General features: G+C 36.8%; 1 protein-coding gene across 1 annotated transcript; it reads right to left on the reverse strand.

The window, feature by feature from the left end:
* Nucleotides 1-37,048: 37,048 nt before the first annotated feature.
* Nucleotides 37,049-37,504, reverse strand: LOC112767212 (protein SMALL AUXIN UP-REGULATED RNA 12). Its single transcript, XM_025813100.3, has one exon. The coding sequence runs from the start codon at nucleotides 37,502-37,504 to the stop codon at nucleotides 37,049-37,051; it is 456 nt and encodes a 151-aa protein (XP_025668885.1).
* Nucleotides 37,505-72,089: the final 34,585 nt, after the last annotated feature.

The raw sequence follows: 72,089 nt of genomic DNA on the forward strand, positions 1-72,089 counted from the left end.
TCTTCTCTAGTCATGCTTTCTAAAATTTTGTTATTCATCTAACCAATCAACAAATATTTAATGTACACATGCAAACATCATGAAGTCTTTTCAAGGTTGTAATGGGGTTAAGGCAAAGGTGAAGGTATATATGTAAGGCTAAGTGAGCTATAAATTGAATCATTGATTAGTCTAAGATCTCACCTAACATATACATACTCTATACAATTTTAAAATTATGCCTAGCTTCCCATAATTTTCCCACTTTCTTGTCACATACTCATGCATCAAATTATTTTTAATTTTATCCTATGTGCATTGATCTTTTTACTAAACTTATTATTGGGGTAATTTTGTTCCCTTATTTATTTATGTACTTAAAAGGTTTTTTTTTTTTATAAAAGTAAACATAACATTATCAATGCACATGGATTTTTTTTAATCTTTCTGTTTTCATATGAGTAGGTACCCAAATTCCAAATAATTTATCAATTGAATGCCTTTCCTATCATCCCATGTTTCCACAGTTTTTCCACACTTAGTGGATATACAATCTCTATCTTAAGCTAACCAAAGATTCAATTTGGGAGATTTGATTTGTTTTTCTGCTTAAGGCTAGTGATGTGGTTATAGAACAGAAAGGGATTAAAAGGCTCAAGGGGGCTAACAAGGGTGACATAAAAAGGTAGGTTTATTTGGGATAAGTGAGCAAAGAACAAGTAATGGCCTCAATCATATGCAAGAATGTAGATACATTGAATATTAGACATATAGAATGAAACAAAGTAAAGTCTGCAATTATAGTGAAGAAGGGAGAAACACACAGGAATGAAAACTATGGTTAAATAATGTAACCATGCAATTAAGCTCAAAAACTCACAAGTTGTGTGTTCTTTGCCTCAAAAACCATATATTAGTTATGTATATCATGCAAGTAGGAATTAAGAGTTTCCATTCAACTCAATGTGAATCTTTGAGTGGCTCATATAAAAATAAGTGTATTCTTTGAAAAATGTTGTCAATTTACCGACATTTATTGCTATATATATATATATATATATATATATATATATATATATATATATATATATATATATATATATATATATATATATATATATATATATATATATAGTGGGTGGATTGTTGTGATTCTGAAAAACTAAAACCTCTAGTTTACTCTTTTATTTTCAATTAAACCAAATTCTCATATGCTAAAAAGGTAAACTAAACTAAATAATCCATATGTTTCTATATCACAGCTAAATAAGCTAAGAGTGCAAATTAAGCTAAATATCTAAGATATATACATAGCCCAAGTACAAAATGTGGAAATAAAGTAGAAATAAACAGAAATACAGCAAAAGAAAATGTGCAAGTACTAAAAAGGAGAATAAGATAAAATAAAATAAAAATAAAATAAAAATACAGAAAGAGAAATAAAATAGGATAAAGAGTCTGAAAGTTGTTCACCAAAATCGTCCTCGATGCTCAATCAAGTTGGGTGTGAAGAAGTGGCATCTCCGGAAGGGTGCTCTGTTGGTGTCTCTATGGCGGCCTGAGGTGCTGCAGTCTGTGTGAGTGTCTGGGGATCTGCCTGCTGAAGCGGAGCCTCTGTCTGTAAAAGGGACCTGTGGATCGGCTGGCTATATTTGCGGGGACTCCTCATGATGTGGCGCAGCCTGCTCAGCCTCTGCCCGTACATCCTTCTCATGCTCATCCTCCTCCTCCTCAGATGGCTCTGATGGTGTGTCAGGCTCGGAGGGGATGTCAGCGTGGCCCGATCGGATCATCAACTTCAAATGCTCATAGCGTCGCTTGCTGCAACGCTCAGACCGCTCATATCGCCGCTGGTTGCGGTGCTCCATCTGGTCTAGCCTCTGAAAGAGGCGGTGCACAAGGTGGTAAATGGGATGGGAGGCAGGTGGGGGTGCTGTGGGTGTAGGTGGTGCAGTAGGTGCTGAAGGGGCATCAGAGGATGTAGCTGCATCAGCGGAGGCAGTGAAAAAGGGCGGTCTGTAGCCCAGAGCTACGAACTTTCTGCCATGTGGGATGATCTTCTTGCAGTCGGCGGCTGGTGGCTTCATATCTGCAAGTTCCTAGGGTACCTCAGCTCGGCGGCCCATCTAAGTAATCAAATAGTGGAAGGGCAGAGTGCCTCGGATATTAACCCTGGACATTGAATACCGGATAAATCTGGGAAGGTACAGGTCCTTGCCCTCCATCACGCACCAGATAAGAGTAATCATGGCAGCTGGCACCTCAGTCTCGTGAGTGCTCGGCATCACATAATTGCTCAGGATTTGTTGCCATAGCCGAGCCTCATTGTTTAAATAATTGATCTTGATGCCTTTAGGGTGCACTGTTGACTTACCCATAACCCATGGGACAGCAGGATCAAGAGCTATAGTGCGCTTCACTGCTTCCCAATCAAATCTCATAAATCTCATATCTTCTTCAGCCTGCTGATAACCATATGGCTGATCGGATTTAGGTATGAAATGGAGGATGTCTTCAATCGCCTCCTTAGTAACTAGAATCTATTTGCCTCTGAGCTGCACTGCATCCAGGGTCGTTTTAAAATAGTTGCAGTAAAATTCTCTGACCCAGGATGCATTAACCTCAGTCAAATCCCTCTCCAGAAAGTACCAGTCTCTCTGTTTGATTTGTTCTGTGATGTACTGTTGTAATTCGGCTGGAATTCGGAGGGTCTTTTCTAGATATAGGTTCCTTGAAGTTGCAAAGATTAGATACTTCAGTTCACAGTATCGGTTTGCAAACTTGACTGGGTCGGTTGCAGGCACTAACTGATCAGCTTTTTCCTGCGGAGTAAAATTCTTCTCCCGCCAGGAATCATCATGCAGTATATCCAGGATAGCCATAGAGGACTCTCCTCGTTTCCTTTTTCTCGTGCTTGCTTTAGCTTTTCCTTTCCCTTTAGGGTCAGACATCCTGAAAAGTAGAGGTTCCAGGATATAGTTTATTAAACTAAAGCAAGAAAATAGGTAAGCAAATAGTATTTGAGCAGGATAAGCATAGATGGGCAAAAGAGGAATAGAATAGCAATATAAGCATGAAGTGAGTTAGATAGATGTAGAATTTTGGACTGTATGCAAGCTAAAAGTCAAAGAATGAAATAAAAATCACAATCCAAGATCTATGATATGTGGAATGCTTGTTTATCAGGAACTACAATAATCATGCTTTGAAATGGGTTGAAAGTAGTTAGTTGAAAACTAAGAGAGAAGTTAGAAAGTTAATACAGTTAAGAGTTAAAAGGTGAAGTTAAAGTTAGTGGCATGGTATTATAGTTCCTAGTTAACAAAAATTGCACAAACTTAAAGAACCACCAACTCACATTCAAGCGAAGAATGCGGATTAATGATGATAAATTATATAAAGAGAAGAAGTGCAAAATGAATAAAATTATCAATAATGCGATTTAACTAAGAAGGGAACCAGAATGAGTAGGAATGCTAGCCCATTCATCCATGAATTGGCTTGGTTGAAACCAATTAGTGCAGAGTTCAAAAGTACCAAAGCCAATTTATAAATGAGTTGAGTGAAACAATTTGCGGAAAAATCGGGCAGCATTTCAGCTATAAATTGGACGTTCCCGGAAAATCAAATAGCCTAATAATGCAAGTAGCATTATTTTTAAGCAAGATTAGCAGCTGATATGAATCCTAGAACAGATAAGACCAAAAATAGCAAGTATAGGCAATAAGCAAGTTTAGCTAATCCAAAGCACAATAAGTGATTTAGCTAATCCAAAACAGTCGTAATTAAGTATGTGTAATCAGCCTGGCTTTAGAAAATTCAGAAAGCAAGCAAGAATATAGGATATGGATGCAATGTATTCGGCTTATTGAATCAATGACGATAAAGCAAATGGCAACAAGAATGCTAATGTATGTGCAGTTATATAGGCATTTGCAACACTCAATTAAGATCCGATGAAACAAAATAGTATCAAACAGGAAGGGAACAATAGTGAATAGCAACATCAACAACACAGTAATTTCAGAATTGCGAAATAGATAAAGCAAGCAACAAGAACGGCGCAATTATCAGACCTAAATCCACTAACCACATCCTAGCTACCTAACCACCTAAAATCCACTACGAACATGCATCTCTCTAACTATCCTAATTGAAACAGAATTGAAAAATATACAAACGAACTAACTGGAACGGGAAAGGAATCAGAGTGCAATGGAACCTGGTGTGCGTAGTGAAAGAAATTGAACGAAGAGAGAGGGTGGTGATGTAGTGCCGCTGGTGGGTGGCACGGCGGCGCTGGGAGGTCCGTGGTGGTTCGGGTGGTGGGGGCGGGTCTGGTACGGCCGCGGTGGAGGCAGGGGAGGGAGGGGGTGAAAGAGGGAGAGGAAGAGAAGAAGGAGGGGGGTGAGGAGGAGTGTGGCGTTGGGGTGGTGGTGGCCGGCGAGAGGGTGCGGCGGCGGGGTTGGGTTGGCGACGGGTTTAGGGGCGAAAGGGGGGTAAGGGGGAGAAGAGGAAGAGAAGAGGAAGGAGGGGGCTGAGGGCGGTGCGGCGAGGGGATGTCGACGGTGCTGTGGTGGTGGCTCGCGGCGGTGGTAGGGAGGTTGGAGGGAGAAGAGAAGAATGGAGGTGGAACGTTTATAGGGGGAAGGAAATGACGCGAGGGGGCTAGGGTTTCCGCGTCAAGGGGTTAGTGGATTCAAATCCACGCGGACGCGTGGGTCACGCGACAGCGTGGCTAAGGCGAAAGTGCAACGATGCGAAGGCGTCATTGACGCGAACGCGTGAATGGAGGATAATGAAAATAATGCGTACGCGTGGAGCACGCGTACGCATCGACTAGAATTGTGCTAAACGCACAGATCCAGTGTCGTTTTGGCGCAACTCTCTATTTCAATTAAGGGGGCAAAAATTTTCACGCGACGCGTACGCATCGCCCACGCCCACGCGTAGTGTGTGTAAGTGAAAATGACGCGTACGCATCATTGACACGCACGCGTGGCCCAAATTGTGCCTCACGCATACCAGCCGCACGATTCCAGCCCAACTTTCTGGGCGTTGGATGGCGACGTCGATTTGAGATCGACGCCCACGCGTGGCCCATGCGCCCGCGTGGTATGGCATTTTGTTTTTTTTTTTTTAAATATGCGGAATGCAAAATGTGTATGCTGATGCGGATGTTATGAATGATACTAGGGAAAATAAAATAAAATAAGATTAAGAATAAAAAGGAACGATTATACCATGGTAGGTTGTCTCCCACCTAGTACTTTTGGTTAAAGTCCTTAAGTTGGACATTTGTTGAGCTCCCTGTTATGGTGGCTTGTGCTTGAACTCATCCAGAAATCTCCACCAATGTTTGCAATTCCAATAGCCTCCAGGGTCCCAAACTAGGCATGTAAAGTTTTCGAGAAAGCTAAAGCATGTGTTCAGGTCCCATGGGTGTTGATTATCAGAATGAATTCCAGGATCCCAAACATTGCTTCTGTACCCGTCTTCTTGTTGACCATCTTCGTTCCAACTGGGTGATAAGTAATTTGAATTCTCATTGAGATACCCAAACATCTTCCGAGACCCATTCAATCGAGCTCTATACCAATCCTTGCACTTCCAATTTGAGCGTGGAATCGTATTGAACCTTGGGTGCCAACTCCTATTACTAATCATTTCCCGCTTACTCTTAAAGCCACAAAGAGCTCTAAGCTGGCCATCGGTTTTCAGTGGTATTTCAAGCTCCACTTCCTTGTACTCCACTGTGAATTCTTCCATTTCCTTACAAACATCTTCAATTGCAACCATGTCCTGATCAAAGTCTTCGATTTCTTCCTCATCACTCAAGTCATAAGTTAGGGGTTGAGAAAAATCTACCTCCACATCATCTTCATATTCGCTTGGGGAAGATTCTTCAATCTCAAGGAACTCAATTGCGGATGCAAGTTCATTATTAGGAGAGCTTAGTTCATGATTATCATTACCAAGAAAACTCGCTTTTTGATCTGTTCCGTCCAGTTCTTCATAAGAGATATGCCTTGGGGGTTATGCACTATCCTCCTTAGCATCGATTGCAAATTTCTTGGTGGAATTCTCTACAATTCTTGATTCCCATGGAGGTTCAGCGTCTCCTAAGTCCTCAATGAATTCTTCTTCCTTGATAATTTCAGCTTCCTCTACTTGTTCCAGTACAAAGTCATGCTTCTTACTGTCTACCGGAGCTTCCAGTGTCTCCTTCATGCTACGTTCTTTATTATATTCTCCACATGAAGCCATGGGAGTTCCTTGAGTACCCGAACGTCGGGAAGCTAATTGATTTATCGCTTGTTCCAGTTGATGAAGGGTTGCATGAAATTGATCTACTGTTTCCTTAAGGCGAGCCTGTGATTCTTGGGTTGATGGATATGGATATGGTGCATATGGAAGTGGTGGTTCTTGGGAGTAATTGGGTTGGAATTGGGGTGGATAAAGGTTAGGTCATATGGTGGTGAATGGTTGTAGTTAGCTTGTGAGTATGGTGGTTCAAGGCTATGTTGAGGAGGTGGTTTATGGGCGTATGATGGGGCTTGTTGGTAACTACAAGGGGGTCCACCATATCTATCATCTTGGTATGCACCTTGGAATGGTTCTTGACCATAGTAATTTGGTGGAGGTGGTTTGTCACGAAGGGGTCCACCATAACTATTGTCTTTGCATGCATTGTAGAATGGTCGTTGTCCATGGTATCTTGGAAGGTGTTGTTACCGAAAGGGTTGATCAGATCCTCGTGGCTCCTTTCATCTGTGATTGTTTCGACCTTGATGCATGTTCCTGTTATAGCTTCCATTCCTTTCAACAACATTAGAACCAAACTCAAAGCGACGGGGGTGAGAACTCATAGTAGCTAATAAAAATTAAAAACAAAAATAAAAACAAATAAACAAGCAAAATAAAATATTTACAATAACCAATAATAAGGCACACAATTGCAACTCCCCGGCAACGGCGCCATTTTTTGATGAACGGACTTCTGCCAGTAAAGAATTTTATGAAAATAATCACGTTGCAAGTATAGCTTCTAAACCAACAGAGAATCCTGTCGTACAAAAGTTTGGTTGTCACAAGTAACAAAACCCAATAAAATTTATAACCGAAGTATTTAAACCTTGGGTCATCTCTCAAGAAGTTGCAGGGAGGTGTGTTTATTATTGGTTATGGAAAAAGTATTTTTTTTGGGTTTTTTTTTAAGATAAGAAGTAATAATAGTAAATGGCAATAGAAACAAACTAACTATAAAAACTCTTGGCAAGGTATGAGAACTGGAAATTCCATCCTAGTTATCCTTATCAGGTGTGATGAGAATTGTTTATTGCTCCCACTTAGTTAACCCTTAATAAATAAAGAAAAGTCAAGTGGACTAATCAATTTGATTCTTCAAGTCCTAGTCAACTCTTGTGGAAAGACTAGCTTTAGAGGGATCCAAATCAATCAGCAAATTCCAATTTTCAATCAACTGCTGAGTTTGATAACTCAAGTGTCACCAATTACTCAACCAAAGCAAAGGGAGAAAAATCTAAATTATTTATATCATAAACAGAATAAAGCAATCTTAAATCTGAAATACCTCAAATTGCATTAAATAAGAAATCAATTCTAACATGGAGTTCATAAGCCAATTTGGCAACATAAGTAATTAGCAAGTGAAATAGAGCAACTAAAGTAATAGAGTAAATAAAAGTAGAAGAGAAATTAAATTAAAGGAACATTGAACTTGGAATTGAGAAGAATCAATCCTAAAACTAAGAGAAATCCTAAATCCTAAAACCTAAGAGAGAGGAGAGAGCCTCTCTCTCTAGAAAACTACATCTAAAACCTAAAATTGTGAATAATGAATGAATGTTGAATGAATGATTTGATTTCCTCATTCTCCAGCCTCTATTCTGTATTTTTGGGCTTGGATTTGGGCCGAAAAAGGGTCCGGAAATCACTGAGGGCGTCTTCTGCAATTTCCTGCACGTGGCGTCCGTCACGCGTACGTGTGGGTCACGCGTGCGCGTCATTTGGATATTTTCCTTGCCACGCGTACGTGTCAGTCACACGTACACGTCAGTCACGCGTACGCGTCATTTGTGCTCTGCGCTAGGCACGCGTCCGCATTGTCCATGCGTGCGCGTCGCTGCCATTTTCTTCAAAACTCCATTTTGTGCGTTCCTTCCATTTTTGCATGTTTCCTTTCTGTCCTCTAAGCCATTCCTACCCTGTGAAGCCTGAAAATACTTAACACACAGATCACGGCATCGAATGGTAATAAGGGATAAAATATTTTTTTAAGGCATAGGAAACATGTTTTCACATATATCATAGAATATGGAAGGAATTGTAAAACTATGCAAATTATATGAATAAGTGGATGAAGAATTGATAAAAAAACACTCAATTGAGCACAAGATGAATCATAAAATAGGGGTTTATCAGACCAATAGGATAGGTTGAACTAAAATGATGGTTGGTGTGTTAAATGTTGATGAATTGATGAATGTTGGGTTGATTGTGATGAATTTTAATGATATGATGATGTTGAATGATCGTATGGATTGGAAGTTGGTTCCTTATGATAATTATAGTGTTATGATTTATGAAATGGTGGGTTTGATGGTGATTTTGATCAAAAGTGTTATATAGTTGATGTTGGAATTGAGAGTAATAAAATGAGAAGGAGAATATGGTAAGGTTGGTGTATTATGATACAACAGGTACATTTTGATGAAAAATGGAATTTAGGATGGTTTGGTATGGTTTGGTATGATTTGGTATGGGTATGGTAAGATATGGTGGGAATTGTAAAGTTTGGTAAAATTGGGTTTTTTGGTGAACTTTGTCTGATCATAACTTTTGCTTCGGTTTTCGAAATTGATTGAAATTTATTTAGAATTAAAGATCTTTAAAAACTCTTTAAATCAATATAAAGTTTGTGAAAATTGGAATTTTGTAGAGGAAGTTATGATCCTTCAAAGTTGGTGTTAAAAATCTGAGATTATGCAAAGTTGCAGAATTTCATGATTTCTGATATGTGCGGGCGCACACCCTCGTACGGACGCACAACCTGCAAATATTTTGACCTGTGCGGACACACGCACAGGCAGGGAAGTGCGCTCTGTTCGCAGCGCTAGCACAGCTTGTGCGCGCACATATCTAAGGAAAAACTTCAACCTGTCCGGACGCACAGGTCTGTGCCGACGCACACGTCGGGAAGGTCAGTCTGTTGGGGGCACTGGCACAGGTTGTGCGAGTGCACAGATCCTTGTAAAAATTGACACCTGTGTGTACACACCGGTGCGTACGCACACCCCTGTTTCTCAAAATTATATTTGTTTTCAACTATTCTACCTTCCCAACAAGGTTGTAAGCTTCTAAAATACCATTTTAAGACTTATGGGCTTAACTTTGAGTATTAGAACATGGGATGTAACTTAAGGTTGCTAGAACACAGTTTTATGATAAATTAGAAAATAGAGGCCTAGGTTTCTGGCGTGTTGAGAATGATTTGACGTTGGGTGGAGGATGATTGATATATGAGATAAGGAATGATGAACTTTTAACATTGGAAACTGAGTTATGAATGGACAGTGGTTGAGATGAGTTGAGGACTCAGATTGAGACGATGGATCTCTGTATACTGAAAATGTTTTCTAAAAACTACTGAAATATTGTTTTTATTGAGAATATGAGATGCTATGCGCCCGGCAGGGACGGAGGTTGGATCCCTCCTGTTGAGGTAGCGGCGGCGGCGTAAGGGCGGTGGTTCATCCCGCTTGCGTTGAGATGTGAGGTCTGTGGCAAGAGTATCCCTCTCGCATCCCTTCGGATCTATAGGCGTGCAGGCGCCGGTACCTGGACAGTGATCCGGGCACTATATCTCGGGGTTCCCATATGAGAAATCCGAAGGGCGACGTCTCCATGGAGATGTGTTGGGTTGGCAGTTGAACCGATAATGTGATATCACAGCCAGTAGGGCAGGCATTCATCATATGCATCTTCTATCTGTTTGCTTGCTTTGCCAACTTGAATTTGTATGTCCAATTGAATAACATGTCTAATTGCTTACTTGATCTACTTGCCTTGTATGCTTTTACTTGTGAATTACTTGCATTGTTATTAATTGTGCTTTCTACTGGGATTGAGGAGGTTCGGAAGGCGGTGGCGATGGGATCGCATGGAGGATAGGTTGGTGAAGGCTGTGGGACAGCGGTGTTTGGTTAGAATAGAAATCCCTTTAGATAGATTACCTGGTTTAACTATGATAAGGTTTATATTATGCTTATTTGCTTTAGAATGCCTAAGTTTGAATCTTGTGATGGATATGGAGCTTAGGATTGCCTTTGGCATCCCGGGGTCTTATATCCTACATCACTGGACACTGTTACCATACTGAGAACCTCCAGTTCTCATACTATATCTTTGTTGTGTTTTTTCAGATGTAGGTCGCAACCCACCTCGGTGAGTTGCTTTGGATGGTGACAGGAGCGGAGGATCTTGGTTTCCTTTGGAGTCTTTTTGGTTTATTTTGTTTATATGTCTCTCACTTTTGTATTTTGTTTAGCCTAGAGGCTTATATTATGAGAGAAAAACTTGTATAAGTTATTTTTAAACTATCAGGTTTTTGCATGGTCTGTATATGGCTAGCCGGCTTAAACTCCGCGAGTCGTGACTAGTTTCTTATGATATTATACTATTATACTATTACCTTGTTTATATCACTTCTGTTTCTTATGCCTTAAGATAGTACATTTTTGCACTTTTGAAATCCCCTTTTTGAGCTATATCCTTCATCAGGCTTCTAAATTATATTATTTCTTCTATATATATATTAGAGTAAAGTATCGTTTTTGTCCCCAACGTTTGGGGTAAGTCCTATTTGTGTCCCTAACGTTTAAATCGTCCTATTTGTATCCTTAACGTTTATAAAAGTGATTCAATGTTATCCTACTATCAATTATACTAACAAATCAGATGATCTTTTTCAATTATTCTCACTTGGATGTGTTCGATTTTAATATTATACCCACTATTTGTGTTTAGATTCAATTATGTCCCTAAAAAAGTGAATTATGTAAATGTTGTAGGAATTAGTTTCAACATTTGATGAGCTATTTTTCGGAGTAGATCATCGATTCTATCCCAGACATTTGTATTCTAACTTCAAGAAGAGATTTTTAAAACTCAAACTAAAGCACTCATGATGTGTAATTGACGGCATGATAACATTGAATCACTTTTACAAACGTTAGAGTTACAAATAGGACGATTTAAACGTTAGGGACACAAATAGGATTTACTCCAAACGTTGGGGACAAAAACGATACTTTACTCTATATATTATGTATGAGCTTAGAACTGTCGTAATCTCTGATTAACCTTTGCTTTACGACGCGAGATAAGGCTTAGGCTAATTAAGGTGTTACATATTACATAGCAAAAGTTTATTCTTCCAATAAGTTCAAAGTTGTAGGTAATGTAGAAATTCTGTCGTGCATGGAAAAAATACAAGGGCAAAATAAAAAATAACATTTCTTGAAGTACAACACAAAGAAAGAAATGATAAAGTACTAACCATTAGAGATACCTGAGGTTCAATTTCGCAAACTAATTTAGTATTGGAGTCTTCTAGCTATCAAGGTAATGTTATATGTTTTCTATTTCTTCCAGCTATCCTTGATTCTTTATGTGATTAGACTTGGTGTTTTAAAAAAAGGTGATGCAATTTTGAAAGAGAAATAAAATGTGTCTGCTAAGAATAATGTATCTCTTTTTCATGTTTATATTTAGCCTATGTCTGCTAAGAATACTGAAAATACATAACGCAAATATGTCCCTCTACCAAATGAGATCCACAAATTTTGGAATAGTGCGCAAGCAGCTGGTAACATAACTTTTTTTGTGATTTCTCCTTTATATCCATGTTATATTATCTAGTTAGTATGCTTCATATAAGTTTTTCTCTTCATGCTCTAGTGTGACTCTAAAGAGAACAATGAAAAATCATCAAAGGCTGAAGTTTTCATAGCAACTCGCACAAGTAAAAAAGGAAAAGAAATCGATGCTAAAACACAAACAACAATTGTGAATTGTTTGTATTTGTATTTGGATTTGTACAATATAAATTCTAAATAAATTTGTATTAATATTAAGTTAATGTGACTTTGTATTTTTTTTGTTGTTGTCACTTTTAATAGAATGAACTTCAAAACCATATAGAGGTAGGAAAAACCATGAGGATACATTTGTAGCAGTGCTAGAAAAGGACCAACCAGGTCGAGTTCGTTGTTATGGGACTTTAATTACAAGAAGCTCTCTTAAAAAGGATGAGGAGATTCGCCAAGTCAAAGGTGAATACAACGACAAGTAGGCATGGCAAAAATTCTCGGCGGGGCGGGTACCCGCGGGGATTTATCCGCTGGGGGACAGATATGGGGGTAATTTCTACCCGCGGGGACGGGGGACGGGGCCCCGTATAATAAACGGGGCGGGGACGGGGGTAGAGGTCCCCACTACGTGGAGACCCGTTTAATCCCCGTGTATATGAAAAGACAAAAATGCCCTTAGTATATATATAATATATGATTCATTGTTGGAGAAAGAAAACCTAGCCGTCACATTATACTCACTGCTCACACTCACACATGCTTTACTCTGCTTCAGAGACAAAAAACTCCTCTCCTCTTCACTCCTCACCGTGAAAAATCTCGTCTCGTCTCCTCTCCTCGAACATCGCCGACCGCCGACCGCCGACTGCTGACTGCCGCGTCTCCTCTCCTCTCCTTCTCGAACATCGCCGACCGCCAACCGCTGACCATCTCTTCTCCTCTAACCTCTCCTTTGCATCTCCTCTCCTCAGTGCCGCTTCCCAATCCTTGAGTGGCTCGGTCGCTCACTGTAGGTCTCGATCTCACTGTGGCGGCCACATCGTCCTCTCCTCGTCGCTGGTCTTCGGCTCTTCACTGGTCTGCCCCTTTTCTCCGTCAGGTAAGTCAGTTTTGTGGCTTTGAAATTTTTGTTTTTGAGTTCTATTTAGGATTGATTTGGTTCTGGATTTCTGATTTAGGGTAATTAGGTTTAGAGTTCTGAATTTTCTGATTATGATTTCTATTTAGGGTTGATTTGATTCTGAATTTTTTATTTAGAGTAATTAGGCTTCTGATTCTGATTTCTATTTAGGGTTATTTGATTCTGAATTTTTAAATTTGGGTAATTAGGTTCTGAGTTCTAAATTTCTGATTCTAAATTTGGTATTTTGATTTTTTTTTATAATTTTTTGTGATTATTACCATATCAATGTGATTTTTAAATCTAAAAAATTTGCAACATTCATCCTGGTTTGATATCGACATGCAATTTTGTTAAGATTATTACTTAATAATAACTCACAGATCGTAACTCACAGATTTTATTTTATTTGATTTGGGATTAAAGTGAATTTGATTCATAAAGATGAATACTTATTTAAATTCCTAATTTTAATTTTTTTAAATAGTTCGCTTGCAATGATTCATATATATGGATTAAAGTGAATTTGATTCATAAAGATGAATACTTATTTGAATGCCTAATTTTAATTTTTTTAAATAGTTCACTTGCAATGATTTTAAAGGCAAATAAGAGTCACCAAAAAAAAAAAGGCAAATGAGAGCTTTGCATAAAGCCATAATCCATCATCTTCTCCTTCGTTTTTTTTTAAAATAAAATAGTTGGTAGAGCAAAGTGTATTATTCATGTTGTTTCTGATATTAACTCATCATTACCGGTGTCTAGTTCTACTGAAATAATTAATTAGATTTGAGTATTTGACATAATGACACACAAAAATAAACCGACTTTCATTTCATTTATAATATCTTCAACACATTTTGTGGTATTTACACAGTTGATTATAAGTGAATATATTTAAATTTCTTCTAATATATATTTGGTCATAAAAGTGAAACGTATAGTTATTCAAGTGATACTAAATCTCATTATTTGTGTGTGTACATTTAAATTCAAAAAATCCGTTATTTACAGTTCTTTGAGTATTTACTAAAGTATTATTGAATTAATCATTGTATTAATAGCAATACTCAAACTAGCATTCTCGCAACAAGATATAAGATTTTTATTTTTTCTTTTTAGGTATCAATTGTGTCGACCACTTTTATTTATTATAAGCATCACAGTAGGCATTATAAGCATAACAGATTTTATTTTATTTGATTTGGGATTAAAGTGAATTTGATTCATGATTTATATTTTATGATTTATAGAATGTCTTCTTTGGATGCATTGAGCAATACTCTTGAGAAGAGTACTCCATCGGAAGAGCCTATAGGCACTAATATTCAAACTACACAAGAACCCCCAACGGATACCGCAACTACTAATGAAGGAACGACAAACTCTACAAGTGGTGTTCGAAAGAGGAAGTTAACCTCTGAAGTGTGGAATCACTTTAAGATTGTGGAAATCAAGGAAAAATTAAAGGCTGAATGTAATTATTGCAAATCGAAGCTACTTGGTGACCCAAAACAAAACACTTCGCACTTACGTGATCACTTCAAAAGCTGCAAGCTCCGCACCACTAGAGATGTATGATGAAGACAACTCCAACAACTAGTGGGGAAACAGTTGTGGTTGGTGCATATACCTTCGACCAAGAAAATGCAAGGAAAGAGTTATCAGTTATGGTTTGTCTTCACGAGTATCCGCTATCTATTGTGGACCACATTGGATTTCGACGATTTTGCAATGCTTTGCAACCTCTCTTCAAGGTGATTACTCGCAACACTTTAAAGAGTGACATCTTGAAGCTCTACAATGATGAGAGATCAAAGACAATGAATGTCCTTGAGCGTAATAAAAGTCGAGTTGCAATTACAACTGATATGTGGACAGCAAGCAACCAAAACAAAGGTTATATGGCTATCACAGCTCATTACATTAATGATTCTTAGAAATTGCAAAGCCGTCTTGTGAGGTAATAATATTATCATTATAGGTTCTTTTGAATGTTTATATGATTGCAAAGCTGTCTTGTATATAATTGCAAAGCTGTCTTGTTTATAATTGTACTAAATTATCATTACAGGTTTATATATGTGCCGGCTCCCCACACGGCTGAGGTACTTTCAGAGGTTCTTGTAGATTATTTGATGGATTGGAATCTTGATAGGAAGGTATCCACTTTGACTGTTGATAACTGCAGTACTAATGACGTTATGATTGAGAATATTTTGACTAAAATATCACATAGAAACTTTATCTTGGGTGGTAAATTATTTCACATGCGATGTTGTACACATATATTAAATTTGATTGTCAAGGATGGGTTACAACTTATTTCACATGCTATTGAAAGGGTGAGGGATATTGTTCATTATTGGACTGCAACACCTAAAAGAGAAGAAAAATTTAAGGAAACATGTGCACAACTTAAAATACCCTACACAAAAAATCTTTGTCTTGATTGTAAAACAAGGTGGAACTCAATATTTTTTATGCTTGAAGTTGCAATTATGTATAGAGATGTGTTTGAAAGATTGTCATTGCGTGAGAGTCAATATAAATCTTTGCCTAGTGAGAAGGATTGGGATATGGCGGATGAGATTTTTCAAAGATTGAGGATATTCTTTGATGTGACTGAATTATTTTCTGGAACAACTTATCCTACATCAAATCTTTATTTTCCCTAAGGTTTGTGTGATTAAGTTGGCTTTGATGGAGTGGAAAATTTGTGGAAATGAGATAATTGAAATGATGGCTACTAGTATGATAACTAAGTTTGAAAAGTATTGGGGTGTGATTAATACAGTTATGGCTATTGGGACTCTTTTGGATCCTAGGTACAAGATGTATTTATTGAATTTCCTTTTTCGTAAAATATATGGTGAGACGGAGGCATGTGTTGTAATTGGTCAAGTGAAAAGGGTAGTGCAAGACTTAGTTTTAGAATATGCAACAAAGGGAAGAGAGAGAGACCAAGCTGCTCAATTAGATATGCCGCCACCACCATCAACTCCTTCAAATTCAAAGGGGAGGAAGTTCAGTCATGAAGATTAGCAAGCTGATTTTGCTGCACATGTAAGTGAGGAATCCGCATTTATTGATACAAAGAGTGAGTTGGATTATTATCTTGAAGAGAGACCGGTACCACAAACTGAACATGATTTTGATATCTTAAATTAGTGAAAGTCAAATGGGGCGAAGTTTCCTACTTTGCAAGCTATTGCTAGGGATTTTTTGGCGATTCCTATCTCTACCATTGCCTCTGAATCTTCATTTAGTACGGGTGGTCGATTTGTTACACCACATCGTAGTCGGTTGCGTCCGAACACGTTAGAGCCTCTAATGTGTAATCAAGATTGGCTTTGGAATGAACTTGGCACCACAACTAACATAGGATTTGAGTGCTACACAATTCATAATATTGAAGGAGATGTTGACGTAAGTAAACTATTAAATTACATATAACACACTGTTTTTATATTATTGACTTATTGAGTTATTATATGATTTTAACTTTAAATTTTTTTCTTGTTGATGTAGGATTCAAGTAAGTCAAAATCTACCATCACTACCATTACGGGATGAAAGGAAGATTGAGACGGTGGAATTATGTTTTTGTGATGTCATGTACTTTATTTGGTTGTTTATGAATATGGTAACTTGTTTATGTAATATTTGGTTGTTTATGGATATGTTTGGATATTTATGTTTGTTTTTGCTATTTAAGTCTTTAAAGACTATGGATATTATGTTTGTAATGACAATTGAGGATTATCTTTGATTTTCTCTAATTTTTTTCATTTTTTTCAATTTTTATTAATTTTTACAAAAATCCGCGGATATCCGCGGAGACCCAGATCCCCGGCGGATATGGAGCCCCCGTTACCCGTCATGGAGACGGGGCGGAGACGGGGACAGATATTGGGGGTGGGGGGCGGGGGCGGGGGGCATGTCCCCGCCCCATGAGGACCTGTTGCCATCCCTAACGACAAGTTCTTATCATTAGAAAAGAAGATGGACAGTGTTTGTGGTTTATTAAAGGTGATGTTGCACCAAATCAACCCGGGAATGAGTGATGAAGAGATAGCAACCTCAGTGCAAGCTTTCCAAAATTCTCCTTTGGATGCCTTAAGTAGTAAACTAAGAAATACTCCCCACTCCTCCATATCAACTCACATTCCACCAACTGATGATATAAGTAATTATCTTTTTCATATTAGTGTCATAGAGAGATGCTGATAAAAAAATGAGAGAAAAAGAGGTAGTCACTGCCCTATTGTTCAGGACTATAAAATTCCATCTTTTCATGTTGAATTTTCTGTTGTAGTTCATGCTACTATTGCTAGCTGAATATGCATTGTTGGTTGTTGAGTTTTCTAGTTGTGTACTATTGATTGCTCTTTGTTTTTTTTAGAGGTGTCTATGCATTGTGTTGTAGAATATGTGTTAGTAGTTAGTGTATAAGTAGGGTTACTAAAGAGAGGATATATTTAAATAATCTCTATTAGTAGATGAAGAGAAACATGCATGATTTGATTTATGCGTTTTAGACTTGCTTACTGTTATTTATTGAGATTTGATAATAACTCAGCACATAAATAAATCCCATTTTGTACACACACACAATTGTTCCTTCTAAGAACATATAAGAAGCTATAATATATTATAATTGATTAAGGTCTTGGTCTTGATGGTGGATGCTGGTTTCCTATGGGATTAGAGCTTGACTGGTTCTTCCGATTCCTCTTTTCTTCGCCTTGCCATTTTCATTCTTAATTAATTTGGATTTAGAATTGGATTTGTATTACTTATTAGCCTTTATAAGATGCATTAACATAACAATAATTAAAATTGTGCTGGCCAGTGATAAAAATAATGGAGCTCACAGTGGATGATCACACTAAATATTTTGTAATTAAGTATATAAAAGAAGTAGATATGTGATAGTTGTTAGAATTATAATTCATGTATTAGAAATTCATGGGTAGTTGTTATGACTTTGATTTTTGGTGCTTTATTAGAATGTTGTGTTGTAATCAAAGTCTATTTTTTTGGCGACTATATATGTTGAATTGATTGATTTAAAATACATACATAAATTTTGGTCTATGATTTAAAATTATATATGAATTTTGTAAGATTTTATTAAGAAGATTAATGAAAAAAAGGTTTTCTGAGCTAACTTATAGCAACGCTAAAAAAGCGTGGCTATATTGTACAGTAGTGCTTAACAGCCACACTTAATAAATGCGGCCATAACCTAGAAACTGACACGCTTCAAAAGCGTAGCCATATCCTCAGCTATTGGCATGCTTTTTAAGCGTAGCCATATCTTCTTGTAGTCATCAATAGCCACCCTTATTAAGTATAGCCATATATTACCCTGTTGGCATGCTTAAAAAGCATAGTCATATCTTCTCCTATTGGCATGCTTTCAAAACATAGCCAAAACCAACCCACTAGGCACACTTTTAAAAGCGTGCTATATATCCAAATTTTGGCATGCTTTTATAGCGTGGCTATAGAGTTATACAAACGGCCAGGCTTTTAAGCATGGCAATAGATGAAAGTGTGGCGATAGAGCAAAAAATAAAACGTGCCAATAGATTGACAAAAGCGTGGCGATAGAGCAACTGGCACGCTTGCAGATGTGACCCTTTCAAAAGTGTGTCGATAGCTTAAAAAGCGTGATGAAAAGTTATCGCCACGCTTTTTCGCACTTCTTGGCAAGCTTTAAAAGCATAGCAAAAGCTTATTTTCTTGTAGTGGCAGTAGAAGCAGGGAAGTTCCTTAGATTCATGCTTATCCAAAGGGGCATTAAAGCCAACCTAAACAAATGCAATGCAATCTTTGAGATGAAAAGCCCCACTTTTCTAAAAGAAGTCCAGCAATTGAATAGCAAACTCGCAGCTCTATATAGATTCTTAGTGGGTTCAGCCCCGAAGTCATTACCATTATTTACAATCCTTAGAAAGGGTCGTGACTTCAATGGACCCAACAATGTGAACAAGTTTTTCAAGAGTTTAAGAAGTTCTTAAGTTAACCCCCATATTAACCCGACCTGAAGGAGGAGAAGAACTCTAGAAGTTTTGTACAAAGCCATAGCCTCTGCTCTCTTCCAAAAAGATGAAGATAGACAATGGCCTGATTATTTTACAAGCAAGGCATTGCAAGTAGCTGAACTGAACTACCAGAAGATTGAAAAATTTTCTTATCCCCTTGTTTTGGCTTCCAGGAGATTGTGACCCTACTTTCAAGCTCACACCATCAGGGTTCGAACTAATTAACCCATGAAGCATATTCTACAGAAGACAGACATTACAGGACAAATGCTATGATGGGCTGTCGAGCTGTCTGAGTTTGACTTGAGATATAAAACTCGGGCAGCCATCAAGTCGCAATACCCGACAGACTTCTTGGTGGAGTACATGGGAGAGCCAAAAGGAAGCTCAATTTCTTAGAACATGCATGTAGATGGTTCATTAAGCAAGGCACGCAGTGGAGCTGGATTTATCCTTGGAAATGAAGAAGAAACTCGATTAGAACTTTCCCTCAAGTTTGGCTTCCAGACCTCTAACAATCAAGCTATATACGAAGTAATGCTAGCTGGCCTGCAAATGGCTAAAGAGGTCGAAGTGTTGAAAATAATAGTCTTTAGTGACTTCTAAGTTATAACCTCACAAGTAAATGGAAAATATCAGGCCAAAGATCCCAACATGAGGAGGTACTTAGAGAAGATACTACCCTAGTTAGCTGAGTTCTAAGACGCTGAAGTCCGACATATAACTCGAGAGTTGAATAGTCGAGCTAAAGCTCTTTTTAAGCTAGCCAATATGAAGCCAGCTAGGGGCAATAATAGAAGTCTGATTCAAGAAACACTACAATCACCTTCAATGGCCAAAGAAATCGACGGGTCAGACATGCTAACAGTCTCCAACCTAAAAATGGGATAGATGAGTCTTATCATAGAATACCTCAAGTTTGACATCCTTCCTCTAGGAGAAAGAGAAGCAAGGAGACTGATAAGAAAGGCCCAAAACTGTACACTAGTTCATAATGTGCTTTACAGAAGAGGGATATATACACCTTTGTTGAAATGTGTTCTGACCTCGAAGACTGGAGAAGTCTTAGATGAAATCTACAGTGACATCTGTAGAAATCATTTGGGGGAAAGCTCATTGGCAAAGAAGGTACTACCAGGTGGCTTCTACTGGTCGACTTTGCAAAAAGATGTGACCGACTTCGTGAAAATATGTCTGCCCTATCAATTGCAAGCAAGCTTCCATGTGGCACCTCCAAAGGAGCTTATTAGTATCACCTTCCCATGGCCCTTTTCAAAATGGGGGTTAGTTTTGCTCAGACCAAGCGCCCATACAGGTGAAATACCTCATAATGGGCATCAATTACTTCACCAATTGTATTGAAGCAGAACCTTAGCAATTATAACATCTCAAAAATTTTCTCTATAAGAACAATATTACAAGATTTGGAGTATTATTTTCAATGACCATTAACAATGGAACTTAGCTCAGATTCAACATTCAAAAACTTGGTAACAAGTCTGAAAATAAAGCATTAGTTCACGTCGGTAGAGCATTCCCAAGCCAACGAACAAGCAGAAGCTACAAACAAAGTTATACTGGCTGGACTCAAAAGAAGGTTACAAGAAACAAAGAGAGCATGTGCCAAAGAGCTCTCACAAGTTCGATGTGTATATTGGAAACCCCTCAATCAATAATTCTGACTCGCGTATTGTATAGAAGCCATAATCCCATTGAGGTCAATGAAGAAAGTCCAATGATGAGATTCTACAACGATGTCGGTAACATTCAAGCCATAAAGAAGAACTCGACCTTCTCCTAAAAGTTTGAGAACAATCTCGGATAAGAGAAGAAGAATTGAAGCAAGGAATGACTACAAGGTACAACAAGTAGGTCATAAGAATGAATTTTTCCATGAATGACCTCATACTGATCAAAAATGATGTTGGGGTGCAGAGGTCGAGTGAAGGAAAGCTGGCTATAAACTAAAAAGGTCCTTACAAGATTATTGAAATCTTAGGAAAAGATTACTACAAAGTATCTGACCTCTAGGGTGTCGAGCTACCCAGGTCGTGGCATGCTTATAATACGAAGAGATACTATAGCTAGAAAGCGAACCTTATTCCCTAGTGTACTGTTTTTCCAACTTTATTGATTTTTCCAAAGGGTTTCCTTTAAGGGGGGCTTTAACGAGGAATCATAGCAAGGGATAGGAGTAAAATGTTAAACTCATAATAGAAACTATCAAGTTGTAATTCATCTTAGTTAATAAAAATACATTTTCTCTATATTCATTACTTTTTCATTGTGCCAACTCATGGTCAACAAAATGCAAAAATCAAGACCAACCTCTTATGGCCGGCATGATAAAGCAATGAGGTATGAGTTGTTGTATAGTAGTTACATATGCAAATAAATTGAAAAAGTATCTTAGAGCAATTATGCAAATAAAGAATGATAAACTATAACCCAAAAGCAGTAAAATTAAAAGCCTAAAAGGATCTCAGACTTAGGAGCTGCGACCTTTAACTCAGAGGTGACTACTTGAGGTTTTGAAGCAGTAGCCAGGACCCCGAGGTCGGCTGTAGAAAGCTCGACCTCTGAAGAGAAGATAGTCGGCCAGGCCAAAGAGGGCAAAGGCCCCTTCAAACTCTCAAAAGTAGGAGCATCATCGTCATCTTCAGGAATGTCGACAATCTTCCCGTTGATGACTGTTGGTGCGGATTACAAAAATCACAAAATAACCGGAAAGTGAACTAGGTCGTACCAAGTAATACCTCAGGTGAGCGAGGATCGATCTCACGAGGATTGATGGACTGAGCAACAATAGTCGAATGACTCACTTAGTCAAGCAAGCAGAAAATGGTATTTTGAGGTTCAAAAGCATTAAACAATATTTCAGAAAGTAGGAGCGAAGACAATGAAATTGGTGTAAAAAGTATATGAGAAGATAGTTAAGGTTTCGGAGTTGTTTATTCTTCCGGATTAAATTTTCTTACCAACTATTTTAATCATGCAAGATTCATTTCATGGAAAACTGTAATTTACTAAACCCTAATTCTTTAGTGATTTAGTCTCCTCTAACCTAATTAACTTCCAATTCCTTGGTCACTTAATATAGATTAGAGGGTTAGGTTCAATTCTAGTTTATTAGCCACAAAAAGCCTAATTACCCAAATATAAGAGGATTATATGTCACGTATCTTGTTAAGTCCAAGTAATTAGCAGTTTAGGAGGAATTTACTGTCAAGCTAGCATTCAAGTGAGATAACTTTTTCAAGAATCAACAAGAATTCATGTAGAATAGGAGTTATTTTCCAATACACTCAAATTCATAATATGAAGAACGAAAGTAATCCTTGAAATTAAATCAATACATTAATTAAAACAGAGTGATAATAGTCTTAATCCATGGAAATAAACAGAGATCCTAACTTCAACCAAGGATGTTTAGTTGCTCATGACTTAGAGAAAAGACTAGGGTTCAAAGGTGTGAAAGTGCGGAATGAGGTCCAAGAGAGGAGGCCCCCGAAGGGTGAAATATTTTCCCTTTTATATCTAACCTAATTTATTTGAAAATAGAATAGACTAATAATAACTAAAGCCCAAAAGATTGTGTTTGGGAATAGAAAATACTTAAAACCAAATAAAATATAATAATTGAAAGCCAAATCCAACTAAAGATGCTCCTTTGGGTGAGTTGATCCGTATTACTGGCGCTAAACGCCAGATTCGGCATTTAGCGCCCCAGGTGGCAGAAACTTCACTTTCAATTTTGACTTCCTGGCGCTAAACGCCAATCAGAAACAAAGAAGAAGCCACTGCCATCAGGGGCACTAAACACCAAGGTTGGCATTTAGCGCCCTTGGTGGCAGAGACTTGGCACGCATCACAAGGTAGCTGGCGCTAAATGCCCAAGTCCACATTTAGCACCAGATTGGTAAATTCAAAACTCTTCTCTTTTTTTGCACATGAACTTTGCCAAACTGATCCAAACTTCACCTGAAATAATTAAAACACTAAAGTGACTCAAAGTAGCATCCAAATAGGCTTCAAACAATAAAATCTAATTAAAACTCAATAAATTTATATCTAAAATAAATAGAAAATAGATAAAAGATGCTCACACATCACAACACCAAACTTGAACTGTTGCTTGTCCTCAAGCAACTAAAAACAATATAGGACTGAGAAGAGAAATTGCCTGAGACTCGAGTGTTTATTTAAGCTCCTGTCACTTCACTGAGTGCGGTTGATGAGACTGTGATCCTGAATAGTTTTCGTATCTCACTATCCTTTGAAACTTAAAAATGTTAATCCTTTTTAGAACTAGAACTCGGATGATATTATGTATTCTCTTCCTCTTTAAGCCTTGATTAATCCTTGAACACAGCTTTTTCTTATCTTTTCCTTGGTGCTTTGCACCTTAAGCCTAGCCGTGACTCTAGATATTTTTTCTCAAGCTTAACTTGACACAAAAAAATCATAAGCACTTAACTGGGGAACTCTTTGAATTCTAATTTTTCTTTTAATTTCTCTTAGTTAGTGGTGCTCAAAGCCTTTGGCATACTTTGTAATTGCACTTGGTCTCGACTCTTAGTGCTCTATCTCAAGGATTACTTGACACATTCACACCACATGCATATGGCTAGGAAAAACAACTCTTTGAGATTTTATCATATTTGACCTTCCTAGCCATTGATGCTCAGAGCCTTGGACCTCACTTTTTATATTCTTTTTCTTTTTGTTGTTTGTTTTGCTTCAAAGATTAACTTCTTGTTTATCTTAGAGAATCCATAATATTTCTCTAAGTTCCTGTACCTTAAGAGTCAACATTCTTAATTTCAATATCAATTATGCACTATTCACTTCATACATTCAGAATCATAGACAATACCACCACATCAAAGTGAATAAGACAACTCATAATATATAACTTAAGTCTCATGCATTACACTACTTCTTTCTTTTTTTTTTTCTTTTGATTTTTCAAGCTTAGTGAGTAACATAAGAGACACTTTTCAAAATAAGCATAATTTACTAAATTAATTAACTAAAAAAGAAAAACTAAAGATACTACTATTCATTCAAAGGCTTTAAACAAATAACAGAAAACAAGACATAATATTGAAAATAGAAAATAGGGAAATAGTAGATGAAGAAACTCAACCACCTCAGTCATGGTGGCCACTCCCTCCCGAGAATCCTTTCCAATCTCTAAAATCACACCTCAGCTCATCCATATCCTTCCTTTAGTTCTACTGCTCCTCCACTAGCTGCTGGAGAAGGGCAGAGTGGCCCTCATGATCGATCCTCAACTGATGATGTCAGCTGTCCAATGGATGCTGTCAGCTGATTCTAATAGTCCCGTGGAGAAAAATAATATCCCTACGGCATCCCAGGCTATTCCGGCTGAGGTACGGCATCCCAGGCTATTCCGGCTGAGGAGGAGGAACTGGTTCTTGAGGCGGTGCTCAGGCATACTCCTTCGCATACTCCATACCCTTCCTAGTGATCGGCCTGTCAATATCAATGGGGGTGTCTCGATCAATGCAAACTCGAGCGGCATCACACAAGCAGAAGATGAGGTGGGGAAAGGCCATTCTAGCAGAAGTGCAGGCCTTCGCGGCTATGTCATACAACTTTTGAGGAATCACACGATGCACCTCCACCTCATTACCGAGCATGATGAATCATTATAACTTGGTCTATAGTAACTTCGGATCGATTACTAGTAGGAATGATGGAGCGCTGTATGAACTCCAACCAATCTCGAGCAACTGGCTTCAGATCATGCCTTCCCAATTGGTATGGCTGCCCCCTAGCATCATGCCTTCACTGTGCTCTGGGGAGGCAGATGTCAGGGAGGATCTGGTCCAACCTCTGGTCACTATTGACCTTGTGAGTATAAGAGTGAGGGTCCTCTCTGGTCGGTGGCAACTGAAATATCTCCCTCGCACCCTCTCTAGACCGAACTCTAGGATCCTCCCTTGGACCATAGTGCGCCAGTTCTTCAGATCAGGGTTCACGCCCTTGACATATTTTTAGGTCACCCAAGCATTGGTGTAAAACTCTCGGACCATCAAAAGTCCAACATCATTCATGGGGTTGCACAAAACTTCCCAACTCCTCCTCAGAATCTGCTCCTGGATCGCTGAATATTCATCTGGCTATAACTCAAATCGCACTTGTGGGATCACCTTCTTCTTGCTCACAATCTCATTAAAGTTATTCTTGTGTGTCTTGGAGCTAAACCGATTCACATCAAAAAGACTGGTTGCAGGAGCCTTCTCATTTTTCTTCCTAGAAGAGGATTCTTCGATTTTTTGTGACATATGGATGATGATAAAAACAAGAAAAGTAGAGTGCCCCAATACCAAACTTAGAACTTATGCTTGTTCCCGAGCAAAGAGAAAGAAAACAAAAGATGAAGGAAGGGGAGGAAGTGAGGGTACCCAAAAATAAAGAAAAGGGGTGGGGAAATAAGATGGGGAAATTAAATAAAGTTAACTGTAAGATGATGGTGGAAATATTGGTGATAAGGAAAGAAAAGAAAGCAAAAGAAGAAGAATAGAGGGTTGATGGGAGAAGAGGTGAAGTGGGTAATGTGGTAGTGGTAAAAATATTAGTGAAGAGGGGTTCATATAGGAGAGGGGAGGGTTAGGTTTCGGTTAGTGGAGGGGGGAGGGGTTTAATTTGGTATTGAATGAAATTGATGGTGATGGAAGGAAAGGGGGTAAGTTGGTAGGTGGTTGGTATATGGGGAATAGAATTGGAGTTAATGAGGGGTATTTGATGAGATTTGATAGGGTGATGGGATGGGGATACGGTTTTCACCGTTCCAAAGTTTGAATCCCTTTCTTTACTAGTCGTTTCTGCGCTGCTGGCGCTGAACGCCAGCTCTGCCGTTTAGCGCTGTAGTGCTGTGAATCCCATGCCATTTGGGGCGCTAAAAGCCCAGCCTGGCATTTAGTGCCAATGGATTTTTTTATTTTTTTAATGAAATTATAATAAATTTGGGGATGAGGACTGGCTGGCGTTTAGCGCCCTGTGAGGCATGGTTCTTTCTTGAGATATGTGCCATTCAGGGAGTTAAATGCCTACCTGGCATTTAACGCTACCAGCCTTGTGCCAATCTAGGCACTAAATGCCCAGGTCCGCGTTTAGTGCCCAAAATGACATAAATACACCTCGATATTCATGCTTCTTGGCGCTAAACGCCCAGCCTGGCGTTTAGCGCCAAAGCACTCGAATAAAATCCTCTCCAGGGTGTTATGTTATTCCTTCAGAATCCTGTTCCTATTCTAAGCACTTTGCATAACCACAAACACAATAAAACTAAGGAATTGTCCTTGTGGCATTTATGTGGGATTTAAATCTGTAGAAGAGGCTGAAGATCACTAGTACTCAAGTGATACTTCCATTTGATTAATTTTCAAAATACTTGCATTATTGTTCTCTCTTGATTAGTTTATCTTAGGTTTCATTCCTTCTTTTTTTTGGAAAGGAAATGAGACAACTTCTATTTTTAGTTGAATGCACTTTTATTTCTTAATATTTTAAGATGGTAATTTCGGTTTATGCAAATTTGAATATATCTATTAGTTTGTTATTGATGTTATGCGTACAACTTAAGTGCTTTTCTAAGGCACTCACCTCAAGGCTTTTTTTAAGAATTGCTAAAATTCAATTTTCTTTGTTATTTTATGTCCAATGCCTTCAAAGTATTTTTCAGGCTTAGACCAACATTGTCTCTTCATTAATTAAGAAGCTAGATTCGTAGTTAGTGAGATTAATAGTAAGCTATATGGACGTTAGACTAGGAACTTAGCTATCTATTTGAAATAAATAGATTTCTGATGGATGTGTCCAAGGATTGGATGGATACACCACATCATGAGAAAGAATATCAACTCGGTATAGAAAGATTTCTACACTTTGCTTTTTCATCAGCAGGAGTTCCTCAAGGAAAAAAAATTCAATGTCTATGTTCAAAGTGTTGTAATAGACTTTTTGTGATTTCTCCTTTATATTCATCTTGTAGTTGTCTAGTTAGTATGCTTCATGTAAATTTTTCTCTATGTACTCTGGTGCGACTCTAAAGATAAAGTGAAGAACTATCAAGGACTAAACTTTTCATAGCAACTCGCACAAGTAAAAAGGAAAAGAAATTGATGCCAAAATACAAATCACAATTATAAGTTGTTTGTATTTTTATTTGGATTTGTACAATATAAATTCTAAAGTGATTTCTATTTATATTGAGTTAATGCGACTTTATATTTTATTGGTTGTCACTTTTGATAGACTGAACTTCAGAACCACATAGAGGCAGGGAAAAATGATGAGGATGCATTTCTAGGAGTGCTAGGAAAGGACCAACCAGGTTCGAGTTCGTTGTTATGGGACTTCGATTACAAGAAATTCTCTTAAAAAGGATGAGGAGATTTTCCAAGTCAAAGTTGAATACAACGACAAGGATCTCATCATTAGAGAAGAAGATGGATGGTGTATATAGTTTATTAAAGATATTGGTGCACCAAATCAACCCTGGAATGAGTGACGAAGAGCTAGCAGCTTTAGTGCAAGCTGCCCAAAATTCTCCTTTGGATGCCTCAAGTAGCAGACCAAGAAATACTCCTCGCACCCGAATCTACTCATATTCCACCCAAAGATGATGTAAGTAACTATCTTTTCTATATTGTTGTCATAGAGAAATACTGATAAAAGAAAAAAAAAAGAAGTGGTCACTGCCTTGTTGCTCAAAATTATAGAATTTCATTTTTCATGTTGAATTTTCTGTTTGTAGTTCATGCTACTGTTGCTGGTTGAATATGCATTGTTGGTTGTTAAATTTTCTGGTTGTGTACTATTAATTATTCTTTGTTTTGGAGAGATATTTTTGCTTTTTAACAGAAGGTTAGGAGTGAATAAGACTTATGCATAAATTTAAATGTAAAATATTTAATATTTGATGGTAGTAGCATTTGGCCTTCACTCTATTTGAAAATACGTAAGAATACTACTTTGGAATAATGTTTTGATTGCCAATTTAACGAAGTATAGTATTGACTATTGTTCTTTATCATAGAGAGATATTGAAAAGAGATATTGTGTAGTATATATTCATGGCAAAATGATAAATATTGTGAATACAATATGGTTTTCAATATATGCCATCTCATTTTTTAGTAAAATATAAGATGCACTAACACAACAATATTTAAAATTATGCAGAGTAGCGGTGAAAATAATTTCACTCACAATGGATGATCCATAATTATAGTTTCATATTTTATAATGAAGTATGTAAAGGAAGTAGATAATGTAATAGTTGTTGGAATTATAATTCATGTATTAGGAATTCATGGGTAGTTGTTATGATTTTGATTTTTGGTATTTTGTTAAAGCATGTGATGTAATCAAACACATTTTTTTTATGACAAGTTTATGAAGGTTGGATTAGTTGATTTAAAATTACTGGTCATTGTCTAAATTTCAAAATTATTTATGAATTTTGTAAGGTGTTATTACGAAGATTTAAAAAGAACAATAGGTTACTGAACAAACTTATAACCACGCTTTAAAAGAGTGGCCATATTGTACATTAGTTATCAATAGCACGCTTTAAAAGCATAGCCATATCTCTCACTATTGGCACGTTTTAAAAGTGCAGCCATATCTCTTGCTATTGGCACATTTTAAAAGTGTAGTCATATCTCTCGCTATTGGCACACTTTAAAAGCATAGCCATATCTCTCACTATTAGCAAGCTTTAAAAGCGTAGCCATATCTAGCACATACAGCCATGTTTTTAAGCATGGCAATCTATAAAAGCGTGGGAAAAAATAAAGCATGGCGATTGGCTACCAAAAGCGCGGCGATAGAGCAACCAGCACGCTTGCAGATGTGACCCTTTCAAAAGCGTACCGGTAGCTCAAAAAGCGTGGCCAAAAGCTATTGCTACACTTTTTCTAATTTTTTGCCTCACTTTAAAAGCGTAGCAAAATCGATGTTTTCTTGTGATGCAGAATGCTCTTTTTCGATTATAATAATTTGAATTTGTGTCTGCAATTCGATTGATCTTGTTACTGAATCTGGAATAATATGACTCTATTGATGCATTTTTGTTTGAATGTGAATTTAAAATCCGAGATCTGGAATTATTGATGCTTCCTATAATTTTGTTGATGAATTATTGTATATCTAAATCTGTTATTGGGATGTTATTGTTGGCTTTGACATTTTTGATAATGGATTTTCCATTACATCCCAAATAGTTTTAGGATCATCAAAAATAATTTCTCTATGGATGTAATTTTTCAATCTATTGAGGAATTTCTTTAATGTTTTAGAAAACAAGTGTAAAATACTTAACTACACTTTCGTTTTTCTCCATTAGAAGTGAAATCGCTAAAGTATCATGAAAATAGAGAATGGTAGCCAATGAAAAATACCAATATAAGGGGAAGAATTTAAGAAATAGAAAGAGAATAAATAATTTCCCAATTAAAGTTCAACAGAAAGAAGAGAGGGTTCATTTTTTATATTATGGAAATATTGTTGGTGTTTTTGTTGGAAATGGGGGCATTTGGTACATTTGCATATCAGTGGGCGTGTTAGTTTGGGCAGCTGCAATACGTGGAGGGCGTGCTGACTCAGCACGTAGGTGGAGTGCTATCAACACATGGAGGGTGTGCTGACTCAGCACGTGGGGAGCGTGCTTCCTATGTGTTGCACTATAATTCGTTGGTGATTCAACACGTGATCTGTGTGTTGAGTGCTCTCCCTATATAAGGCAAAATTTGGTACCATTTCATTGCGTAAAGGAAAGTTATTTGAGTGTGTTTTTGGTGTGATAGAGGGTATCGCAATTTTGCTGCTGTATCACAATGGTGAGATTATACAAAATACTCATGAGGAAGTGAGCTTTGCGTGTGAGAATCCGTTTTTGTTTGTGGTTCCATAAACCATGATGTTCATAGAACTTAAGAACGATCTTAGTCAAAGCATGGAGAATAATATATTGAGTAGAGTGAGCAATATTCTGTACCGGAATTCCGTTATAATATTTGGTATTCTAATACAGTTTGATATTATGTCGATCATTGATGAAACAAGTATACAGAATATGTTCCATATTTACCAGCAGACTCAGGTGCAACAGCCAAAGAATGAGTTGTATGTTGAGTTTCAAAATATAGAGGAAGATGGGCTTCAACATGATTCAGATATAGAAGATGACAGAGCTGATGACGCATACCCAAACTAACGCATCATTCTTCCAGTCTAATGACTTTTGCTAGCTTCGAGACGGGTTGTGCATATCCAAACTAACGCATCACTCAGTTAGTAGGGTGCCACTCGACACACTCGAACGACAATAACGAAGCAACGTGTGTCACACACCTTAAGGTGTTCATGTAGCTTGTCGGGTATGATCAATCCTTTGTACGACTGCCAGACAAACTATAACATATTATTAAAAAAATTAGAAATTTAATATTCATGTTGGATATTAACACATACACAAAGCAAAAACATTAACCTCGTTCATGTAGTTTATTTTCTGCCTAAATATCGCTGTGGTCTTCGATAACCACTTCATAGATCATGGAGAATGACTCCACCTGGAACACATAACATTGAAAAAATAAAAAAATGTGCCCTCAATCAAATATGCATCGTCAATAGAATACACAACTAAAATAGGAACTGTTACCTCCGAGCAACTGGTACGTTAGCCGCTGGAAGGTGTTGTCTTGGAACGAGCACAATATACGGCTTTCGCACCCATGCCCAAATAAACAAAAAAGTAAGAGGGTCCTCCATCTCCTTGCAATCATATTATGATGCACGACATAGTGCCCTACAAAGATGTGTGATAAATGCTGCCCCCAACTGTAAGTGTGAATCCGCTGAAAATTGCGGAGTAATGGTAGATACTTCGCGTGGGCATATGCCGTCGACTTATCCGCGAATAGCGTCAAACCTAGCAAACAAAAAATCTGGCATCTTACGTATCTTTGAATAGAGTTTAAAGTGTCCAACAGCTCTGCGTCTCTAATACAGCGAACCCATGCCAGCTTTATATAAGATTTGGAGGAACTATTCACAACGGATTCGATGTCGAAAAATCGCAATGCTTTGGCTCTACAAGAAGTCATGGCTGCTATCTGTCCAGCTGCTCACAACTTCTCCATCAATCGGTAATCCAAATATATGAGTCACATCCTCTAATATAATGGTAACCTCATCCATCGGCAATATAAAGGTGTGAGTCTTCGGCCTCCACCTTTCTATGAGAGTAGATAGTAAAGGGGTAATATCCTCTGATCATCCTAATTCTCGAACGTGGTAGAGTCCCATTGCTCGTAAGGCATCTTCTACCATCGGATACCACATCTCTAGCGGATCAAGTTTACGGACCATAAGATTCTTGTTAGGCTGGTACAACAAAAATATATTTATTCGTTAAATATACATATTAGTTTAAATGAATGAAGATTATAACAAATAATTATTTATTAATTATACTACTTTACATAAATAAAAAATAAAATAAAAGATATTATATTATACTATTTATTTACTAGTTTAAATACCTAACTAAAAAATTTATTTATTAATAATTATATGGGTAAAATACACAATTAAACCAAACCTAACTCAATATTACACAATTCACCCAAATGAAAAATATTACATGGATATCTCCAATCACCTTTCTATGTAAATCGAATGAGCCAGGATATGTATGATTGGAAGCAATGGCCTTCTACTTCCTAATATGTTTTCTATATGTTTTAAGTGATGTAAAACAAGTCTAAATAATAATAATAATATTATTAAGGAAAAGTGAAGTACCTGTGACAGCAAAGATGAATGCAGAACCAACTATTCAAACCTTTCTACTTTGATGCTATAATATTATATAGAAACTCAGAACACCGATATGCTTTGTGGTCACTAGACTTTTTTATCTTTCCTACTAATATCTCACTTCTTATATTTGTTCAATGTTTTATATATTTTTCAACAATCATACCAGGTACTTATTTTCAAAACAAAGATAACAAGTAATATTGTAAGCTAGTATTCATGCCTTTTTTCATTATTCAACAAGTTTATGTAAGAGTCTTGAATAAAAACACTAAACACATGAACCAACAAAATACAATATTCAAAAATGATGCTAGCATGAGTGTCTACAATAATGACAATAAAAAACTTTATCGAAGAATGACCTCGTAGAGGACCAAACCTCTGACATTAATATCACACCATAATCTTAGCTCTTAAAATAAAATGGAACCAGAATAAACATGACTAGGATTTCTAGATTTAGAAAACAGGATATTGCAATTAGGTCATAGTTTACACCTGAAATAGGGGATTTCAAAATAAAACTGAAGTTGGCTTTGAAAAGAGTTTAGTAACAATAACAGTCAGAAAACAATACCTAGTTCTTGTGAGCTCGATTGAGAGAGAGCGTAGAGGGACCAAAGTAGGAGGAGCAACGGCGGCAACAGAAAGAAGGAGCGACAGCGGCACGGCAGCAGCGGAGTGACAGGCGGCGCGAGCAAAAGGAGCGATAGCGGAGCAACAGCGGCACGGCAGCATGGTAAGCAGATAAATGCCGGTCAAGAATTACCAAAAGTATTTTTCCAAATCAACGTTGCAAGTACAGTCTTAACCGACGAGATTTTCACTATCAAATTTAAAATGTGTCACAAATTAAATAAATAACCGGGAGTGAATCCCGGGTCTTTTTCCCTAAGAGTTGACACAAGTTACAATTTATTGGTTAGTATTTTCCTGGAGATTTTTCGAGCTTGAGAACAAAATAAATAAATAACTAGAAATTAAAGCAATGAATAATTAGCAAGAGTTGTAAAATAATCAATATAAAAAGTCTTGGTTAGGAGTGAGAATTGGAAATTCTATCTTTATTGTCTTTCCCAAGTGTGATGGTAAAAGCTCATTGCTCTCACTTAGTTATCCTCTAACAGTGAAGGAAAGTCAAGTAAAACAATTAACCTTAGCTCACAAGTCCTAGTCACTTTGTCGAGAAGAACTAGAGTTGGTTCAAGTTAATTAGCAATTTCCAATTACAGATTAACATTTGAGTATAACAATTCAAGTGGCTCCAATTACTCAACCCTCAACGAAGCATGGAAATCTACTCTATGATATTGGATGACATTTTCTCAAATACTTGGTGAGCAAAGATAAAAGACATGATAATAAATAGAAAAATAATTTAATTTAAATTACCACTGAAAATAATTAACAAGAACAAAATAAGCAATAACAATAGACATGGAAATAACTCAATGCAATAACAAAATTCAATCATAACAAGATCCAAACATGAATTCAAAATAATCAAATGGAAAAGAGTAATAGAGGAATTAAAGAAGAAAACTATAAGGAAAATGACTCCAATTGAAGGTAGCAACAGCTCTCTCAAGATCCAATTTGAAGCAAAACTAAGAATGCCAAAACCCTAGAGAAAGGTAGGAGTTTCTCTCACTAGAATTCAAAACTAATCAAAAACTAAAGTAAAAAGTGAAGTGTCCTCAGTCTCAGCTCCATCCCAGCCTTTAGTCTGCATTTTCGGGCTTGAAACTGGGTCTAAATCAGCCCAGAAATCTCCCCAGTGAGTTCTGTTAATTGCAGCACTCGTCACGCGTACACGTCAGCCACGCGTACGCATCGGTGGTCTCTACACAAGGTCACGCGTATGCGTCAGTGGAAAATGGCTTGATCACGCGTACACGTCAGTCATGCACGCGTGTCACCTCCAGCTTCTCAAATCTTCAAATTATTGTGTTTCTTTCACTTTAGCATGCTTCCTCTTCATCTTCTATTCCATTTCTGCTCTATAAATCCTGTAATCACTTAAAGCACATATCACGGCATCGAATGGTAATAACAAAGGACTAAAATTAGCGATTTAAAGGCCTAGGAAGCATGTTTTCAATTATAGCACAAAATTAGGAAGGAAACTTAAAAACATGCAATTTACATGAATAAGTGTGAGAATAGTTAACAAAACCCACTCAATTAAGTCCAAAATATATCATAAAATAGTGGTTTATCACAGCAACAGAGCGCGATGGCGGCGTGAGCAAACGTAGTGATGGCGGTGTGAGTAAACAGAGTGATGGTGGCGCAAACGTGACGCCGGCAGCAGAGAATGAGGATTGGTGAATTTGGGGTGAAATGAGGGTTGGTGAGAAAATTAACAATAGTTTTTGATACGCTAAAATGCAGAAAAGAAAAGGATAAAATGAGGGTTGGTGATGAATTTTGGGTAAAATTGTGTTTCTGAACTTAGAGGCGGGAAGTGGGCGTGGGGTTGGTGTTTTTAGCAATAAAAATCGACGGTATAGTTGTCGATTTTAATTTGAAAAAAAGCAGTGCCTTTAGCGTCTATTTTATACATTAAATCCACACCATTTATTTGATTTTAGAAAGTAATTTAGAACGTTCAAATTTATCGACAGAAACGTTGTCGATATTTTAAATTTAAAAATAGATGCCATGTTCGTCGATTTTAAAATAAAAGTATTTTCGACCCCCGATTCGTCGACAATATGACGATAGTTAAAAAAAGTTTAATGCATCATAAAAAAATCGACGATCAGTCCGTTAATTTTATTATTTTATTTTTAATTAGCTTTTTTTCAAAATAGCGACAGCAAGCCGTCGAAAAATATCGACGGGAGAGATAGCCGTCGATTTTTTGCGTTGAAAAATACATTTTTTCTTGTAGTGATATTTGTGGTTAGTTGTAGAGTTCTTTTCCCTCGTCATTTGTTATTTTGGATTCTTATTTCTTTACAGAGGGACAAGTGTTGTATTTGAATTTATTTGATTAATTATAATACATTATTATTAGTAATTATGTGAATATATATATTTGCTTGATAAATAAATTAATTATAATAATTACTAAAATAAATAATTTAAAAAATATTTACCGAAATAAATATTCCTCTCTTATCCCATTTACACTGTAAACGAGATAATTTTGCACGTATCTCGTTTACAGTGTAAACGAGATGTGTAGTTTCTCAATTTTCATATATCTCATTTACAGTGTAAATGATATATATGTATATAAAAATATATTTTCTGAAAATAATAAAAAATATTAATAATATCAATAATCCAAACTTTTAGCATGCAATTAGTACTTACAAAATTTGGTAGAAAAAATAAAAATGGATATGTTTGATCAATTAATACTAAAAAAGAGTACATAAAAAATTTTAGATTAAATTATAGATCAAATTGAATTGATTTAAATTTAAAAAATAAAAAACTCTGTACAATGTTCAAGTTTCATGATGAGAATACTCACTCTTAAAAATTGAAAGATGGGAAACGTGAAGTTGATGGATAAATAAAATAGAGAAAGAATGGAGAAATAACCGTTTTAATTGTGTCTTAGGGAGATAAATAAAACAGAGAAAAAGTGGGAGATAACCGCTTTGCCAATTTGCCAATTGTTAGTAGAGGTTGATAGGGATAAATAAAATAGAGGAAGAGTAGGAGATAACGGTTTGCCAATCGTGTTAGGAGAGGTTTGCCAATTATTATGAGAGGTTGATGGGAATAAATAAAACAGAGGAAGAATGAGAGATAATCGTTTTAATTCTCTTCTCATTTTTTTCTATTTTATTTATCGTGTGAGTATAAGTTTAGTTTCGATCTAGTATGGTACATATATCAGCGTTTTCATTTCTTATGGGTACAAATAGTCATTTATTCTTTAAATATATTCCCATACAACAAATCAAATTTAAATATATTTCAAATTTTTAAAAATTAATACTCAAGAGAGTATATAAAAAATTTAAAAATTTTGTTAGTTAGAATCAATAGTATTAATAGTGAATAGTTAGAAAATGGGTAATCGTATTAATAGTGGGTAGTGTGCACTTATGTATTAATAGTGAGTATTCTCATAAACGTGCGTGCTTATTTTCAATGTACAGTCCATCTTTTCTATCATTTAAAATAGACTTTATCTTCTTTATTATTTAAAATCGTTCATTTTTTTATTATTTGAAACGTTCTATTTTTAAGAGTTTTGTCCAATTTAAATCATTAATATTTTTTATTATTTTCAAAAAGTATATTTAATTATTTATAAATACATATATCTCGTTTAGAATATAAACGAGATTGTACGTATTTTGTCTACAGATATACAAAAATTGAAAAATTACACATATCTCATTTACGAAATAGATATAAAATTATCTTATTTATAGTGTAAATGAAATAAGAAAAGAATATTTATTTTGATAAATATTTTTTAAATTATTTATTTAAGTAATTATTATAATTTATTTATTTATTAAAATAAAAAATCCCACTTTTACTTTTTAAGTTCTGCGAATAAGTTAATGAAGATTTTTTTTTTTGTTTTTAATTTGCTGTAAAAGTATATAGTAATTTTATTTAAAATGATGAGTTGCTGTGACTGGTTGGTGGCACTTTGGAAAGTGGAATATAAGCAGTGATTCTGTGAAAGTGAAACACAGTAACACAGAGTTTGCTTTCACGTGGGTTGGTGCAATGGTGCCATGATAACTCCCACCACCAACGCCTACCATCATTCCCATTCCTATAAATCACAAACAAACACACGATACATGCCACACTATACAAAACAATAATAATTCACCCCAATATGATGCTGCTCCAAATTTTTAATTTAATAAAAATCCTTACATACTATTAAACTATTAGTTCAACGAATAATCATTTTTTTTTTGTGAATGGAGCGGCGCGTGCATGCACTCCGATTGGAACCCAGGACGACTGGGTGGTGCGCAGTAGTAGTGACTCTGCCACCCCTAATTTGCCATCTCCTTAGCATTCTTCAGAGCAACAATTAAACCGCCAATATAGTTTAATTTCTCCACATACCTACTACTACTAATAATAAATACATCACTATCACTAATTGCAGAACCGCCAACTATAGTCTGTTAGTAAGTTAGTTAGTTGTTAGTGAGTAACGGCATGGAGTCGGGCAAAAAGTCCAGGTTGGTACGGATGCTGCCAGCGTGGCAGTATCTCTGGAGGTCATCGTGGTTAACGAAGCGGGAGGACGATGAGTCAGATCGGGAAATGAAGCGGAGGATCTCTTTGAAGAGGGCTTCGTCGCATGGAATAGCGAGGGGACCGTGGTTCGAGAAACCGTACTCTTCCTCCGCGTGGAAGAGAAGGTTCTTGAACACCGGGTGGTTCAAGTGGGTGGCGCGTACCACGAATCTCGTGGAGTTGCTGCCCACGCACACCGCCACGTGTCCTGCGGGGACATCGGAGGGCGTACGCTGGCTCTTCGACCACGACGACTTATTGTGGGCCTTGTTGCGCCATCGCCGCAGCATCTGCCGGAGCCACACTATGTGGCGGATCTTGCTGCATTTTCCGATCCCGGATGATGATGACATTTTCGAACAGAAGGGTGAAAGTGAGAAGGGAGTGGGGGAGTTGTTATGGTTGGAGGAGTTGTGGTTTTATAATGGGCAAGACTGGAAGTACCCTTGGTGTTGCATCATAATTGCCAATTTACCATCACCATTATTCAAAGCCACTAAGAATATGCTGACTATAACTAGATCCATCTGTGACGTGTCTCTCTTTTACTTTCATTTTCATAGTGCTCCTTTTGTTTATTATTGTTAGTAAAAATTCAAAATTCAGTTGTTAGTTAAGAATAGTTAAATAATTTAATTAATTTAATTAAATTTTTATTTAATAATTTTTAATTATTAATTTTACATGAAGTTGATTATATTTGAATTTTTATTTTATTGTTATTATTTTAATATATGAAAAATGTTATAGGACAATCAGAATTTTTTGTTTTTGATTTTTAGTTAATTATTAATGTTTAAAAGTATAAGATAAAGTATATTATTGGATTATTAAACTAAAATGATTAGAATAAAAAAATTGAGTTAATAATTAAGTTATGACAAAAAATAATAAATTCTGATGAACTCTTCATATTTCTTTTAATATATATATATATATATATATTATGTGTTAGGAAATAAGACTAATCAACGAAATTTTTTTGTTGAAAATTGTTACGAACAAGGCTAATTGGTCACTAATACCGAATAACTAAATACACGACGTTACAAATTTAAACAAACTTTAATGGAATAATGATTATGAATCATAAAAAATAATAATTAAAGACGTTACTAAACCATGAAATTAAAGTAAAAAATGACAAAACAGTAACGTCTTAAAGCATTATAAAGGAAAAAGTAAAACACTTAAGGTACGGACTGTTTTTGTAATATCACTTAAGAGTACTCACTAACTTAAGCATTAAAGTATCAACACGATAAGATTGGGATCCTCGTCCTCTCTTGAGCTTGAAAACATTACATTTAGTCCGGACATCTGGCGCCGTCTGTGGGGATCATAAAAAGTTGGGACCATGCCTGATCGTGATGTCAAATTACATTCCATTGTTCATCCAGTAAAAGGTCAGAATGCTTGAACCCAATGATAAGGAGTGTCAAGATCAAAGTCCATTCGGATTTGGTCAGCATGAAGGCTAGAATACAGGAGGCTGGCATTTCATTGGGTTGGGAGAAGATTATGTCCATGCCTTGCAAGTGAGGCGTCATTGCGTTCAAGACCGAGAACGCCAACTCGCAAAGTGACAATCACGATCTCAAAGTCGTACAATAAGAGGTCGTCAAAACAACAGTGAAAGAAGAATGACTGACCCAGGTCATAGGCAACATCAAGGGGATGATCGGCGCCACTCCTATTCACCTCAGATATACAAGGGAGTTTCTCCTCAACCAGAGGAAAGACATTGTGAAACCAGAAGAAGACCGTAGACTGAATCACGTCTGGCCCAGTCTAAAAAGAGGAGAACCCATTGAGGAGTGAACTGAAAGTCTTAAAAGGCATAGGGACTTTTGTGAACATGTTATTATGGGACAGACCCCATTTTCTTCCTATATTTTCAAGTTTGGTTGTCGAAAAACTTCGACAAATCGAAAAATTTAAAGTATGAAGGGATCACAAATCCCCACGAACACATAAATGCTTTTGAAGCAAGGATGAATTTGGAAGGGGTGAGAGATGATATCCGATGCAAAGCTTTTCCGGTAATATTATCAGGACCAGCTATGGCGTGGTTTAACTCCCTTCCTTCTGGTTTAATTTCCTATTTTGCTGATATCAAATCAATATTCCTTGTACTCTTCACAACTAGAAGGATTCAAATAAAGCACCTGATATCCTTACTTAGAGTAGAACAACGAGTCGGAGAAAGTATATGAGATTATCTGTATCGTTTTAACAAGGCACTGTTCGAAGTGAACACATACACCTTAGAAGTTGTATGTTTGTGTTTGATTGCAGGGTTGTTGGAAGGAGACTTCAGGAAATACTTGACCTCTAAAGATGTAAAATATATGGAAAAACTTCATCAAATCACCTTGGAGTACATAAGAGACGAGGATGTTTCTAAGGTGGTGTCTACTAAAAAGAAAAATCTGGCTCCATTGCCTAATAAGGCTGGAAGTTTGGGTCAATCATCAACTCCGAAGTCAACAACACCACGAGTTGGGAAGTTCTCGACCTATCCTCCTTTGGTGGCATCTTTAACTAAAGTTTATTAGCAAGTGTCACAAAGGGGTATTCTTTATAAGGCGAGGCAAAATGGCCTTAGGGCCATCTTTGAACAAATCCTAATATCGTGAATATCATAAGTCTTATGGTTATTGAACTGAGGATTGCATAGATTTAAAGGATGCATTGGAACAAGCGACTCAAGATGGGAAGTTGCCAGAGTTCGTTCAACATGTAAGGCCACCTAGACGAAACAATGAAGATGAAGATAAAAACTGGGAACCCTAGAAACATTAGACCTTTAGAGTCTCAAGATGAAATTGCTCAGGTCATGGTGATTGTGGTTGTCAAGAAAAATAGTTTGCCGAAATCCAGGAATGCAATTAAAAAAGATCTCAAAGCCGTAAGCCCAAAAATTTTGAAGGTGAAAATTTTTTCTACTGTACAGTTCACTGTTGAAGATTTCCAAAACACCATATAAGATGATGATGACCCATTGGTAATCACAGCAAAGCTAGGAAATGACATTGTTAAGAGAATTTTGATTTCACAATGCTTATGACGCTTTGGGTTTAAAGGATCAGCACCTAAAGCCACATCTTCCTGGAGTGTTTAGGTGATCATTTTATTAAGCTAAATGGAGCAGTTGGCCTTTTCTCACTATAGAAGAAGATGCTGATGTCTGTGTTGTCCAAGCTAAATTTGTGGTCCTTAAAGACTCTAAAACGTATAATGTGATCCTTGTTGGAAGGAAGACTTTAATGATCTATGCACTTTCATTTCATGTAGCCACTATTTGAGGAGACAAGGTAGCTGTTGTCCATTGCAACAAAGTAAGTTTGAATATAAGGGATAAAGCTAAGGATGCCATTAGAGTTTTCCTAGTGGATCTAGACTTACGAGTTCAAGAGAATCCGATGCTAGAACCCAATGGAAATTTAGAGAAGTTATAAATTGGAGACAATGCTAACAAGCACACCATGATTAATCGAGATATACCTTTCTCTTTGAAGTTGGAGTTATAAGAATTCTTGAGAGCTAATGTAGACCTATTTACATAGGAACCATCTGATATGCCAGGTATAAATCCTACATTTATGTCCCATCAGCTTGTTATTGATCTAGCGTTTACGTTGATTGCGTAGAGACGTCGAAAGATGTCACAAGACCGAGTTTTCAAGGTCAAAAAACAAGTACAAGGGTTATTAGATGCTGGATTTATAAGAGTATTGGCTTATTTAACATGGTTATCAAATATTGTAATGGTAAAGAAATCTAATGTAAAATGGCAAATGTGTGTTGATTATACAAATTTAAACAAGGCTTGTCCTAAGGATTAATTTTCATTACCTAACATTGAGAAGATGATTGATTTTGTCTCGAGATATTAGGTTCCTTAGATGCCTATAGTGGTTATAACCAAATAACTATGCATCCATCTTATGACAATAAAACTAGTTTCATTACTCCAGAAGGGATATACTGTTATACCGCAATGTCGTTTGGTTTGAAAAATATAGGGGGTCACCTACCAAAGACTGATAGCCAAGGTGTTTAAGCAACAGATCGAAAGGAATATGGAGGTCTATATTGATGACATGCTGATAAAGACTATTGGAGATTCCAACTTGATAACTGAATTGAAAGAGATATTTGAGTGTCTCTAACTTTACTAGATACGGTTAAACCCAATTAAATGCACTTTTGGAGTTTGAAAAAGTAAATTTCTTGATTTTATGGTAACCCAAAGAGGTATTGAAGCTAATCCTAAAAAATTTCTGCCTATATTCGACATGTCAGGTTCTTAGAATCTCAAAAAGGTTCAAAGACTTATAGGTCGGCTAGCTGCTTTGTTAAGATTTTTAGGAGCCTCTGTCGAAAAGGTAAGGCCATTTTTTAACCTAATGAAAAAAGGAGTGGATTTTGTTTAGACAGAAGAGTGTGAAACTACTTTTTAACATTTCAAAAATATGTTATCAACTCTTCCTGTTCTTGCAAAACCAGAACTTGAGAAGCCTTTATATTTTTATTTATCAGTAACTAGGGAAACATTAGCTTCTACTTTGGTCTTAGAAGTCGAAAGTAAGCATCAGTGACCAATTTATTTTGTTAGTAAAGTCCTCCAAGGACTTGAAATAAAATATTATAAATTAGAAAAGTTGGCTTTTGCATTACTTACATCGGCACGTTGGTTTCGACAATATTTTCAAAGTTACTTTATCATTGTTTGAACCGATCAACCGATTAAAAAAGTATTGCAGGAACCAGACTTGGCTAGTCGAATGGTGAGTTGGTCTATTGAACTTTCTCAATTTGACATTCATTATGAAATTTTACCTGATGATCCAAAAGAAGCTAAAAAATTGTGATTGAAAGCAATATAGTATACCATTATAAATAGACAATTGTATAAAAGAGGGTTGTCACAACCATTACCCAAATGTTTGGAACCTCAACAAATAATATATGTGTTACAAAAAATTTATGAAGGGTGTTATGGGCACCATTTAGGTGGAAAAGCATTAGCTTAAAAGGTCATCAGGATAGGCTACTATTGGCCTACCATCATTAAAGATGGATTAGAATATGTGAAAAAATGTGAAAAATGCCAACTTCATACTAACCTTCACCAAGCCCCAACTCACGAACTCGTCTCCGTTATTCCAGCAAAGCTATTTGCAAAGTGGGGTATGGATCTTTTGGGGTCATTCCCTTAAGGGCCTGGCTAAGTCAAGTTCTTGATTGTAGCAATAGATTATTTTACCAAATAGATTGAGGTTATGTCATTATCAAGTATAACTTTAGTGCATTATCGAAAGTTCGTTTGGAGGGAGATTCTAACAAGATTTGGGATTCCCAAGGTAATTGTCACTGATAATGGGATGTAGTTTGCTGATGCTAGATTTTGAGACCTTTTGATTGGATTGAAAATTCAACAAGTGTTTGCCTCAGTAGAATATCCATAAACTAATGGTTAAGTATAAGCTGCAAATAAAATAGTCTTAAATGAATTAATTAAATGATTAAATGATGCTAAGGGTTGGACTGACGAGTCAGTGTTATGGTGGTATAAAAGGACACTCCAATCTTCTATAGCGAAATATCATTTAAACTCACATATGGTGAATAAGCAGTTATTCCAGTAGAGATAGGAGCACCAAGCTCAAGGAGTTATTCGGTAGCATGGATAATCATGTTACTCTTGATCTCATTGATGAAGTGAGGCTAATGGCTAATTTAATTAAGCAAGCATTAAAACAAAGAGTGGCAACAAGGTATAATAGTAAGGTTAAACTTAGAATTTTTCAAGTTGGAGACTTGGTTCTGAGACAGGCTAATGTTGGAATTTCGTCTAATCAAGGTGAGCTCGACTTGGAAAGACCCTCTAAGGTTAAAGAAAATTTGAGAAAAGGGGCTTATAAGCTGAAAAATCTTGATGGGACTGAAATACCGAAAACATGAAATGCAATTCATTTAAAGAAGTATTACTCTTAAGCGGTACTGATATAGGAATAAAGGCAATCTTTTCCTATTTAATAAGTTTTCAATGAGGCCATTTGAAACTATATTTGTTATTAAACAATATATTCATTTTTATCAATAGATTTATTTTACCTTATCTTTATATTACTGTTTTAAGCATTATAATGATAACATTAGTGTTGTAAATACAAAGTTATATTGGAAAAATGGGTAATAAATAAAGAAGTATGATTACAATACCAAAAAACAAAGATCGGTTAAGTTAAAAAAAGTTCTAAGTTAAAATAGATAAATTTAAGTTTAATAAGCATAAAGTAAAATATCTTGAAAAACGAGAAGTAAATGTCTAAAGTATGCAAAAATAAAGTGAGTTTTATGAAGTAAATGTCTAAATTAACTATTTGAATCACTTTTAAAAGTTGAAGAAGAAAATTTTTATTGCCTGAAAATGGTGAGAAAGACTGAAAAAATTGCAAACTTCTCTTTAAAAAGGGAGAGAGAATTTTATGAAAAATTTAAAGTGAATGGGAGTTTTAGAAAAAGAAAATGTAGGTATTAATATGGAGTGATGTTGCATTGAGTAATGGAGAGAAAAGTTTTAATTAAAACCTAACGATTCAAAAACCAAAGATAGTAACCACTCAGAAAAAATTGTTTTTCAGAAGGTTTTTATTTTTTGGTGCCTAAAAATAAAGGTACAAAAATTACTTGGACCTGTTCTATTAAACTCAGATATTTTTTACAGAAGTCGTCAAGTCAAAAAATCTGAATTGAGGCACTATTACAAACAAGACTAATTAGTCAATAATACCGAATAACCAAGTACATGATGTTATAGATTTAAACAGGCCTTAACAGAATAATAATCACGAATCATAAAAGATAATAACTAAAGATGTTACCAAATTATGAAATTAAAGTCGAAAAATAGCTAAGCAGTAACATCACAAAGCATTATAAAAGAAAAAGGAAAACAATTGACATTCGAATCGTTATTGAAATATCACTTAAGAGCACTCACTATTTTAAGTATTGGAGTATCTTTTTAGATTGTCCCCCCAATTTGATTACCAACACAACAAGGATTGAGATTCCCATTATCTCTTGAGTTTGGAAACACGAATAGAAATATTAAAGTTAATTTTTATTATACCATTATATATATATATATATATATATATATATATATATATATATATATATATGCACACACAAAAATTCTATTCATACATTAAAATTAGTCTTAAAATCAACTACTAATGTATTTGTGTATAAATACATGTGTGACTTAATTTATTTTTAATGTATATTTTGTAACACCCTACCACACAGAGCTTTACATCTAGATCGTAAATCAAAGGTGGTGAGATGCTATGATCTCTAAAAACAAAATACGTACGTAGATATATATGAAAGGTAGTTTAACTAGGAGCCTTGAACAAAAGAATAACCAGAACAAAGTATAAATCTCGTCGCACTCGATACATTGAGAATAGAAAGCGTAGATAACAAAAAGCAGAAGAGACAATAGATGTATATAGATATAGAATTCCAACAAGTTATATAACAAACTCTAGTCTCGACCTGCGAAGCAAAAGCTATATATATATATATATATATATAACAACAGTTTACCAAAAGACCAAATATAAATCCTGTTTCTCCAAGTCAACTTTTAGGAGGGACAAAATACAAATTCTATATAAAAGTGGAGAGTACAACCTATGTACATACAAAATACAAAACATAATATCCCCCAAAAATAGATCTTCGCTTTAACGGAGCAGCATGCTCATCAAGGTGCATCACGTCCTGCATCTGAAAAACAACAAATATGTATGGAATAAGAACCAGAGATTTTCAGTATGGTAACAGTGCCCAAATATTTAATATATAAGGCTCCAAAAAGCTAGAGGCGTTCCTAAACTCCAGCAACCCATATCAAAATCATAGAGTTCTCACTAAACCCGAATTATGGTAATTATAACTAATGATTCTAGTCTAACTCTTCATGTTCCGTTCTCTGTAAATCTCCTCATCACTAATTGGAACAACCCTCAGCGTCTCCTCCACAAGTATGAGGGATCTCAAATATGAATAGCAAATACAGTAAATAGATCAGGTAGCAGTTAATTACAGATAAGCAAATAGGGAAGCCAAAACAAATGCATACTTAAACAAAACATACAGGTGCATATAATGCATGTCTGCCCTATGGCCAATGATATCATTTGTCGGTTATACAGCCAAATCTGACATGCCCGGTAGCAAACCCTAGATAAAAACACCACATTTCGGAGCAAGTGGGACAAAGAAACAACCCTTGCATGCTACCCACTTAACCCAGAGCAAGTAGAATGAACCACTACTCCTGCGAGTGTTTACAAATTCAACTCGGAGCAAGTGGGATGAACCACAATCCTTGTTACTGCCCAGGTGTCTTAATTACTAACCCGGAGCAAGTGAGACAAACCACAACCCTTGTTACGGCTCAGGTATCTCAATTACTAACCCAGAGCAAGTGGGACGAACCACAACCCTTGCGAACTGCCCAGATGTCTCAAATATTAACTCGGATCAAGTGGGACGAACCACAACCCTTGCATACTACTCAGGCAGACACATCTCAACCTCATCCTCATCATTTCTCAATTGTAAATATTCATCATCATATCTCAATCTCATAATCATCCTGTATCACACCTTAACCATAAACCATCATCAACATACCTCAATCTTATAATCATTCTCAATATCCTCATGATCAAAATCAGTCATCCTCATTTCTCATTACCATAATCAACCTCATCACAACCCTCATTACATTTAATCCCTCTTTCCTCAATCCACTATCTCGACTCGTTAGGTTTCATTCTTAACTACTCTAACCTCTATTTCACTAGCTCTAGACTCATAACAGGGTTTAAAAAGGCTAGAGAACTGATCGAAAACACAAAAGATCTCATTTCAGCCAAAACAGGGAGGGTCGCGTACGTGAACCAGTGCCATGTATGCGAGTATGTCAAAAAGGCCAATGTTGCATACACAACCAGCTTCCACATAAACGAGTGTGTGGGCAGAGCCCAAAACTCATGTCGCGTGACACTGTCGCGTACGTAAACATATCAGTTTTTTTTTGCCAAAAAGCTATTAAGTTCAGAAATCAATTTTTCTACACCAAACTTTAAACACGCATAAAGTTTTTGTTAAAAATTATTTTCAATTCGTTCTTCAAACGTTATAAATTTTACGGACCCAATTTTCATTCAAGACAAGTTTTACAAAATTCGAGGGTCTGGAAAAAATGGGTTTTTACCAAAATTTACCAAAGTTCTCTATTTTCAAAATCCTCAATCCAATTCACTTCCAACATACCAAATTCAGCTCCTACACACTTCCAAGTACTCATCCATCAATTTTTAACCATCCTTCACTTTCAACATCTAGCTATTCAATTTTAACCATTTCCATTCACAATTTCAAAATTTAACGACATTTCACCCAATTTTTATCACCCAAACCCTCATTACAATCAATCATTATCACAATCACAATCATACCGCATTCAATTATTTCATTTCATCAACTTGCCTGGAATTACCCGTCACGGCCTCTGGCCCAATTTCACCAGAATTTATCATCACAATCATTAATTACACATCAATTTCATTCAACGGGCTCAAACCATCTTCTCATACAATTCACCACTTACATTTAATCAATCAATGCATACAATTCAAACCTATCTTAGGGGCTACTAGCCTAAGTTCCATGCAACATTATATATTAACTATAAGAAACCAAAATCATACCTTGGCTGATTTCTTTCCAAGCTTAAAACACCTCAAAACCTCTTCTTCACAAGCTTCTAAGCCAATCCAACAAGTTTCCAGCCATCAGAGTTCCAATTGAAGCAATTCACTTCATCAATTTGATTTCGATTCACATAGATTCAATGTAATTTTCACACAATTTACCAAAAACACACTAGGGTTCCACTAATTTATCAATTCACAAGGGTTAGTAATTCCTTACCTTACCCACTTCTCATATGGATGAAACCCAATGATTATTCAATACTAGATTACACCTAAACCAACAAAATCATGAAAATCTCTCAACACCCATAACCAAAACACAAAATCAAATGGAAGAGGGAACTAGACAAGAAATTCAAAGTGCCTTACCACTTTGTTCAAGTAGAATTGAAGAGCTCAACAAGAGGATCACGTGGCTGTAAATGGCACGCCAATCAGAGCTCCAAATTGAAAGTTACGAGCGATTTACGGTGATGGTGAATAGTGCTAAGCCCCCATCCCCCTTCTTCTCTTCTTCTATCAACGAGCTTTCTCTTTTTCTTTATGAAAGAATGAGCTAAACCATATACCACAAAGGCTTATATAAGGTTGAGCTTGGTCCCACTATGAGCACGGTTCACCCGTTTTAGCCCAGTGACCCAACTTTGGGTCAAAATCTATAAAATTAGTATTTTAATTATTTTTATTTCTTCAAATTATAAAATTTAATTTCCTAATCTTCTTAACTCATAATTAATTTATTAGTTAATTATTTATTGATTTATTAGGTTTTACATCCTACCCACCTAATTAGGAATTTTACCCTCAAAATTTCGATCGCTATACGAAAAGTAAGCAAGAGCAGCTCCTCTTTACTTCCACTTTCCACTTCTTGATCATTTGTCAATTCTTTATATAATCTTATGTCCAAAACTCCTCTCCCACATGATAACAGTCTTAAGGCCACCAAAGTCACCGCACTTCTGCTGCGCCACTCTAATTATAAACCACTATGAACTTAATCACTCATCTACTTGGCCAGAACTCTCCTTGAATCTCTTTATCTCGCTACCTAAATGTCATCGACCTTTACTCCAGTTGCACGATTTCTAATCCCTTGGTTGTTGATGAGCGGATATTTTATACGCTTTTTGACATTATTTTCATATAGTTTTTAGCATGTTTTGTTTAAGTTTTATTATATTTCCATAGGTTTTAGTGTAAAATTCACATTTTTGGATTATACTATGAGTTGTTGTGTTTTATGGTGATTTCAGGTATTTTTTGGCGGAAATCTAAGAGTTTTGACAAAGTCTGATTCAGAGGCAAAGAAAGCATAGCAGATGCTGTCAGGATCTGATCTCTGTGCATTCAAACAAGCATTTCTGGAGCTACGGATATCCAAATGGAGCGTTTTGAACGCTATGGAAAGCTAACATCCAAAGCTTTCCCGCAATATATAATAGTTCATACTTATCTTTGGAGATGAAGGCCCAAAACTAGCGTTCAACGCCAGCCATCCACCCCCTTCCTGGTGTTGGACGCCCAAAAGGGAGCAGCTGGCGTCCAACGCCCAAAGAGGTGTCCCAAGCAGGCGTTCAACACCCATGGAGCCTACTAGCACGTGGAGACACCCTTAGCTTAGCCCAAACACTCACCAAGTGGGCCCCAGAAGTGGATTTTTGCACTACAAGCCTAAGCCTATCATATTTCTGTAATCCTTAGTTATTAGATTAGTATACATAGGAGAAGATCACTCTTGTTTTAGGATCTTCGACCACCTTTGAACATTATTTCATATTTTCGAGTTTCATTGTATAGTATGAGCCACTAAACCTCCTAAGTTAAGGTTAGGAGCTCTGCTGAGTTTTATGGATTAATAAAAGTACTAATGTTCTATTTTAATTCGTGTTTGATCCTCTCCTAAGATGTATCTTCGTTCTTCAACGTTATGAATGAGTTGAACCGTCACAAGTTATCTCTATTCTACATGGGTTCAGCGAGCGTCTTTCATCGGATATCAATGAACCACTAGCTTGAGGATACATCTCTTAGATGGCTAATCCACGACTTCGTTGGGGACTTCTCGAGACATCAGTTCAGCCAAGGTATTGGAAGATTAGGGTCTTTATGGTACAGACTAGAACCAAGGCGCAACATTCTCTGATCCGGAAGATTTGACCTTGTCTGTGGTGTTTTAAGTAGGATTACCAAGGGGATGATTTGCTGGAGCTTCACCCTCATTCAGACTGGATGCGCACTAAACCTGGTGTTCAGCCTAGAGGAAGATTGGCGACCTCTCAACCGGCGTTGATCACATACAGCCTGCTATAGAAGAAATCATTCACAGTTGGAGTAGACAGTAAAAAAGTATTGATCCAGAAGAACAAAGCATCTCCGAAGCCTTAACCATCTTCTTATCGTTGAATTCACAACCACTGAGTAACGTTATCTTTATTTTACTTTTATGCGCTTAAACAACCAAACAACTTTTCTACCCGCCTAACTAAGATTTACAAGATAACCACTGTTTGATCCAAGCCGACAATCCTCGTGAGATCGACCCTGACTCACCTCAGGTATTACTTGGACGACCCAGTGCACTTGCTGGTTCAGTTGTGCATAGTTAAATTCCGCGCACCAGTTGTCTTCCACCACCAATTCCATTACCACCTCTATCACCATTCCTAGGTTGTTTGTTCCATCCTTTTAGCAGTATCTTGCATAGCAGTAGCCATATTCTCCAGAGCAGCCATAAAATCAACTGCAATACCTCGCTCACGTCCACGAGACGCTATTTGGGTCTTGTCCACACCGAACAATTGATATTAAGGTGATAAGTCTTAATACCTCAAGTCTAGTGCTTTGAATCCCTAAAGGTATGCTCATGAACATTTATGATATATAGCATATACACATAACCCGAAGTATGCTCAGAAGTATAGTCAGTCCGTCCCTCAGGCTCTATAGGAACTAACTGCTCTGATACCATAATGTAACACCCTACCATACAAAGCTTTACGCCTAGGTCATAAATCAAAGGTGGTGAGGCGCTACGACCTCTAAAAATAAAATACATACGTAGATATATATATATATATATGAAAGGTAGTTTAACTAGGAGTTTTGAACAAAAAGGTAAGTAGAACAAAGTATAAATCTTATCGCACTCAAAACGTTACGAATAGAAAGTGTAGATAACAGAAAGCAGAAGGGACAATTAGATGTATATAGATGTAGAATTCCAAGAAGTTATATAACAAACTCTAGTCTCGACCTGCGAAGCAAAGGCCGACAAGAAATATATATATATATATATATATATATATATATATATATATATATATATATATATATATATATATATATATATATATCTTGCTTGGGCTTCTTTAATGGTAGTTTTCACATTTTTCCTTCTTTCATAGTATGAGGAAGAAGTGGACTTTAAATTTTTATTCATGTTATTCGATGAATAATGAGACAACAAGTGATGGGACATTTTCTAAAAGATACAAGGAAAAAATAAAAAATGATTGGGGGTGAAAATATGAGAATGTCTACAATACCGGGATTGAATAAGATACAATTTGAAGGGTTGATCCATGATCAACTTCCTTTCGTAGTACCCTACCCCCAGGGGAAGTCGAATCCCCGTGCCCTCCTTGAAAGAGAGATGTCCTGGACCACTAGACGATGGAGGCCCACTTTCCCGACCGCCGTTATGCTATGTTTTTATATATATATATATAGACCAAAAGTTTACCAAAAGACCAAATATAAATTTTGTTTCCCCAAGTCAACTTCTAGGAGGTACAAAATACAAATTCTATATAAAAATGGAGAGTACAACCTATGTACATACAAAATACAAAACATAATATCCCCCAAAAGTAGATCTTCGCTTCAGCAGAGTCTCTAGTATGCTCAGCGAGGTGTCTCATGTCCTACATCTGAAAAATAATAAATATGTATAGAATGAGAACTAGAGGTTCTCAGTATGGTAACAGTGCCCAAATAGTTAAGATATAAAGCTCAGGGAAGCCAGAGGCACTCCTAAACTCCAACAACCCATATCAAAATCATAGAGTTCTCACTAAACCCGAATTATGGTAATTATAACTAATGATTCTAGTCTAACTCTTCATGTTCCGTTCTCTGCAAACCTCTTCATCACCAATCGGAACAACCATCAACGTCTCCTCCACCAGTATGAGGGTTCTCTCAGAAATAAACACAAATAAGCCAAACAAGGAAAGACACAAATATGGATAGCAGGTACAACAAATAGATCAGGTAGTAGTTAATTACAGATAAACAAATAGGCAAACCAAAACAAATGCATACTTAAACAAAACATACAAGTGCGTATGATGCATGCCTGCCCTATGGCCAATGATATCATTTTTCAGTTATACAGTCAAACCCAACATGGCTGGTAGCGAAATCTGGACAGAAACACCACATTGTGGAACAAGTGGGACTAAGCCACAATCCTTGCATACTACCTGCTTAACCCAGAGCAAGTAGAATGAACCACTACTCCTGTGTACTACCCAGGTGGTTGTTTACAAACTCAACTCAGAGCAAGTGGGACAAACCATAACCCTTGCTACTGCCCAGGTGTCTCAATTACTAACCCGGAGTAAGTGAAACGAATCACAACCCTTTCCTACTGCCCAGGCGTCTCAAATACTAATCCGGAGCAAGTGGGACGAACCTATCTTAAGGGCTACTAGCCTAAGTTTCAGGAAACATTATATATTAACTACAAGAAATCGAAACCATACCTTGGCTGATTTCTCCCCAAACTTAAAACACCTCAAAACCTCCTCTTCACAAGCTTCCAAGCTAACCCAACAAATTTTCAGCCACCAGAGTTCCAATTCAAGCACTTCACTTGACCAATTTGACTTCAATTCACATAGATTCAATCTAATTTTCACACAATTTACCAAAATCACACTAGGGTTCCACTAATTCATCAATTTACAAGGGTTAGTGATTCTTTATCTTACCCACTACTCATATAGATAAAACCCAATGATTATCCAATGCTAGATTACACCTAAACTATCAAAATCATGAAAATCTCTCAATACCTATAACCAAAATGTGAAATCAGAATGGAAGAGGAAATTGGGTAAGAAATTCAAAATTTCTTACCACTTTATTTGGATAGAATTGAAGAGCTCGACGAGAGAATCGCATGGCCTCAAACGGCACGCCAATCGGACTCCGGATTGAAAGTTACGAGCGATTTACGGTGGTGGTGAATAGTATCAAAACCTCCACCTTCCCTTTCTTCTCTTCTTCTATCAACGAGCTATCTCTAAAAAAAGAATGAGCCGAAACATAAGCCACAAAGGCTTATATAAGGTTGGGTTTGGGCCCGCCTATAAATCTAGTTCATCTGATTTAATCCGTTGACTCATCTTTAGGTCAAAATATTTAAAATTAGTATTTTAATTATTTTAATTTTTTTAAATTATAAAATTTAATTTTTTAATTCTTTTGGCTTATAATTAATTTATTAGTTAATTATTTATTAATTTATCAAATTTTATATATTTATATTCCAATATATGTTTTATACGGGTGATTGATTTTAATAACTAATTTTGATATACACGTGTAATATATATATATATATATATATATATATATATATATATATATATATATATATATATATATATATATATATATATATATATATAATGTACTTTTAACGATGCTAGCTAATTTAATTTATTGAAGTCTCGTTATGATGACTGAAATAATTCTCTAATACAAACGACTTTATAAATGATAGATCCCTTAATAAATGGCATCAGACTATGAGTATATCCATTTAGACTCGCAAAGACCACCTTGTAGAATATCCATCGTTATAGTGGTGGTAAATCATACTTTATCCTTCAATGTTAACTGCTTTATTTTCTTCCTTTCACTATATATATAAAATTTACTCTTGTTTCTTTATACTCGTATTAAAGTCACCTTACGAAATTCCTAGGAAGCTAAGTAAGTGGAGCACGATAAATGAGTAGCCATGGAGGCTAGGTTGCGCCGGCCAGCAATATAACTCCTAGAATTTTTTAAAATTTTATTATAAATTAATGTCAAGTTTAATTATTTACTTATAATTTTAATTTCAAAAATTTTTTAATAAAAATAATTAAAGTAAGTTTTGATTAATTGAGTTTAAAATAAATTAAGACTCTTATTCAATTTTATAATTATTGAAGTATTTTCTATATTTAAATTATAAAGTTTAGTAATTGTACAATGATAAGAATTTTATATGATTTGGTTTAAATAATGGAGGTTTCAGAATTTAATACTTTCAATTTTTACAGACAAATAAAATTAATTATATTATCTCTAATCCTTTAATTAAAGTATTTCATTGAAATTAATTTATAAATTTATGATTAAATAATATTTTTTTAAAGGTAATTTTGTTGAATCAAAATTGATTTTTAATTACTCTATTACTCCTAATTTTAGTAAAATAACTAAATTGCCCTTAACCCTAATTTTGCTACACTCACCGCCTCACCACCGCCACACCCCCTCATCCAATGCTTATGCACACAAACACACCCACACATAGCAGAGATGAAGAAAAGGAAAATAAAAAAGAAAGGGGAAAAGAGGAAAGGGGCTACGATCAGAAGAAGAGAAGGGAGAAGGAAACATCTCCACCGTTCAGCTTGTCCCTGCCGCCGTCGTGCTGTCACCGAACCACCGATCACGTCGCACCGAGTTTAAGAAGAGAGAGAAGCCGTTGCCCATGCCAGAACTGAGATGAAAGAGGAGACGCCGCTGAAGTGCCATCGCCGTTCCTTTGTCGCCGCCGTGGTTGACAGAAGAAAGAGTGAGATCCTAGGGAGCTGTGAGGGAAGGGCGTCGCCGGAGGAGAGCTTGCCACCGCCGCCGCCACTGTTCATCGCACCGTCACCTCTAGCCCACGCCGTTGCCAGTCGCGAGAGAGATAGAGACGCGCCATGAGGGAGCTACCGCTGTGGAGAAGCCATCGCATTTCTGCCGTCGCCGCTAGATCCGCCACTGCTGAAACTTCTGACCACGCCTCTGCTGCCGGGAACGCCTCTGCCGCCCGAGATCCGCTGCAGTCGCCAAAAAAAGCACTTCTGCTAAGGGTTTTAAGCTTGGCTTCTATTCTTTTGGATTCCGAGAACCTTTATCGTCACTGCATGTTTATTTCAGCTATCCGCTGTCGCTGCTTGTTGTTCTGCACTGTTGCACCGTCGTTGCCGCCGTTCGGGTCACTGGGAACGTGGCAGTGATCACCGGAACCACCATCGGAGTTACCGTTATTTTAGTTCAGCCGTTCGCCCTTGTTTGGGTAAGCAATGCGTTCCAAAACCTATAAATTAGTATTTCTGTTTTAAGTTATTTGAGGATCTAAGGTCTTGGTGACATAGGATCGAGTTACGGGTCTTAATTGCTGAGTTCTATGGCTGTTGCATACAGCATCAAGGTGCTGCCTCGTCACCGGAGCTGCTGTTGCTCCATTTTCTCGATTATTTGTAATTCCAGTAAGTCGTTCTTTGTTTCAAACTCTTTTAGTTGCTGTTTTGTTATAGATTATTGAGTTTACGCGACATTAATGGTTTATGATTGAGCTAAGGCTATGTTTAGAGGCTGTGGTTGCTGCGGGGATGGTCAATATCGATGTTGTTGCTGTGGAATAAGAATAGAAATACAGTTTGTCGCATAGTTGGATCGCGAACTAGGTAGAGATTTTTCTTAAAATTTATTTTATATTACAGAGTTGTTATAAATAGATATTGATGTAAAAATATATTTCTGTGATTATGTTGGTCTTGTGGATGTGGTTGTTTGATTGCTTGAGTGATGTACGGTTGTTGATAAGAAATGGGTTTGAAAAGTTATTTACTTTATTATTATGAAAAGTGGTTTTTCTTGGTTTGGAGTTAAAGCGGTTTGATTTTGAGTTGGTTTGATTTTATAAATAATTTAATATTTGAGCTGGTTTGATTTTAAAGAGTTTTATTAATTGAATTGGTTTGATTTGAAAATAATTTGATATTGGAACCGGTTCAATTTTGGAAAATATTTGAGATTTGGAAATGAATGAGAAATGTTTGGATGGGACCCGAAAAGGGTGGCAGTGTCCGAGTTTTAGAAGAAATGCTGCCAAAATTTTATAAAATTGGAAGTTTCATCTGAAATAATTATTTAAAAAGATTTAGTTTTTTTTTTAAATATTATTTTTTAAGATTGATTTATTTAGAAAAGAAAGAATTATGTTTTGGACTGAGATTGTTGATTAATGGAACGGAAAGAAGGATAATAAGGATTGACTTTGAGATATGATTTTTGAAATATGAATTTTGAAATGAGATATGGATTGACGAGTGATAAAGATATTGACAATGGCTTAGATATTGATGAATGATTATGTGTGAAACTTGGCTTGAATGGTTAAATGATCTGAGATACGAGGTTCCCTGGATAAAATGCCGTGGCTTGCCACCACGTGTACCAGGTTGAAAACTCGATACTCTGTTGACCCTATGACGTAAGTGTGACCGGGCACTATATAAATTCCTAGGAATGTAACCCCCATTGAGCAATATTGATTATTTGAGAAAAATCTATGCATAGACTCTTGGGGATGCACGTTGAGGGACAATCTAAGGTTTTCGACTTGTCGGGTTGGCTGGATAACCGACAGATGAGCCTCATCAGCCATAAGATAGGCATGTATCATATGCATTTGTATGCTTTGCTTGGGTTTGAACTTGTTTTGGTTTGCCTAATTGTTAAACTGTTCTTAACTGCTACCTGAACTATTTGCTGTAACTGCTTCCTAAACCTGTGCTTTCCTTGTCTGTCTTGCTTGTGTTTGTCCAGTGTGCTACATTTGAGAATGAACTTTGGTGCTAAATTAATGATTGTGTTGTTTGATTGCATGGTTGGTTTCTGACTGAGATTTTCTTATAAGAAATGAAAGCTTTTGAATTTTTGAAAGATTAAACATTGTTTCTTTGAAAAGGTTTTGAATGATTACCTATTGGTTTTTAAAAGATTCATAAAGCAATGATAATCACTGAGCTTGAAAACAGTTTTCCTATTAAATATCTTCTTATGACAATTCTGAAATTCCGTGGTGAGACCCTACAGTTTTACCTTTTCAGGAATCGGAGGAAAGAGCATTATGGAGAGTTATACCGCGTATTGATTTATATGATGTTGTATTAATTAGATAGTTTTTTTCTTCCCTCGTCTTTCTTATTACAACTTTGTAAGAGGGATAGGAGTTGTATGTTTTATATGTATATTATGTTATAAGCTATTATGTAAGGAGTCTTGTATATGAATTTATGCCTGTTTGTTTTTTTTTTAAGAAAAAGTATTTATTTCCAGTTTTTAATAAGTCAGCGATACGGCGTCGAGTCTAAGGCTCCTATTTTTATATTAAGTATATGAAGTTAGTCGTAATACTTCTTGCTATCAGAGTTGCAGCGTGACTTTCTGATAGTGAGGGTGTTAAGATGCTAATTGATTTAAAAAAAATTTCTAATACAATATAAATGATAAATCTGTTAGACAAATCTAGGATTTTTTTTATAAATAAATATCTTTTTAAACATATTTATGATTTTAAATCGTATTACATATTTCATCTATCGTATAAATAAAATAGGTATAAATATATACTATAAATGAGATAAATAAAATTTTAATTGATAAAATCCATTTGCAAATAAGATACTGAAAATTCATAAAAAATATATTTTATTTTAAACGAAATATGTGTATATCTATCTGAAAACGATATATATATATATATATATATATATATGAGCTTTAAATGTAAAAACAAATAATTTAAATTATAAATAATAACTCCCACCACAATAAAATTCAAACGTGTTAGAAACTCTTTTTCAAACATATTAGAAATAAGGATAAGTACGATTTTGGTCCTTCACGTTGAGGGTCAGAATCGAAATCGTCCCTCGTGTATATTTTTATTTAAAATCATCCTTAACGTGCTTTTTTGTATTAAAATCGTCATTTTTTAAAAAAAATTAATTTTATTCCTAAAATACCCCTACTTTAATAATAAAAAATTAAAAAATTTATTAAAAAAAAAGAAAAGAACACGTTTTGGGGAAGGGGGAGAGGAAACACGTTTTTGGGGGGTGGGGGGCCGAAAGGAAATGCGAAGGGGGGAGGGGAGGGAGAGGGGGAAGGGGAAGGGAGGGGGGAGGGGACGGCGCCGGTGAAACTTGGAACTGTCGTCGCCGTCGCCGGAAGAAAGAAGAAAGGAGAGGGGTTGTGACGGGGAGCAGAGAAGAGGGGAAAGAAAGGGATCAGAGAAGCGGGATGGGGGGGGGGAAGGGGGGCCGAGAAAGGGGGTGGGGGAGGGTGGAGGGGGGAGAGAAGGGGGACGCACCGCCGCTTCTTCTTCCCGTCGCCGCACCGCCGCCCGTTTCTTCTTCTTCTTCTTTTTACCGCCGACCCACCGCCGCACCGCCGCCCGCCGCTTCTTCTTCTTCTGTGAATTTCTGGATTTCTTCTTCTTTTGTTGTGGAATATTTGTTGATTTGCTGATTTGTTGATTTGTTGCTCTTCTTCTTCTTCTGTGAATTTTCTGTTTTTCTGATTTGGGGGAAGGAAAGACGGGGAGGGGGAGGGGACGGGTGGGGACGCGGGGTGTGTGGAAGGGGGAGACGGGGAGGGGGAAGGGACGGGTGGGGACGCTGGGTGGGGGGAAGGGGGAGGCGGGGAGGGAGAGGGGATGCGGGGTGGGGGGAAGGGGGAGGCAGTGAGGGGGAGGGGACGCGGGTGGGGGGAAGGGGGACGCGGAGGGGGAGGGGAAACGGGGAGGCGGAGGGGGAGGGGGAAGGGGAAAGCGGGGAGAGGGACGGCGGCGGCGTTGGTGGTGGTGGAGTGGTAGTGGGTGTTGATGATGATGATGATGATGATGTTGATTTTATTGATGTTGTTTTTCTTGGTGGTGGAGGTAAAGATGGTGGTGGTGGTGGTGGTGGTGGGAGTAAAAGTGCTGGTGGTGATGGAGGTAAAGGTGATGATGGTAGTGGAGGACATTTTTGTCCAAAAAAATTTAAAAGGACGATTTTAATACAAAAAAATACGTTAAGGACGATTTTAAATCAAAATATACACGAGAGACAATTTCGATTCTGACCCTTAACGTGAGGGACCAAAATCGTACTTATCCCTAAAAACAACTAATCTATTTATTCAAATAGATCTAAATATTTTATTTTTTAATAATTTTATTCACTTTTTTATACAATTGTTATAATTTACAATAATATTATAATATATTTTAATCAAGTATAAATTAAATGATTGTGATTGAATTGAATCAATATAAATTTAAAATTTATAGAAGAAATTGTGGTGCTAGTACGAATGTGAAGAACTGAATATAGAGAATTGGAGAAGATAGAATCGCCTATGCATGGTGTAAGAACTTGACTTTCTGTAAAATGATTTTTCAGCCTTTCTACGATTAAAATTTGTGAAAACTGAGAATTACGGTTCACTTCGTAATAACACGACGAGTCCGGATAAAAAAATTAGGGCAAATTACTTAAATAAGTTAAGGGGAGCAAAAAATTATACAAATCCGTCAAACCAAAAATTATTTCATAAATCAACCAATGCACATTTCTATATAGTTTGAATTAGGTTGTTCCGAACTTTATTTACATGTAATTCGAATCACCTTGATTCGAATTACACACACGTACACACTCACTAATTCGATTATTAGGAGTGTGCGTGTGTGTAATTCGAATCAAGGTGATTCGAATTACATGTAAATCAAGTTCGAAACAACATAATTCGAACTATATAATTAGTGGGTGTGTATAATTCAAATCAAGGTGATTCGAATTACATGTAAATCAAGTTCGAAACAATCTAATTCAAACTATATAAAAATGTACATTAGTTGATTCATGAAATAATTTTTGGTTTGACGGATTTGTATAATTTTTTACTCTCCTTAACTTAATATAGTGATTTGTCCTTAATCTTATCCTCAATCCTAAATTTTAACACTTGATTTAATAATGTATTTTGTTAAAAAGAGAGAGAGTGGCTCGGCTATGGTGAAGGAGAGAGGAGGGAGAGTGATTTTAATTATGTAGTGAAATATTTAGTGATTTAATCATGATCACTTTAGAAATGGTGAATTAATATGTGGTGGTTAATGGTTTATGAGAAGACAATAGAAGTAAAACATGTGGTTAGGATGAATTTTTGGAGAATAATTACCAAAAATAATAATTATTTGGTCATTGATTTTTACTGTGACAAATAAAACAGAAAATTATACTGGTATGAGTATCATCGGCCCCATATGTTATGTCAACTCCGAAATATTTCTAGGATATTTTGATAAAAAATATCAATAAAAGAGTTTTATCAAATGAATTTGAATGCAATAATTAAAAGTCATTTTTAAAGAGTATTATTTTGTCCTGTATAAAAAAATATTTTATTGAATAATTTTTTGGATAAATCACTATATTAAATCAAAGGGACTAAAAAATTACACAATTCCGCCAAACTAAAAATTATTTTGAATCAACCAATGCACATTTTTATATAGTTCGAATTAGGTTGTTTCGAACTTGATTTACATGTTGATTCGAATTACACATACCCACTAATTCGAATCAACCTAATTCGAATTACACACATACAATAATTCGAATCAGGGTGATTCGAATTACACCCGATTTATTTAAAAAATTAATAATTTATTAAAAAATTTATTTAAAAAAATAATTTAAAATTAAAAAAATATATATTTTATTTCATGCATTAAAAAAAAGCTAACAAAATATTTAATTATGAGACTTCTTTAAAATATTAATGAGCTATCAATTCGAATTCCATAAAGTCACCAAAAAAAAATTCGAATTCCATACAATACTCTTTTGTCCATTTTTAATAGCTCATGAATATTTTTTAATAAATTTTTTTAAATTATATGGTGAGATATTACATGATTCGAATTACACATGGGGAAGTTCGAATCACTCTGATTCGAATTATACGGCGAGCAATTCGAATTCTATACAATACTCTTCTGCCCATTCTTGATAGCTCATGGATATTTTTTAATAAATTTATTTTAACTATACCACAAAAAAATATTTTATTCTATGCAAAATAATTTAAAAAATTGATTAAAAAATGTTAGGAGTACTATAAAAATTTGTAATGTTCTAATGACTTAGATAAATACATGCATGTACATAAATTTTAAATAAAATACTCTACATAGTCAATAATAATTTAAAAATTAAAGAAAATATTTTATTCCATCCAAAACAATTAAAAAATATATTTTATTCTATACAAAATAATTTTTAAAAAATGGCTTCAAAAATGTTATGAGTACTATAAAAGTTTGTAATATTCTAGTGATTTAGGTAAATACATGATAAAAATATATTTTCTTTAATTTCTAAATTATTATCGACTATGTAGAGTATTTCTTTAATGTCCTAAGTCATTACAAATTTTTATAGTACTTGTAACACCCTACCACACAAAGTCTTATGCTTAAGTCATAAAGCTGAGGTGGCAAGGTATTACGACCTCTAGAAGCAAAATATATATAATAATAATATTGAAAGGAGATAGTATACTAGGAGCCTTGAAAAATACGTAGAACGAAATCGTAAAATTAAAAAGCGCAACCCTCAAAAAACGTGGTTACTTGTGTGAGAAGTAAACTAAAGCTCAATAATATATAAATACAGATAACACGAGTAGAGGGTCAATAATACAAAATAACGAGCTCCTAACTCAGCCTACGAAGCCAAGGCTGGCTGGAGAAAATTTATATACATATACGAGTATCCCAAGTACCCAAAATACAAAATTAAGATCCTATCTCTCCTGTAACCTCTATGAGGAACAAAACAGTCAAGTTTCTTGGAGAGAAAGCTAAGTAACTAAGTAAATATATATAAGCTGATAAACTAAAATATCTCAGGAGCTACTCCGCTTTAGGAATCCAGATGCTTATCGAGGAGCGTTCCGACCTGCATCTGAAAAACATAACTGATGGTGTGCAGAAATTGGCAAATTAAAAATTGTTAAAACATTTACGTTGTAAGTATAGTTCTTAACTTGCCAGAAATCTGCTCCTCAATTTAGAAAGGTGTCACAGAAAATTAAATTTAAAATACTGGGAGTATGAATCCTAGGTCGTCTCCCAACGAGTTGCAGAAAAGTGTGCTATTTTATTAATCAGAGGTTTTCAAAAAAGGTTTGAATTGGGCAAACAGGAAATTAAATTGATGAATTTGAATAATGTAAATAAAAGTCTTGACTGGGAATTGATTAGTTGGAATCCCTATTATTGTTGGAATGCTCTCAGGATTAATTGACAATTAAAGGTTATCCTGTTTAGTTATCCTTCACTAGGTGAAGGAAAGTTAAACAAGTTGGAATGCTACGTCCGTTCACAAGTTGCAACCCTTTTAATTAAAAGGGATTTGTGTTAGTGATTAGGAGGCAATCCAACCATAAACCCAATTACAGTTATTCCTTCAAGCCTTCCAACTCAAGGGTTCCTTTCAATCAATTTCCCATCAAGTTAGGGAACTACTCACTCATTGTAAAGGTAAAATTCATAGCATATGAAAAGAAATTAAGGAAAGACATTGTAAATAAAATTAAAATCGTCAATTAAAAATAAAAGTGATCATTGTATTAAATAACCCTAAGAATATTCCAATGGTAAAATCAAAACAAAGCAAAGAACATGGAAGAGTAAGACCAAGTAAAGAAAACGAACTAGAATGACGAAGTCTTGATGAGGTGATAACTCTTCTCAATATCCCGAACTATGTATGTGTAAAGAGAAAAACCTAGAGGAGGAGCAAAACTAGATCTAAAAACTAAAAATTGTGTAGAATGAATGTTCTCTTTGGTTTCTGCATGTTCTCTAGCTCTAGTCTGCTGTTCCGGGCCAAAAACTGGGTCAAGATAGGGCCCGAAATCGTCCCCAGCAAATCTGCAAATTATGCAGATCGCGCACGTCACGCGATCGCGTCGCTCATGCAGACGCGTCATTCGCGTTTCTGCTTTGCCACGCGGACGCGTCGTTCATGCGGCCGCGTCGCTTCAAATTTCTTTCTTCCGCGCGGTCGCGTCATCCATGCGGCCGCGTCGCTTCTCGCTGGTCATCTCCTCAATTTCTTGTGTTCCTTCCATTTTTGCAGGCTTCCCTTCCAATCTCCAACTCATTCATGCCCTATAAAGTCTGAAACACTTAACACACAGATCACGGCATCGAATGGAATGAGGGAGAAATAAAATACATAATTAAAAGTCTCTAGGAAGCAAGTTTTCAACTATAAAACATCCTCAGGAAGGAAATATAAATGCATGCTTATTTAATGAATAAGTGGGTAAAGATCATGATAAAACTATACAATTAAGCACAATATAAACCATGAAATAGTGGTTTATCAACCTCCCCACACTTAATCATTAGCATGTCCTCATGCTTAATTGAAGGAGATAAATGAAATGAGTAAGAACATGTAAAACCTATGAAATGCAATGCAACCTATATATATAAATGCAACTATATGATCCTTGCCCACTTGATTTAAAGCAAATAAGCTCTTCAAAATAATTACAAATCAAATTTCACTAATTCTATCATTATACAGTAAGACAGATAAAAGTGCAAGAAGATAGCTCATGAAAGCAGGGAACATGGAAATTCAAGCATTGAACCCTCACTGATGATGTATGTACGCTCTAATCTCTCTAGTGTATAGGGTAATCACTCTATCCTTCTCTAATCATGCTCTCTAACTTTTGTTCTTCTCTTAACCAATCAACAACAGTTAATATACCAATGCAAACATCATGAGGTCTTTTTAAGGTTGTAATGGGGCCAAGGTAGGTAGGAATACATGTATGGTCAAGTGAGCTTATAAATTGAATCTTTAATTAATCCAAGCTTCAACCTAACCTATATAACTTGCGTAATCTTAGAATTCATACCTAGCTACCCAGAATTCCCCTTTTACATTCCATACTCATGTATCAACTTTTTATTTTAATTTTTATCATATGTGCATTGACTTTTGAATTCTTAAATTGGGGTAATTTTGTCCCCTTATTTATTTATTAGATATTTTTGGATTTTTTTATTTTTTATTTTTTTTATTTTTATTTTTTTTACATAGAAACATAAGAATAAATATAGCTTATCAATGCACATAGATTTTTTATTCTTATAGTTTCACATGAGTAGGTATCCAAATTCCCCTTAAATTATCATGACACATTCCCTTAATAACTTTTGTTCCCACAATTTTCCATACTTAACTAGCGCACACAATTCTATCTTAAGCTAACCAAAGATTCAATTTGGGATATACAATTGTTTTTCCGCTTAAGGCTAGTAATGTGGTGAAATATAGAACAAATGGGATTTAAAGGCTCAAAGTGGTTGACAAAGGTAATTAAAAGGGTAGGCTTAATTTGGATAAGTAAGCTAAACAAATAATGGCCTCAATCATATGCAAGCATACAAATATAATAAATATTGGACATATAAGATAAACAAAATATAGATTACAATCATAGAGAAGTAAACACACAAGAATAAAATAATTATGGTTAAATAATGTAACCATTCATAAAGGCTCAAATCTCACGGGTTGTGTGTTCTTTAGCTCAAACATCATGTTTCAAATATAACTTCAAGCAAATTTATCATAAAAGTTTTGAAAATTAGTGAAATTTTGTTCCAAAGATAGAGTCTTAGAAGAAACTTATTGTCTTTTCAATCAAGTAGAACATGTATGCAACTAACCTATTACTATGCAATTTATCCTATTCTATAAAAGAAAGAAAATCTACTAAATATCCTAATTTATTGGTGCTAGGGAAGAGAAATTACCTCCGGAAGTCAGGTACTGACCGACCTCCCCACACTTAAGGCTTTGCACCGTCCTCGGTGCCATCTGTCAGGAACATGGGTGGGCCGGTAGCAGTATCTCCACAGTCAGAACCATCATGGCTCCCTGTGCTGGTAAAGGAAGTGGAGTCCGGGGTGTCTGAGTCCTTGAATTTTCCCTTGAGTAGCTCCTTGAGGTGTTTGAATCGGCGCTCGTTACGGCGCTCTCTTAACTTCGCTTTCTGGTCTTGCCGATCCAACCTTTGGATTATCTGCTGGAGCAGTTCATCTGTTGTAGGTGCTTGTGGTGGTGAAGAAGGGATATCTTCAACCGGAGCAGTGGGAAGGCTTGTAGTGGCTACTGAAAGTCTGAGGTATTTTCCATTAGGGACATACTGATCATCCCGTGGGAGCATGGCTTTGGTGTCTCCAGCTCTGTAGGAAACTCCGGCTGCTGAGACAAGATCTGAGACCAAGGCGGGAAAAGGTAAATTGCCCGCAATTTGTACATGTCCCATGGCATTCCGGATATGTCTTGGTAGATTTAGAGGCTGGTCTGTAAGGATGCACCATAGTAGAACGACCATGTCCGCAGTGAAGGAGGACTCGTGAGTGCTCGGAAAGACGTAATGGGACATGATTTGTGCCCATACACGAGCCTCCAAGGTAAGTGCTGAAGTCAATATACCCTTAGGATGGGTACGATGGTATCCGTAGATCCAACGGCTGCCAGGTAGTGCAATAACCCTGAGAACAGCTTCCCAGTCAAATTGGTACATCTGGCGCTTGAGTGCGGCTTTTTGAAAGGCGTCCATTCCTTCTGGAATAGGGGGAAGACTCAAAGCTTGTTGGATAGCCTCTTCTGTAATAGGAACTGGCTTCTGACGTACATAGACAGACTGCAGAGTAGGCAGGTAGAAGTTAGAGTGGAACTCGACTACCCAAGAAAGATTGACCTGCTTCTGTTGTCTCTGTAGGAAACCCCATTGTCTTCGTGCAATTTGCGGCTCAACAAAAGTAGCAATATTGGGCGGGAGAATAAGAAGGTGTTCGTTGTTGTAACTCCTTTCAGCTAGAATAGGGAACATCTGCTCACAATAGCGATTGGAAAATCGCGCAGTGTCCTTCGCTGGAAAGGCTTTCTCCTTTACATCAACCTTTATGATCCTCTTAACTCTTTTTGTTGAGGGCTTGATTGTAGTTGAAGAAGGCTTTGCCACCAGTGCTCTTTTAGTTCCTCTTCTTGCTGGAGGTTTGGGAGTAGCTTTCTCTTTTCCTTTCTTGGTGGCCATCCTGAAAAAGGGAAGAGAAGGTAAATTAAATTCAAAGAGATATATAGCAATGAAGAGAACGAAAAAGGGATGGTTGTAAATGCACATTAAAAGGTAAATGATGTCAACACCTGCTCATGAGTACATGTGAAAGATCATTAATGGAGAATAGTTAGTGCATATGATGACAAGTGAATGCAAGGTGTTTATTGGCATGCTGGCAAATGGCATGAGTAGCATAGACCAAGCATTACTTTGTAACAAACCATCACGTTTGTATTGACAATTAAATTCAATTAATATAATAGTAAAAGGGATTTGTGAAAAGCAAGTATTGAATAGTAGAATAACATAGAGAAATGCATAATGCCATATGGACTTTTTCACAAACACATAGCATGCAAGGTAAATAAATTATAGAAAGTATTAAAGTGAACATGCAAGCAACCCTTTAAAGAAAATAATATATAATTGCCAAACAATTTACAACAATCCACAAGCATATAATGAAAAATAATGACTCAAATAAAATTCTAACACCATGTAAAAAGGAAAGAAGTAGGAAGAAAATATGAATAAATGAAAAGAAAAAGAAAAGAAAGGAAAGTAACATATAAAATAAGAAGAATGATAGAAAAGAAAAGGTTGAAGAAGAAAATAAAACCTTGTTAATGGGGGTGAGGGAGAGAGAGTGAAAGGTGAGATAGAAGGAAGAAGAGAGAGGAAAGAAATAGGGAGGGAAAAGAGAAAAATAGGATTTGGAGAGAAAAAGATATGATATTTGACAAAATTAGAGAAACTGTGTGCCGCAAGCGACGCGATCGCATGGGGCATGCGGTCGCGCGACTTGCGCTTAAGGTGGTTGACGCGGTCGTGTCGGCCACGCGGTCGCGTGACCCAATTTGTGCTAGTGGCGCGAGGGTTGCCTCGCACTCGCACAACTCTCTGTTCAAAATCATTAAATGCCAAATTCTAGGTGACGCGTCGCGTGGGGCATGCGATCACGTGAGTGGGCTTCAGAAGGGAATGACGTGGCCGCGTGGGGTACGCGGTCGCGTGAAGGGGATTGCGCGTCCAGCGCCAGTCCAGCACCACTCTAGCACAACTTTCAGCTGTGCACCCTTTTTACGTCGAAAATCAGGGCACGCGGTCGCGTGGGAGGTCAGTATGCCCATATGACGCGATCGCGTTAGCGACGCGGTCGCGTGGGACAATTTGTGCCATTGGCACGCCTCCAGCCACGCTCCAGCGTGACTCTCTGTTCGTTTTTATTTTTCTCTCCTCTCCATGTGACGCGGACGCGTCGCTGGTGCGGTCGCGTCGCGTGGCAAAAAAATTTTTTTTATAGAAATAATGCAGATGAAGATGCACAAAGGTACTGATAGAGAGAAGAGTTATTAAATAGGAAAAACTAAAAAATAAAGAAAAGAACGATCATACCATGGTGGGTTGTCTCCCACCTAGCACTTTGCTTTAACGTCCGTAAGTTGGACGCTCCACTAGCTCAATCTTCTACTATGTGGGGATCTTCCAAGAGGAAGATCTCAAGCTCCTTATTTTTCTGTATCTTCTCGCCATGGTATAGCTTCAAATGGTGTCCATTAACTTTGATAAGTTCAGAGTGTGAAGGATGGCTTAGGTGATAAACTCCGTATGGTTCGGCCTTCTCTACTCTGTATGGACCTTCCCATCTTGATCTCAATTTGCCTGGCATGAGCCTCAGTCGAGATTTGTAAAGGAGGACTAAATCCCCAGGCTGGAACTCCTTTTTCTTGATGTTCTGATCATGTACAGCCTTCATCTTTTCCTTGTATAGTTTTGAGTTCTCATAAGCTTCTAGGCGAAGGCTCTCCAGTTCTTGCAGTTGCAACTTCCTTTCAGCTCCGGCTTTCCCAATTTCCATATTGCACTCCTTGACTGCCCAAAAGGCTTTGTGCTCCACTTCAACTAGAAGATGACAAGCTTTTCCATAAACTAAGCGGAAAGGACTCGTCCCAATGGGTGTTTTATATGCTATTCTATATGCCCAGAGTGCATCTTGTAGCCTGGTGCTCTAGTCTCTTCTATGAGGTTTGACTATCTTCTGCAAGATACGCTTTATCTCTCTGTTCGACACCTCGGCTTGCCCATTGGTCTGAGGATGGTATGTTGTTGCAACCTTATGAATTATCCCATGCTTCTTCATTAGTCCTGTTAGTCTCCTGTTACAAAAATGGGTGCCTTGATCGCTTACGATTGCTCGTGGGGATCCAAAGCGACAGATAATATGGTTTCTCACAAAGGAAACAATAGTGTTAGCATCATCAGTGTGGGTAGGAATTGCTTCCATCCATTTTGAAACGTAATCTACAGCTAACAATATATAAAGATGTCCATGAGAATTTGAAAATGGACCCATGAAGTCAATTCCCCAAACATCAAAAATCTCACAGAAAAGCATAATTTGTTGGGGTATTTCATCCCTCCTGGATATATTACCAAATTTTTGGCATGGGAGACAAGATTTACAAAACTCAGCAGCGTCTCTAAAAAGAGTAGGCTACCAGAATCCACAGTCTAAGACCTTTCTAGCTGTTCTTTGAGGGCCAAAATGTCCTCCACTCTCAGATGAGTGACAGGCCTCTAATATGGACTGGAATTCTGATTGAGGCACACAACGTCTAATTACCTGATCAGCGCCACATCTCCATAAATATGGGTCATCCCATATATAATATTTAGACTCGCTTTTCAGCTTGTCTTTTTGGTGCTTAGAAAAGTTTGGAGGAAATGTGCGGCTAACTAGATAATTAGCTACAGGTGCATACCAAGGGGATACTTCAGATACTGCTTGCAGGTTATCAAATAGAAAATTATCATCTATAGGAGTAGGATCATCCTTAATGTGCTCAAGGCGACTCAAGTGGTCTGCCACTAAATTCTGGTTACCACTCCTATCCTTTATTTCTAAATCAAATTCTTGTAATAGCAGTATCCAACGTATAAGCCTTGGTTTGGACTCCTTTTTAGCTAATAGATACTTTAAAGCTGCATGATCCGAATACACTACTACTCTAGTACCAAGTAAATAAGCTCAGAATTTATCCAGAGCAAAAACAATAGCAAGAAGCTCTTTCTCAGTAGTAGTATAATTGGATTGGGCAGTGTCTAAAGTCTTAGACGCATAAGCAATAACAAAAGGGTCCTTACCTTCACGCTGAGCCAGCGCTGCTCCTACTGCATGGTTGGAAGCATCGCACATGATTTCAAACGGCTGGCTCCAGTCTGGTCCTCTCACAATTGGGGCTTGAGTCAGGGTGGCTTTTAGCTTATCAAACACTTGTTTGCAATCTTCACTGAACTCGAACTCAATATCCTTCTGTAGTAATCTGGATAAGGGAAGTGCTACCTTACTAAAGTCCTTAATAAATCTCCTGTAAAAACCTGCATGGCCAAGGAATTAACGGACTTCCCTCACAGAAGAGGGGTAAGGTAAACTAGAAATAACATTGACCTTTGCTGGGTCTACAGAAATGCCAGTATTAGATACCACATGTCCTAATACAATCCCTTGTTTTACCATAAAGTGACATTTTTCAAAATTTAATACAAGATTTGTACTGACACATCTATCAAATACTCTAGATAATCCATCTAAGCAAAGGCTAAAAGAATAACCATAAACGCTAAAATCATCCATAAAAACTTCCATACAGTCCTCAATAAGATAAGAGAAAAGACTCATCATACACCTTTGAAAAGTAGCTGGTGCATTGCACAAGCCGAAGGGCATTCGTTTGTAAGCATAAGTCCCAAAAGAACATGTAAAAGTGGTCTTTTCCTGATCCTCAGGAGCTATATGAATCTGGAAATAACCTGTGTAACTATCTAAAAAGCAATAATGTGATTTACCTAACAGGCGATCCAGCATTTGATCAATGAATGGAAGTGGATAGTGATCCTTACGGGTGGCTTGGTTGAGACGCCTGTAATCAATGCAGACTCTCCAAGCATTTTGAACTCTAGTTGCTATGAGCTCTCCATGCTCATTCTTCACTGTAGTGACTCCAGACTTCTTGGGCACCACTTGTACTGGGCTAACCCATTCACTGTCTGAGATGGGATAGATGATATCTGCTTCCAATAGTCTGGTCACTTCCTTTTTGACAACTTCCAAGATAGTGGGATTCAATCTTCTTTGGGGTTGATGGACAGGTCTTGCTCCCTCTTCTAAAAATATTCTGTGCTCGCATACTTGAGGGTTGATGCCTGCTATGTCTGCCAAACTCCACCCAATTGCCTTCTTGTGCTTTCTCAGTACATCAAGTAACTGCTCTTCTTGTTGAGAAGTAAGTTTCCTTGCAATGATAACTGGAAACTTCTGCTCATCTTCAAGATAAGCATATTTGAGATGTGGAGGGAGGGGTTTCAACTCTAAATTATGATCATGGGCAGGCTCTGGATTATCTGGAGCTTGTGAAAATGGTGAAGTGCCCTCATTGTCAGTTAAGAGGGTCCCCACACTTGGACCTTATCCAGTGTGCCTCTCTTCTAATTCTTCCTTGTGAACTGTAGCTACAGTTTCATCCATAACATCACACTGGAAGATAGAATGATCTTCTGGAAGGTTGTTTATGACTCCATTCAGATTGAAGATTACTGTGCGGCCATCTATTTCAAAAGAGTATGTTCCTGAAAAAGCATCCAATTTGAATTTTGATGTCTTCAGGAATGGTCTTCCAAGTAGGATTGATGATGGCTTATCCGAGTCATTATGGGGCATTTCCAAGATATAAAAATCAGTGGAAAATGTAAGCCCTTTAATGTTCACTAAAACATCTTCAGCAACTCCAGCCACTGTAATAATGCTTTTATCTGCTAACACAAAACGAGCTGCCGACCTTTTTAAGGGAGGGAGCCTCAAAATATCATATATGGAAAAAGGCATTATACTGACACATGCTCCTAAATCACACACGCAATCATAAATTACTACTCCACCAATAGTACAACTAACTATACAAGGACCTGGGTCACTACACTTTTCAGGTAATCCTCCCATTAAAGCAGATATGGAACTACCTAAAGAAATAGTTTCTAATTCATTAATTTTGTCTTTATGTATACATAAATCTTTTAGAAACTTTGCATATTTAGGTACTTGTTGAATAACATCAAAAAGAGGAACGATTATCTCAACCTTTTTGAATATTTCTACCATTTTGGGATTGGGTTCCAGCTGCTTCCTGGGCTTCCTTGCAAGTTGTGAAAACGGAATAGGAGTAGTGTTTTCTGCAGTGTCTGCGCCTCTCGGTGCTTCCTCCTGTGGTTGGACTTCTTCTTTTTCAGCTATGTCCTGTATGTCTTCTTCCTCTTCAACATCTTCTATTTCTACTACCTCTTCAGCTGAGGCGTGTTCTGGTGAGCTTGACTCCTCCTGATTCCTTTTCTGCAGTGTGGTTCCGGACCTCAGGGTGATGGCATTAATGCCTCCCTTTGGATTGGGTAATGGTTGAGAGGGGATTCCAATGGAGCTTGAAGGTTGGTTACTGGAATTTTGCATTGATCCAATCTGTGAAACAAGAGCTTGCAAAGTAGAGGTCAGACCATTCAGACTGGCATTAATGTTATTCATAATGTTATTTTCCATGGTCTGTTGCCTTCGCTCAAAAGATTGTAGTAACTCTTCATTAGGAGATAAAGAAGAATGAGTAAATTGAGAGGTCTGTTGTTGGGTATTCTGTGGTCCTTGGGATTGCCTCAAGTGAGGTGCTCTATAAGGTTGGTTCTGCTGCCTGTTGTTATTATTATTCCACCTCTGATTTCCCTGATTATCTCTGCCTTCTCTGTTATTGTTGTCCTTCCAATTCTGGTTAGAATTGTCCTGCCATCCAAGGCTGTAGTTGCCACCTTGATTGTACCATTGGTTGGGGCGGTCGTAGAAATTATGAGTGGCAGCCACGGTGTTATCTTCCTGCTGGAGCTGCGGACACTCATCAGTATAATGGCTATAATCTGCACAGATTCCGCAGACTCTCTGTGGGACTAACTGTTGGCTTTGCTGTGCTGGAGAAGGTTGAGCTTGCTGAACTTGTTGTTGATTCAATTGCATTTGCTTCAGCAAGTTGGTCATTTCACAGATACTTTGAGTTAGAGCAGCAGTCTCTTTGTTAGAGGATACTTCTGCAACGGCTTTTGAACGTCCTTGCTTCTGTCTGTGGTTCCTAGTAGATTCAGCTAAGTCGCTAATCAATTGCCATACCTCATCAGTGGTCTTGTACTTCTTCATAGACCCATTGCTAGCACTTTCCAATGTGGTCTTATCTTGGGGCCTCATACCCTGTGTGATATAGCTGAGTAACACTATCTTGTCAATCATGTAGTGGGGGCATGCTTCCAGAAGATTATTGAAGCGCTCCCAGTATTCAAAGAGAGTCTCGTTGTCATCTTGAACAATCGTGGAAATGTCTTTCCTCAGTTTATCAGTAACTTCAGTTGGAAAGAATTTCTCCAAAAACTCTTTTCTAAGCATATCCCAGTTGGATACGTTTACTAGGGGTTGAGTGTAGTACCACTCTCTTGCCTTTCCCTCAAGAGAAAACGGGAAAGCTTTCAGCAGAATTGAAGTTTCATCTGTATCATCTCGCCTGACAGTAGAACAGGCTGCCTGGAAATCTCTCAGGTGCTTGATGGGCTCTTGAGCAGGTAAGCCATGAAACTTGGGCATCAAATTGAGCAGTGCGATCTTTATTTCAAAATCTGTAGCCACTGCTGGGTGACGCGCTTGAAATGGTTGCATTGTAAAATTAGGGGCTCCTTCCTCCTGGATGGTAACTCTCCTAGGTTCTGCCATGTCTTCTGCACGTGAATCAACCGAATCAGTAGAACGGGAGCTAGTTTCTTCCTCAAGTTCACTTTCAGA

The sequence above is a fragment of the Arachis hypogaea genome, chromosome 17 (genome assembly GCF_003086295.3).
Source record: "Arachis hypogaea cultivar Tifrunner chromosome 17, arahy.Tifrunner.gnm2.J5K5, whole genome shotgun sequence".
Taxonomy (NCBI): domain Eukaryota; kingdom Viridiplantae; phylum Streptophyta; class Magnoliopsida; order Fabales; family Fabaceae; genus Arachis; species Arachis hypogaea.

Bases quoted from the DNA above. Each gene is read 5' to 3' on its own strand.
- LOC112767212 (XM_025813100.3), bottom strand. From the start codon at position 37,504: ATGTCATCATCATCCGGGATCGGAAAATGCAGCAAGATCCGCCACATA.